We start from the raw sequence: 72,089 nt of genomic DNA, 5'->3' as shown, positions 1-72,089 counted from the left end.
AAAAATTTCAAAAACTTAATTTCAAATGTAAGGTTTCATGGTTCCATGGTTCCAGAGCCTGCTATGAAATTTTATCCGTTTCCGACTTCCGGTTCCAGAAGAACGGTGTAAAATTTGCATAAAAAGAATACTGGATTTCTCAAAAACCATTGGATTCATACAGAAGGTCTCACAGTTCTCTAGCCTTCTAGTAAATTAAAAACTATTCCGCACGCTAAGTTTCGATGGCCTTATGGCTCCATAGTCTGCAATTCAGTCTTATTGTGATATCGGAATGTAAAATGTACAAAAGAATGAAAAGAAGTGCACTTTTTTTTCTCGGAAACCACTGAACTGATTTCTGCTAACTTTGTTTGACATGTAAGGTCACATGGTCACATAGCTTGCTGTGAAAGTATATTTGAATCTGATTTCCGGTTTTGGTGAAGAGTGTTAAAAAACTTTAACCGTTGTTTAAGGCGACGACGCAAAGAACGCCCAAACTTTTCGAAACTGTGCTAAAAGTGTTCCAATATACGGATTTTGTCAGTTGATGGCCAAACGAAACGATTTTGGATATACATACCCGTGGTCTTCGGTTCTCGTCTTTGTCGTTTATCCGACATTGCTGTTGTTCTTCAAAATATCGTTGTAAAAGTTTCCTGTTTTTTGATTAACTTTCCTGGCGTCGAATTCTGTGCAAGAGTATGCACCTTGTTGAACGTTGGTAGCAGATGATGGTTTAGCATCAGTATTAGCATTAGCATTAGAGACCGCCCGTGTGTTGCTACTCCGTTATTGATCAGAATCAATGAGGCTAGCAAAACAATCTTTTTGGGAATAGCACGTAGTTTCACATTGTGTAAACTGCATTGATCCCTGCATGCTGATCAATATCGACACCGACCACGCTCAAATGCAGATCTACTTCGGAAGGAAGGATTGTTAGTTCAATGCATGTCGCTACCAGAAACCAAGAAATCCTCGGCATTTCTACATGCATGTTTATTATCATGTGTTTATTACTATCAATAATGCTATCATGTGTTTATTACTCTGGGTAGCCGGCTACCTAGAATACGCTGCAATTTCATCGCGTTTTGTATTAATATGTGGTTCCTATTAAAATATGAAATTTCTTCTGAAACTTTTAAAACTCCGGACAGCCGGCTGTCGAGAGGTTTGCTATCAATTCATACATTGATTTCACTTTGTTCTGTTTTTTTTTTGTTTTCTTTTTTCATTAGACAACCGTAATACTGGTAAGATAACACTCGATCACCATCGATCGAACAACAACGCCTTACGCGATTCGAATTATATCGATATCTACTCCCTAACCAAAATAATAGAATACCTAATGGATCTTCCTCGCAGTCTAAACTATATTTACATACGTCCTTGTTAAGCACTACCGCAAGAAATATCTGCACGGTTATACGCGTTATTCTCGCGCGCGTCGTAAACTTAGAGTTAAACCCGAATGAAAATAGATCCATTGATCAAATTTTCCCCGAATAATCGATGGAGTTTAGTCTAGCCCGATTTTTAGTAAGAAGAAATACGACTCACCATCATACTATACCCGTCCCTGAGAGTTTTTGATTTTTGTTCAGGTAGAAAAAAGGGTCAATTTTCTTTATTTTGTTGTGCAAAAACAGAAAAAGGCACGGAAATTTGAACGCCCGTTTTGTTGACCAACAATTGTAATTCTTGAATAAAGATTGATTCATGAACCTCAGAACGGAGTTCCCAAAGAAACTTGTTGACTATTAGCCGCTAAGCATCAAAGCATTTGCATAGGTGTATGTATCTACCAAACAAATGTATGTGGTATTTTCCGTTTACTAAGTGAAAAAATATCTAATGCGGCTTCGCCACATCGATTTTATTCATGTGCAGTTCGACCTCGCTACCGCTCGTTCGGACCTAACTATAGCAAAGCAACCTAGCTTTGAGTAGACCGGGAAAACCAGGCGGTTACAGGTTTGTATGCAAGAGGCCGCCGCTTCCGACGGCTGCACCACATCAGTTATACAGGAGACATAATAACACAAAAAATAATAATATGATGTATTCGAAAATACCCTTTCGGCAAAATGACCCTTTAGGCGAAATGGCATTCGGCGAAACGACTTTCGGCGAAATGGCTTCCGGCGAAATGACCCGCTCCCATTTCCAACACCAATTTGGGCTCATTTTTTATACAAATTCATGGAGGTTGATTCGGGTAGATAACAAAAGTTTGCTTCAGCGATTAAGTCACATATTCGATAACATTCTTCAATCAAATGTATTGAAAACTATACATTTGAACTTTGGTTCCGGAGATACCATTGGTCAAATGTGATAAAATTGTGCGATTAGAAAATAGTTTTATTTGTCGGCTGCGCCACTTATACGATTTACAGAACCGAAAGAGTTAATCATTCGATAATCGAACTTGTTCAATAATCTAATAGTAGCTTTCAAATGCAAGGATGGCTTTTATCGTATCAAAGAACACCTACTGGCAACTCTTCACACGATTGAATCAGAGAGACCAAAGAGAGACGGATATCATCGCAACAACAAAAAAAAACCGGCATGGCTCATTTAACATAGAATCGACACCAGTGCGAGAGCGAATTTCTCTCGATGACATTTCTGAGAATCAAAGGTTAGCACGCTGCTGTGGGTATCCTCTCTGAAGCAACAAACGGTCGCTAATTCTCGTTTCGCGATCCGATGCTATACAGGCAGTTGATAATTGCGATAGAATCATTTTACTATTGCCGCTTATTCTAACTATGTCCATATAACCTTTGCATAAGTTGTGTCTATGAAAATGGCTGTGAATGCTCCACACAAGGGTTTTGAAATATTGCAACCTAGTATGATAATCATCAAGTTGAATCATCGATTCGATTTTCTGCAATAATTGTCAACTTGCGATTCTCTCTTGGTAAATTCCACACAGCAACGATCGTTATCAGACTGTAAATTTTTTTAAGGGCGTGAAATACTCAGAGTATGAAGTGGAGCGAAGAAATGTAGCAAAATTCTCTCACGGCACATGCATTGAGAGACTCGAGTTCTTGTAGCATCTTCTACCGGATTGAAAATGTTGTATACAATATAGATAGCAATATAGCAGCTTCTGTCAAATTTTCGGCAATCACCAACACTGTTCAAATGAGCCTAAAATTGTTGAAATCGGCTAAACCTTCTCCGAGAAAATTGAGCGTATAGAATAAATCTTCGAAAGGTGCACACTGAGTCAGGCTGAGTCGAATGGTGCATAGCACTATCGGTCTCCGGAGCTCAGATCAAAAGTCGGTTTCTCCAGCAGTTTTATTGCCTTTCTGTAGAGATAGGCAAAAATCTACCTTTCATAAAGTGTCCTCGTTATATTTTGTTAAACGAGTTCATTTGACGTCAACAACAACGGAGCAATTCCTGAAAATAGCTTCAGAAAAGATAACAAAATATAGATTGACTTGCTCCGATTTGGAAGGAACTTTGTACACATCTTCAGTATGACAAACCATTTGTTTTTCACGGATGGAGAGAACATTATACATAAGACTGATTTTTTAAAAAGGGGAATGTATTCTTGCATGAAAATTTGTTCAAATCGCTTATATCAATAGAAAAATGGAAACGGTAGGAAATCGATTCGGCACTCTTATGCCGTTTTTCATTGAAGAACACTGGTGGTGTGGATTGCTCTGGTTTTGCACTTTCGAGCAGAAATGCAACATTTTCACGGTGTTTCATTGCCATTTCTGCTCGAAAGTGCAAAACCAGAGCAATCCACGCCACCAGTGTTTTTCAATGAAAAATGCCATTAAATACTGTGTAAAACTTACACACTAAAAGAATAATAATTTTCAAAAATTCAAAAATTTACCGGAACTATAAACTTTTTCGATAATTTTATTTGAAATCTTTTTTAAACGTGTCATTTGAAGAATTAGGTAGTTACGGCTAAAACAATTTTTAGTTATGTCTATAATTAAAATTTTGATTTAAAATTATGAGTAAAATAGTAGACAAAAACTTTACAGTCTAAAAGTAATTAATTTACTCATAGTAACCTTTCTAATTGAAGTAGGTATTTTTTTAGGTTCAAGTTTTTTTTATTCAAAATAGTCATCTTAGCAATGGAATATGATTTTACTCTTAAAAAGCAATATAGGGTATAGCGAAAAAGCGACAATACATGAAATTTGTAAAGACAGTACCGTTGAACTATTTTTATAACTCAATAACTCAGCAAAATGTGTTATATTATTATATCTCACTTGGGTATACTGATCGAAGCTCACCCGAATGAAAAATCTTCCTAATCATCCACCGTTCGGTGTAGCGCTGCGGTACAGATTGGGTGTAGAGCTGCGTTGCAGCCACTTTTATCGCCATCCCAAGCGAGCAAACTCTCCATTCTCTAGCAAATGTTCACGCCGCTATCGAGAACCGGGTCCTTCGCCCATATACCTACACATTCACAATATGTTCAAGGACTTGCCACTCTCCGGCTTTCCCCTTCTTGTTGTGTACCACCGCTTCCCCTAGCGAGGCAGGAGCTGGGTTTGTTCGCCATATATCGGTTGATTGCGATGGTCTTCTACGATAAACTAGGATCAAACTCATTGTTACTTAAAGCCCGGACCGTCGGATGACTTGCGAGCAAACTAAAATTTGAATTTAAAGCAGCCGGTAACGGAGGAAAACATACCCACTCATCAGAAAGCGTACGCCTCACTGGGGGGGTGGAACGGATAGTGACCGATGTTGGGAGATCTGGAGCAGCGATGTTGTGTGTTATGGACCGAAATGCCGACGGCATTTTCGCAATAAAATTTATCTTTATTGCCTCAACGCTGCTGTCTGGAAGGATATGAAATCAAATTAACCTGTCTAATAAGATTACCAGGAGGGAGTGTGCCCTTCGGGACCTACTCGAGTAGAGCCATTGTTCCAACTCATGAATGCGCTACTTTCTATGTTGCTTTTTTAAAGTTCGTAAGATTGTCGGTGATTTCGGACCGACGGTTTTGTACAATTCTGGGTGGTAGGCGGTGGGTGCTATAATTATGCTTCTGTAAATGTGTAGCACAAGGCTGATGAAGTGCTAACTAGGGCAGAAAACGGACACAGAACGGCAGAGCTGTCGACGGCAGAACCACTTTTAAACAGTCGAATAAGTCAGACGATTGTCATGACCGGGGTAACTGGATCAGAGGAGTACGTTAAAGTTGCATGTTAATATACTTTTTGCTTTTAAGTAATTTTCAGTAAAAGGTTACATTCTGAACAAATGTTATACGATTTTAAAAACTATTTTTATGACGGTAGCAAAAGTACTCATCGATTAACTCTACTCTTAAATTAGAATGTCCTTGGCCAGATTCCGGGAGTCAGTAGTAACGTAAGATTAATTTTGCAAGTAGTCTGTTGAAACCACTACGGGGATCTAGTTACGTTGCGAAATGCAATGTCGGAGCTTTGACTTTTAATTAGATCGTCTGGTTTATCAATGAAAATAATTTAACTTTTGCAAACAAAACAAAAATCCATCGATTATTATTATTGAACATCAGTTGTCATAATGCATCATTATAAATGCTCGTTATTCACCCACGCGGTGAGTTTTACAACAAAAAAATAGTTCATAGAAATAAATAGTTATTCGAACGACATGTAGTCAATGGTAACCGGCTAACGAAAAATTAATTAAAATTTAGTACATCATTTAATTAAGGCGAAATGACTTTTCAATAAGCGAGAATTTTAATTTTCAATCAACGCTTAGTATTTTTCTCCAAGCGTAATGAAAAGGGGCATAATTTAACATTCAATTTATTGGTTCTGATTGATGTAAAATACTAAATAGCAGATTGTTGGAAAATTGTTTAGCTTTTGTTACGATCCGTCAGGGTTTAGTTGTCATAAATGGAAGCCAAAGGAAGAAACTGATTTCGGTCACCTTCGTTGAAAATCCACGTTAAAAGCTTTTGAAATCTTCGAATTAGGATAAAACTTTTCTGTGTGGGGTTCTTCAATGCTTCCGTGGACGAAGAAGTATTTTCCGTGAATGCTGTAGATGAAAGTAAAGACTGTACCAGAAAGTATGGACGCACTTCGATTTCGCTGTAAATAATTCACAAGTGTTAGATATTCAAATTTTATTCGATATACTGATAATATTGGACTACAACAACAGAATATTATTCTCAACATTTGCTACTTAGCCATTGTAGACTAGCTGACGCACCTTCTTGCGAACGTTCCTCATTAAATTCCGTACAGACTTCTTGGCGCCAAGTTTTGACACTTTTTTCCAATCTTTTTCGAACTGTTGAATGGTTTCGGCTGGCGAGACATGTTTCCTAATATGTGCCTTCGTTAATGCCCAAAATTCCTCAATTGGTCGAAGTTGTGGGCAATTTGGTGGATTCATGTCTTTTGGGACGAAAGTGACATTTTTGGTACCATTCTAAGGAGTGTATCGAAAATAAGCTATCCACATACATTTGTGTTGTACGCATGTATTTGTGATGGTTTTTTATGCTCAGATCACAGCATGCTGTGCGTTTGGCTGTAAGCTTTCGTTTGTTTACTTGTTTGTGCGGTTGAAATTTTGCGTTTTCAAAATGTCGCGTATTGAAAAAGAAGTGAATATTAAGGTTCTGGACACATGACTAAGTGAGAAAGATATTACTATGCGAAAACTGGCGAAGTGGTTTGGAATTCATCATGTCAGTATTAAAACCATCATTAATAAGTTAGGGGAACACTATTGTTTGGATGAAATAGCAGGAGAAGGCAGAAATCCGGTTCTTCAAACCCGAAACTGGACCAGAAAGTGTTATCTCTAATCAAGAAGAACAAATTAATGTCAATACGTGATTTGGCCAAAAAAGCAGGAACGAGTGTCGGAATGATCCAGCGTATCAAGAGGCGAAATCATTTGAAGACCTACAAGAAGCAGAAAATCTCGAAACAAAGTGTAGAACAGAAGAAGCGAGCAGCAACAAGGGCCCGGAAATTGTATTCGCGTCTTTTGAAGTGTCCGGATGCATGCGTTTTGATGGACGATGAGACTTATGTAAAGGACGACTCAAAAACCCTTCCAGGTATACAATACTTTACTGTCGTCGTTAGGGAGGATGTTAGCGATGCGGACAAGTCGATTCAAGTGGAGAAATTCGGTCGAAAGATACTGGTATGGCAAGCAATATGTTCCTGTGGTTTGAAGTCAACCATTTTTTACACTACCGGAACTATAAATGCAGAAATCTATCCATCTGAGTGTCTCCAGAAGAAATTGCTGCCTTTATATAAGAAGCATAGTACACCTCCACTGTTTTGGCCGGATTTAGCGCCGGCTCACTATGCCAAAACCACTCTCAATTGGCTTGCGGAATAGGGTATAAATTTAGTTGAGAAAAATATCAATCCACCAAATCGCCCTCAGCTTCAACCCATCGAACGTTACTAGGCAATCGTGAAGAGGGTCTTCAAAAAAACTGGTAAGGCAGCAGGAGTTCAAAAAAAATTCGGCTCAAGCGTCCAAAATATGCGATGCAACACTTGTCCGGAACTTAATGAAGAGCGTTCGATTAAAAGTTCGAAAATTCGTGAAGAAATAACTTAAATTTCATTCGGTTTTCATTATACTCAAGTTTAAACTCGTACAATAGAGGATCAACTTTTAGTTTAAAAAAAATATTGTTTTTTTCAACAATTAAAAAGAAAATTTTGTGGATAGCTTATATTCGATACAATCCTTACCGTTGATTTCGAGTAGTGGTAAGAAGCAAGACCTGGCCAGAAGACAACAGGACCCTTGTGGCTTCGAATCATGGATAGAAGTCGTTTTTGTAAACATTCCTTGATGTATATTTCGCTGTTCATTGAAGCAGTGGTGATGAAGGGTTTCGAAATCTTACCGCAGCTACAAATTGCTTGCTAGACCAGAGCTTTCTTACCAAATTTTTCGACTTCAATTGATGTCTCGGACTGGTTTAACACTTGCCCTTCTCGCACCGTATAATATTGTTGTCCCGGCAAGGATTTTTGATCGAGTTTCACGTAGATTTCCTCGTCCATGATTATGCAGTTCAAATTTCCAGCAAGAATCGTATGGTACAGCTTTCGAACCCTCGGCCTGATCGATGCTTCTTGTTTCGGACTACGTTTTGGTTGTTTCTGCTTCTTATAGGTTCGAAGATTCAAACGTTCTTTAGCACAAAGAACATTTGACTTCGAAGTGAACTGAAAACTCCTTCTTTTGCTCGAACGCCTTCAGTATACGTTTATCCAACTGAGGGTTAGCAGGACCTTTTTTTCGACCCGTTTTCGGTTTATCCTCAAAGGTGTTATCCTTACCGAACTTCTTGATTTTTTTTCACTTACTCCTTCCATTTTTGCTATCTTTCTCAGTGACAGTCCGCGTTCTGTGCACCATTTGTACACAATTTTTCGACGTTGTTCTGCTGAAAGTGGTCGGAGAAGAGTGTAAACAAAAGGACGCAGCCATAAAAGTGGCAGATTCTGAACCATTGCGAAATGGCAGCGGTTTTTGGTTGCGTCCATACTTTCTGGGACAGTCTTTATCGAAGACTAATTGTAACTAATTGAGTAAACCCTTAACTTTCCGATGGTGAAATTGGCTATGAATATAATTTTAAGAAAACCAGTGTATGAAACGTCATTTAGGAGTTAACTTTTTGATGTATAGAACAATAAATTCGTTAGAAATTTCTAGAATCAGCAAGCGATTTGCAGTTTCGGTTAAACATTTCTAGTCTTGTTATTCTCTCATTCCACTGTTTATCAAGGCCTTGAGCAATTCCAAAAACTAGAAACAAAAAAGTTGGGAAAATCACAATGATTCTCCAATTCAGATAAAACTATGTACTCATCTTCAGTACGGCAAGCCATTTATTTTGTAAGGATGAATGAACCATTTTGTTTTGTATACACTCTCTTCAATTTTTTTTGCATGCACACTTTTTAAATCGTCCTGAAGCCGATACTGTGAATTGTATCAAATTGGTGTTCAAGGCGAAGTTATTGGAGATATATTGGGCACTCTAAGACAAACATACACTGAGAAACAGTTAAATGCTTTTTCAAGAATTAATCTATTAACCCGTCCAATAAATTTGGAATCTAAAACCTGTTTTAATCGACCTAAAGCTTGCTTCATTTAGAATTGGAACAAACTTTGGCTCATATTGTGGCGCTCCTGGACGACGGATTTGGAAGTTCTTGGCACCCACGTGTCGGGAATTTTGTCAGCTTTACGTATGATTTTTGACATTCCGCAAATCGACTGTACTTTGTAAACAATCAACATGGAAGCCGAAAAAATTGTGACAGTTATTTTAAAAATCAATTGTGGTCTGCATCTAGGCTAGCTAAACAGCTGAAATTGCCCAGAAATACCGTATGGGGCGTTATCAAACGGTAAAAGGAACGACGACGATTCGGAAGCCTCAAGCCAATCCTCGGAGTGGAACTGTCGACCGGAAACGGCGTGGTATGATTTTGAAGACGATTAAAAGGAATCCTAATCTGTCGGACCGTGATTTGGCCAGAAAATTCGGTGCTGCCCATGGTACCGTGAGGAGAACTTGACTCCGGGAAGGAATCAAGTCGTATCGAGCTAGCAAACAGCCAAATCGGACCATAAAACAGAATAGTGTGGTCAAAATTCGTGCTCGGAAACTATATGACCAGGTGCTGACCAAGTTCGACGGGTGTCTTCTGATGGACGATGAAACCTATGTCAAGGCCGACTTCGGGCAAATCCCAGGTCAAACATTTTACTTAGCGACGGCTCGGGAGGATGTTCCAGCCAAATTTAAATTTGTTTTTGCCGACAAATTTGCGAGAAAATTTATGATTTGGCAGGGCATTTGCAGCTGTGCAAAAAAACGAAAGTTTTCGTTACAAATAAGACAATGACATCGGAGCTATACCAAAAAGAGTTTCTCCAAAAACGAATTTTGCCGTTCATTCGATCCCACTACCATCCCGTAATGTTTTGGCCAGATTTGGCAAGCTGTCATTACAGCAAAGTCGTTCAAGAGTGGTATGCAGCGAAAGGGGTCCAGTTTGTTCCGAAAAACATTAACCCACCCAACTTCCCCCGGTTCCGCCCTATTGAGAAATACTGAGCAATCATGAAGAGAAGACTCAAGGCTAAGGGAAAGGTCGTCAAAGACATCAATCAGATGACGACCTGGTGGAATAAGATAGCTAAAACGATGGACGAAGAAGGTGTGCGCCGCCTACTGAGCCGTGTTACAGGAAAAATTAGAGAATTCCTTCGAAACCGTGACGAATAATTTTATCCGTATTTTTTCTTAAAAGTATGAAGAAAACGTTACTTTGTATAAAAAAGATCTTGAATTCAATAATAAATAACTGAAATTCAGGCAATTGTCTTTGTTCCAATTCTATCTGAAGCAAGCTTTAGTGGTGTAATAGTGCCTCTCTCGTATCAATCATATTATCATATACAATACTATGGTATTCTTCAATCAATGGAATGGATTGTTTGACCATCGACTGATTATGACTACCGATTGGAGTAGTTTTGAGGCCGATTTAGAAAGTTGTTTACGTTTATTGTTTCGCCCCTTTAAGTGATGTAATAAAATTTTTAGCACACTTTACCCTATAGCTACGAAACTGGAAGTTGAATCCGTATGAAATTCAGGAATTCCGCATGGGACCACGAGATCTTTCATTCGAATTTAAGCTTGTGGAAATCGGTCAAACCATCACTGAGAAAAGTGAGTGGGAAAATTTAACCACTATTTCCGATGCCTCCGGAATTGAAAGCTGGGAGCCAGGATAGCCGAAATCAGTTTGTTTGGCCGTCTACTGATAATGACGATCGATTGGAAAAGCTTTGAGGGCAGTTTGGAATAATCTTAACACATTTTACCCTATTATTCGGTAGCCGGAAGTCGGATCCAAATGAAATTCAGAATTTTTGTATAGGGTCATAAGACCAATCATTTGAATCTTATTTTGTAGAAATCGGTCACGCCATCTCTGTTAAAGTTTAGTGCACGTATTTATATTGTTTTGCACATTTTATCCCATAACTCCGGAACCGGAAGTCAGATCCAAACAACATTCAGGAATTTGTATGGGATCACAGGATCGTTAATTTGAAATTAAGTTTTTGAAAATCGGTCCTGTCATCTCCGGGAAAAGTTAGTGCACTTACGCTTCATGCTACATCCGTCCCCATACGATCTTTCGTTTGATTCTAAATTTTGATATGAAATTTTGTTTGGATTCGACTTCTGGTTTCGATTGTACAAATTATTACAACTTTCCAACCATTTGTGTGACTATGCAAAAAACGTAAAAATTCTGCGACATTGTGCTTGAAACTATTTCAAAATGGAGGCTGATAGTCAAATTAAATGGTTTTGGACATACCTTCAAAACCAAACGGAACTCACCTTGATTTCTCAGACAGAGTTCAACAGATTTTCTCAAGCTTGAACTCAAATGGAAAATCTTATAGTCTCATAAGTTTGTACCGAAATGTTATTCTGATCCAACTTCTGGTTCCTGAATTGTAGATTAAAGAGTGTTGAAAATATCAAACTGTTATTTAACTTGACGGTACAAAAGAACTTAATAACTGTGTTAGAAATTGCTTCATAATGTAGGTCATTGTAGTTGATAGTCAAATCAACCAGCTTTGGCTATACTGGTTACCATTTCCGGTTCCGGAAGTACCGATTATTGTAGTCGAAAGCTCCACAACGGAACTCACTTCATTTTTTCGGAAATGGCTGAACCTTTTCTCACAAAATGTGGCTCGAATCAAAGGTATTCTGGTCACATATGTTGCCATTGTATGTTAGGAGTGAAGCTTAAAAGATTTCTTGGTGGATTAAAACATGCTTGCGTGCTATTACCTTCTGCGTTAGTAGCAGAATGAGAGGGTGCAAATTGGTTTGTATGTAATAATTCATTTGAAACGCGAAAATTTTTGAAAATTTTTCAAATAGGTCAGGTATTTCACCATGATGTCCTATTTCTGAAGTATATTGAAATCCTTAATGTGACTTTGAATGATCAACTTATTTTCATGAAACCGTCTGCAGCATTCCTTGCAATTCATAAATAAGCATCTTTTATATCATCCTTACATATATTGACGTATAAAGCAAAATACATCTTATGAGCAAAAGTAGCTGTTTGTATTGTATTGTTGTTTCTTATTATAAATGTTTAATGCAGGAACGTCCTCAGAAAAAAAATCAGAGGTGTGCATCGTACTATGTTCCAAGAGTGTAATTGGATGGTTCAGAGGACTGAAGATTTGGAAGGTTTCGATACAGTAAGAAATAAAACATTGAATGCAAACTCAAGTATTGGTAAGATTAGAAAATGTTAAATATTCATACAAAACTGAAGAACACAAGCTAAATACGCGTCGATTGCTTGTCAATTGCAAGGGATCGAAAATCTGAAATGTTTAAATCCATTTTAGGCAAACATTTCATTTGGGTGGGGCTGATCGGTCAATTTGATCCATTTTGGCGGTGACTTCGGAACCCGATTTACTCTTTATACAAAATGAGTCATCGGAATTCGAATGAGTCAACCCCTCCCTGAACAAAAGTTATTTGACTGTATAAACAAAACACATCGTTTTTCTGTAAACTGCTGTCAGACAGTGGGACTTGAGATAGGTTAAACACACACACACATACTGCCATCCTGAACACGTGTGCAAAGTTTCATCCAAATCAGAATATGTGAAGCCTGATGATTTGTACCAGTCAAAATGCTTATATTATAAATCCTCTAAACTTCTACTAATAACTAATTTTCGATTACGATTTCGATTTACATAACGAGTTCATTCGGCAGCTTTGGAAATGAACAAAATGATCCGATGACAAAAATATCTCTCCTGGAGACCTTGTGCACATCCTCAATACGGCAAATCAATTCGTTGGCAAGAAAATAAAAACTAATGAGAATGATTTTTTTCATACACTTTCCTAGGATCGTTGGAACTTCGATCGTACATTCTATGAAAATGGTTAATGAATAACAAAAACAAAATTTCGCACCCGTTTTTTTTCAATCGAGAACGAGTACTTCCTTCTTGTTTCACTCACCTCTAATTAATTCACAACATGTGGCATCTCACCCTGCAAAGCGGCATCGCTTAAAAAATATTTTTTTCGTAGTTAATAATTTATTATTGGGAGTGCAAATTAGTTCGGTCCGTTTTCAAAAGATGGCTCAGGCTGTTATGAATATTGAATAGTTCAAAAGGTTAGACATCTGCCATTAGTATTGAGTTCATGTTGCTTCAACATTTTTTTTAAAACTTGTTTTTCACTTTTCAATTTTGTGTTAACTATACAAGTATTTGCGGGAAGTTTTAGTTTTCTATTTTAATTGGATTAAAAGTGCAGCTGAAGCGCATCAAATGCTTGTTGATGGTTATAGTGACAATGCTGCCACTGATAAATCATGTAGGGATTGGTTGCGACGTTTCCTGAATGGGGACTTCAGCGTTGAAGACAGGCCTCACTCTGGACAATCAAAAAAATCGAAGACAGTTGAAGGCATTACTCGTTGAAGATCCGAGTCAACCGCAAGAGGAGCCCGATAAAATTCAAATATGTTCTATGGGACCAGAATCCCTGTCATTTGATTCTAAGTTTTAGAAAATCGTTTGAGCGGTCGCGAAGAAAAGTTAGTTAGTTCCATTTCGAAGATTTTGTCCACTTTTTCCGGTGCTTCCGGAACCGGATTCCTGGAAGTTTGTGTGGTCTGTCCGATATGGTTTGTGTGGTCTTCAACTCACAAGACCTGTTGACTAGAGAAATTAATTTACTATTCTGGAAATAAATAGATCATTTTTACATCTACTTCTATGATTCTATGAAGGCAAACTTTTGAATTTGCAGTTTTTTCACTCATCACCCTGTAATTCCGGAATCGGAAGTCAGATCCATACCACATTACAAAAATATCTATGGGACAGTTGAGTCTAATTTTATGAAAATCGGATCAGCCATCTCGAGGAAATGTGTGGTCAATTTTTTTTCACATAACCTTTCTATATGAGAAAGACAAAAAATTATAATATGTTAGTTAATGTAAAACGAAATTTTTGTCACTATTTACCTAAACCTCCGTTTACGAAGACTTTTTACGTCACCTCTTTCTACGCAACTCATTTCACGAACCAAACCTCAAATAACGCAATCTTTTTCTATGAATCAAATCCCAAATAACGTAATCTTTTTTTACGAATCAAATCCCAAATAACGTAAACTTTTTGTCGTGAATACGACTTACTTTACTATGGGGCGCCTTTTCAAAATTAGTCATATGGCAGAACTTAATCGTGAATATCTCGACTTGTGTTAATGGCAGCAACATAATTCTTTCACTATTTCATCAAAAATATGATCAGGAATTTAGGATAATATTTTGAACAGTGTGAGATAACCACAAACAACTCAAAAATTAGGTTTTCGGAAAATTTCAAAACAACGCGGAAAACTCCTTACTTTTACTTGGGTTTTTCGCTCAAGGACGACGATTTTGAGGTAGTCAGGCACATATCTTCAACTGAACGTTATAAAAGGGGAACCGTGGTCGAAAATCGATCATTTCTTCTTGTGCGTTGGATGAAAGCAGACGTCGGGGCGAGAAGACGCATTCAACCTGGTTAAAAACCTTGAACGCTCAGGTCGTAGTTCTTATTTACCTTCCGGTCGTCAAGGCGAGAAGACGCATTAAACCAGTTTCGCATCATTTGCCACTGCGAGCGAATGTGTCGGTTTGTACGCAAAGCTAGTTTCAATTCAAGCAAGAACGATTGCATCAGCTGCTGGTGCTTTGCATTGGAGAGAAAGAAAACAAGAAACAAAAAGTGGACATTATATAAAATCAGCCGTTCTAATGGCTCTAAATGTTATCTAAAGAACTATTAAGATTACTTCTTTGCAAATCGAAGGTAGAAATCAGTCAGTTAAGTGAAAATCCAAAATGATTTGCTTCGTGCACTTTTCGCTGTGCGAAAATCATTTGAGATAAATGTGCTAAATATCGTAGAACTGTGCTAAATATCGTAGACAATACCACAATTTGATTCTTCTAAAAGACAGAAATGATTCGTGTACTGCACCTTGATAATTTCTTTCAATGAAATATGCAAATCCGAAATGTGATAATCGACGTCGAAAATCGTTGAAAATTTTAGTAGTGAAAAGGAGGAAAGTTTCGCAATTCACACAATCGATCTATCAATTCGAATTCGAAAGTGTAAAAAAAATCGTGTCAGTTTTATTCGTATTCTCGACATCCAGTTACATCTCTGACATTACACACCCGTACTTTTTTACGCACCTACTGCGTATTAGGGATGTGCGATACCGAGTCGACACTTTGAGGTATCGATACTTTCTTTCAAGAATCAGAGCGATACTGTTAGTATCGATACTTTTGGTTTCGATACTTACAGTATCGCAACGAATTAAAGTCAATTCCCAGTGCTGCTAATAGCGCGAGAACCCAGTGCATAAAGCACATTCTCGAGCGAGTGCGAGACGTACTCTATCTCACGCGCACTCCTCCGCGCACGCTTATTCACGAAATGTAAGCACTTCTTCAGTACGTTAGCAGTGTGGTGCACAGGTTAGTTTTCATTTTAGTAAATCGAAGTGTATAGTAGCATCATGATAGCCGCACGAGTATGGCTGATCCTTCGAAAATATATAAAAGACCGCTACCGAGTGAGGATGCATAGAGCAATCCCCATTCAACACTTCAAATAGGATAATGACAAAAACCATCAACTTTCGATATACATTACAGAATTGATTGGGAATTACTGGAATCTGCCGTAATAATTGAAAGAGAAAGTAAACATAGAGAATAACTGTAATTTGCTCTTGAGACCTTTCCTAATGTTCATCGAGTAATGTTTTCTTCTGTATGATAGTAATACATGCTAAACAAAGTCCTAATGCATAACTTGTGCTGAATCTGACATGGGCACATGGTACCGTTAAAAATTTCCATCTTAAAAAATTGCCAATAACGAAAAAAAGGAATAAATTTTATTCTAGATATTCTGGTAGTGCGTGGGGGCATTAATCTAATGCAATCTTGACACCTTTTTGCGAAAAATTACCTCTCGCGAGCTTTTTAACCTAAATTGAGACTTGAGTTTGAAATTGTGCATTGGCAGATGATGATATTTAATTCTCGTAAGTCCAATACGCAATAGCAATATGCAATGCAAATTCAGCGAAAAAGTAATACTTTCTTAATATTGATTATAGAGACAAAAGAGTTTGTTTTAATTCCAGGGTTGATTTACACCCATGGTCTAATTAGATTAAAACCAGAATAGAAGTATATAGAAGTAACATGTAACTGTGGCAAGCATCTTTCTTCAAAAATCATAGCAACTAAGAAGAATAACTAACAAAATCTGTCATTACTAACTTAATATTCATTCAGTACCGTACTACGATCAAGAAATAAAGGCTCTATTTGATTAATGCTCGATATCTTGTTTACCATTATTGAACACTCTAATCACTCACCGAACGTTCGAGATTTGTTTACAATAGCACTTTAAAGAACGCTCTATTCTTGCCACCGGGCGGATTTGAACGCTTGTTTGTGTTCGCTCTAGCCAAGTACTGCGCTCCTGTTACCTCTGTGTATGAAATTCAAATAAATAGTGTAGACATTTTTGAAACTGCTGTACATGCTTCGCGCTTGATCAGATTGCATATTAAGCATTGGATCAAAACCAAATACGGTTTGAGAGTACGAGTGGGAGCAGAAGTGCGACTATCTATGGGGAATAGCTTCAGTAAGAGTGTGCACGCCAATGAGTTGGCCGACGAAAGAGTGAGCGGTGGAATGTGCACGATAGGAGTGCTCGGTGTTTCATCGTCACTCACAAAAAAGCACTGAGAATTGAACCCAGGTGGGTTGCGTGAAAGGCATCGACTAACCCATCACGCTATATCAGTCCCCAGTAGAACTTCATTTTTTGGCTTCGACGAAGTTCCAGGCTCGTGCATGGATTGGTATGACGTGGACTAACCGTTGTTGAAGTTCGTTCTCGACAACCTCGCTTCGTCCCACCAGTGCACTGAAAGAGAGAGCAATGAGAGAAAACCATCAACAAAACACGCACATAAAGGCCATACTCTCAGAGGATTCAATCATTTAAATTTTTCACACTCATTACACTCTCTCTCTCAGTGCGCCTATGGGACGACGCCAGATTGTAGAGAACGAATTTCAACGACGACTAGTCCACGCCAATACATGCGCGAGCCTAGTTCTTCCGTTCCGTCCGTCCCTGGTTCCATAGTAAAAGCAACAGGAATTGTTTCTACTTCTTCGCATTTCGCCTGCGGCTCATCAGTGCTTAAAGCAGTTCAAGTTTAACTGCCATCTCGCGCCTAGCAGTTCAATTTAAACCACTAGCTAAGCACTGATCAGTCGAAGACAAAACGCGAAGAAACAGAAACAAAATATGTGATTTTTGCACAAACCAACAGAACCCTTAATGTTCAATAGGAATTAGCTTCTAGTGTAGTATTCGTGTATCGACATAAAGGTTATGACATGAAAATTTTTGAAAAAATATTGAAATTTGTATAAAATGTTCATTTCGACCTAAGTAACAATGAGAGATTCTCTTTTTTTGCTTTCTCTTCCGATTATTGCGAAATATTCCTACTTTTTTCGGTAATTTCTTCAGTGCATATACAAAGAAGATAGCTTTAGTTATTATTACCGGTAAATAATTAGAGAGAAGGATTGCTAAGAAATTCGTAATAATCAAAAGAGAAAGTAAACAAAGAGAATCTCTCATTGTTACTTAGGTCGGAATGAACATTTTATACAGAAATGTGAAATCATCATGGCTCCAACACAAAGTGGTTTTTCACGTGGCAAAATTCGTGGAAATTCTTTAACGTGGACCAAGAGTCGCGAAAGGGGAAGTGTAATCTATGTGGCAAGAAATATGCATATTCTGTTGGCATAACAAATTTATGGAAAAACCTTTCTGTACATCATAAAATAACGCCACAGTCGAAAATTTTATTTTATTTAGAAATGATTGCTGCGCAAGTATCAATTGATACTTACAGGTATCGATACTTTATTGCCTTTTGATACCTTGTATCGATACCCAAAATTTCGGTGTCCCGATACCCTAGGTATCGATACTTTGAATTCCGAGCACCATCCCTACTGCGTATGCCTGCAATGAAAATGATTTTTGGCTCATTTATATTCCATGGAAACTACTACAATATGAGTATGTTTTTAACGTGTTTAAAGACTAGATTCCGGAAATTGATGTTTGAGTTATTTTGGAAATCCAAGATGGTGACTTCCGGTTTATGGATCATCTTTGGAAACGCTGACAATATTTTACCAACGAATTTGATTAATAGGTGCCGGAAAACAATGTTTAGGGTTGTTCCAAAATTCAAGATGGTGACTTCCGGTTGATCGATATTCCTTGTATATGTGTATTTTCGGAACGGATTAAGTATTTTCGGAACAGATATGATGAATAGATATCAGAAAAGCATATTTGAATTTCTTCCAAAATCTAATATGGGACTTTCGGTATATCGAAATTGTTTGAAAACCCTTACAATATGGGTATTCTCGGAACGGATTTAATTACTAGGAGCCGGCAAATTATGTTTGGGGTTATTCCGAAATCCAAGAGGGCGACTTTTGGTTTATCGATATTCCCTAAAAACCCTTACAATATGAATATTTTCGGAAGGGGATTAACTAATAGATGCAGGAAAACGATGTTTGATGTCGTTTCGAATTCCAAGATAGCGATCTTCGGTTTATCGATATTCTTTGAAAATTTTTATTTTCGAAAAAGATTGGATAACCGGGAACAATCTTTGACCACGTTTCGAAATTCAATATGGTGATTTTCGGTACATCGACATTTCTTGAAAATTCTTACTCATATTGTGAAGGTTCTCAAGGAATATCAATAAACCGGAAGTTCTCGAATCGAGTTTCGGATTGATCTCAAACATCGTTTTCCGGTATCTACACATCAAATCCGTTTCGAAAACATCCTTATTGTAAGGGGTTTCAAGGAATACCAATAAACCACATGCGATTTCGATTTCGAAACGACCCCAAACATTGTTTTCCGGCAGCTGTTCATCAATTCCGTTCTATTCTATTCCGTATGTATTCAAACTTTTCACATCCGTTCCGTAAATTGCCATGATTGGGGGTTTCCACGTTCGTTACACAAAACTTTTTTTACGAACCAAATCCCAAAAAAAGTAAACGAACTTTACGAACTTCCTCGATTTTTGAACCCCCGTTTGGTTCGTAAACTGAGGTTTTGGTGTATTCATGACCTTTGAAACTTTGTACACAAAAGTACTACAGGAAGAAAAAAGTCACTGAAATTACTATTTCTGAATCTATTTTTAACGAAATATACTACTGTGGGTAAAAAGTAGTAAGACTTTTGAATCTGTGCCAAGTGTCACGTCAAATTATTCATTAGTGTTTAGTATACGTTTGTCTTTCTGAAGTATTCAAAGTGCACTCGGTGATTTTTACAACGAATGAAATTATTCAATAGAAAGTTCCATTAAATTTTGTGTGCGGAATCCAATTTCTGGTGCCCAAACGTCCAAATTGTTGCAAAAGGCCTTCGGTGATAATTGTATGTCGCAAGCAAGTATTTTTGATTGGTACAAGTTGTTAAAAGAGGGACGAAAACGCGTTAACGACGAACCACGTCCAGGACATCATCATCAACTGATGATGAACACGTCAATAAAATCAAGAAATTGGTGCTCGAGAATCGACGATTAACAGTCAGAGACCTCACTAGGATCGTTGGAATATCGGAAGAATCGGTAAAAACCATTTCGAAAGATCAGTTAGGCCTGAGAAAAGTGAAAGCACGATTGGTTCTAAAATCACAACCTTGATTCTTCGTGATTTTTTCGCCAAACATTCAACCAATATCGTTCCGCATCCCTCGTATTCGCCTGATTTAGTTCCGTGTGACTTCTGGCTATTCAGAAAACTCAAACGACTGCTCCGGGGAAACCGTTTTGAGTCAATTGAAGAAATCAAATGAGAATCGCTACGTGCATTGAAGGCTGTAGGGACCAGTATGGGAATCTTTATTGAATTCTTGAATAGTAGGATACAATACGTAATGTAATTCAAAATAATAGTATCAAAACAAAAAAATAAATAACCAAGAGCTAAACGAAATGAAGACAGCTCCTTATTGCACTTAGATGACTTTTATGAACTCAGAAATCTCAGAGAAAGTACTCATACTAAAACTTTACTCATTTAGTTTTTTTTCTTCCGTTTGAGACGAGCGTTTGTGTTGGTGTAACGAAGCTCTTTGGTACCACTCCAGTAATTTTATCAAAAATTTCAGCAAACTAAAACTTAGCCCATTCACTTCTTTTCCTGTCAAAGTGAAATAATTCAAAGCAAAACAAAAGCACCTAAATCCCCAGCAATTAAACAACTCACCCTTTGCCAAACACACAAGACGTCAGCCTTTATTCATGCGCGCCGAAAGCTTGACTCGTTGGCTGCGAGTTTCTTGTTCTTCTTCCTACAGAGGAAAACTGGTCCACCAAATTTATATGCCTTCATTCGCACTCCCGGGCTTCTCGGCTCATTATTGAAATTATTTTCACAGCATGCCAACTCAAATTAGGCATTTCATATGAAAATGTGCGAAAAGTTGTTTTCCGTGGCACTGTTTGTGTGTATTTTGCCACCCACCTTGATGCACCGTGCAGCAACCCGCCCAGTCACTGTCTTTGAGTTGATGCTGGAGGGTGGGAGAAAATGTACCGCCCGGCAGGATATCAGCGCTCATTACAGTTATTATTACCACACTGTGTGCTTACTGTCTATGAGTATTTTTTTCTCTATCTCACCTGAAAAGCGACTATACTGTTTTCAGTGTTCAGTGCATTCGGTGAATGCAATTTCTGATCCGTAAAAATGGAAACAGGCTCTGGTGAGTGATGGTGAGTCTGATGGGCGTGGGTGTGCAGCGAAGACAAAAATAAGCGTTTAAAATGTTTTTAAGTTAATGAGAAAAGCGGAATTATTCCGCATACATTCCGACAAATGGAAAGCGAGGATTTTTTCGCTTCTTATATTCTGCCAGCCGGCAGCGGCATTTGTTTTATATTCGCTCAAACCTTAACCATCATCCAGGCTTTTTGTTTTGTCCTTTGCTTGGCGTGGTGCCTGCAATTTAGAGCTCGATGGAAATAGGTGAAAATTAAAATGCACCTGAGTGAATGCAGTGAATGCATTTACGGTTTTCGTAAGGATATGGCTGGAAGTTTGTGTTGTATTGAAAAGATGCCTTAAACCTGGTAAGTTTATCCGGAGCCAGGAAGGTGATCATCGTGAATTCGATAAAATAATGAATGCGTGCCTATTGAATTTTTTCTGTTCGGAGAACGAAGGATTTTTCATATTTATGAAAGCAAAAAAAAAACGAATACTGCGGTTCTGGTTATTTTGAAACCTTATTTTTGATTTTAATTTTGTGGGTAGCAATAAAAAAAGATGAGATGTACGGAATAAGTAATCCGCCTCGGCGGTCAGAGTTTAATGATTTTCACGTAATATTTTGCGAAATTTACGGAGTGGACATTGTTGTTTAAGTTTGATGAAAATCGACAATCTGGAAAGAATTGAATCGAAATGAAACGAGGTAAAATTAAATAGAGTTCTAGAGAATTGACTTGTCAGAAAAACAGCCACACGGTCTCTGAACGGCGTAGGCTAGATGCGTTAATAGCAGAATGAGAGGGTGTGAATTGGGTTGTGTTTGAAAACTCATTTGAAATGCGAAAAATTTTCCGAATAAATTAAGTATTTCGGCCTGACGTCCTACTGCTGAAGTGTATATAAACCCTTTAACGTGGGTTTAAATTAACTTCAATTCGCCCAGCCTTTTGCCAGTTTATTTTTATAGATGCCATCTGTAATATTCCGTGTAAAATTCATCTGTAATATTCTTTCAAAAAGTCACCACAGATACGGAACTCGACCCCGTATCTAGCTCCTATCCGAGAAAATCTGTAATGTTTGAATTCATTTGATGCAAACATTGCTTTCATGCGGGACTGGTTGAGTGAACGGTGACTTCGGAACATGATTTGCGCTATATATGAAATAAATCATCGAAATTCGATTGAGCTAACATCTTCCTTATTCTTAATCTAAAGCTTTATGCATGGATAAACCAAACACAAGGAAACTTCTTTTTCTGTAAACCGCTGCCAGACAGTGGCTTTGGGTTCGGTTAAATACGCACACCCATAGCAATAAGAATCTGTTCGACAAGAAACGAGGGGCGGGCCACTCTTCGAAAAATCGATAATTTATCGTTATGTTTCCTTAGAACATAATGGCAAAATTTCAAAGTCAAATTTTGATGTGAGATTCAAAAACGAGAACGCCTGGAGATACATTTCTTTGAGGCAAAGCAAAGGCGGCAGCGGATTGTTGTCTTCTTGAAATAACCATCCACGTGAGAATTTGTTTTTTTTTCGAGCTTTTTCAATTCCCCAAGAATCATATTTATCGTTCTCTAAGAATCATATGCTACTAGAGATTCTGTATCCGGCAGTTAAAAACGTAATTTCATCGGCCCAACACGGTTTTATCAAAAAAACGATCGACCACAACGAATCTGATGAATTATGTGTCGACGCTTGGTAGCAAAATGAAAAAAAGACAACAGATCGGCGTTTTTTGGAAAAATGACCTGGCAACGCAGATAGGTACAACCATTTTTCTTAGTGTGAACAGTGCGGTTTTAACTTTATATTACTATCGTTAAAACATGTTATTTTCGGCCAGTGTGAACATAGTATAATACTATGTTCACACTATCAGTTAAAACAAGTTTTAACTCTGATTCCATGTTTTAAGCGAAATAACATGTTTTACTTTTGCGTTATTTCATATTCAGAAACGTCACATTAAAACATGTTTTTCCGAAATAACATAATATAATTGTCAGTAAAGCACAACCCGGCTAGCAGTTTCCGTCACTTTACGACTATGTCAATTGACAAGCTGTTCAACAACAGCAGTTTTCCATCAAAGTAGCCATGTAATCATAATAAAACAAAACTGGAAACTGGTACCAACGTTGCCAGGTATGCCGATTTCTCGGTATTCATACATTTTTATTTATTTTTTTTTTAAATAACTGTTTATTGGAATATGAGTTGAAATTAAATTATTAAGATTTAAATTGGGTGCTCAGCCACAAGTGGTGACTATTATATATATGATTTGGTTGTTACCATGAGGACATCATTTGCTTCCGCAATTCTGAGATTTTTGTGTAGGGAAAATTCTAAACCTACTTGTATTGTGTAATGGGGAAAAGGAACTTATATACTAACTTACTAACTAATACAGAGAGCGAATCGATTCAATTGAAGATTGCATCGATTTTTGTCGGAATTTGCTTATAATACTATGTGACATTACATCTAATGGTTCTATATTTGTGAGTCTGTGTAACTCATTTGTACTAAACCAGGGAGGACGCTTCAAAATCATTTTCAGAATTTTATTCTGAATCCTTTGAAGCGTTTTCTTCCTGGTGGAACAACAACTCGATCAAATTGGTACTGTATAAAGCATGGCTGGTCTGAAAATTTGTTTATAAATTAACAACTTGTTTTTTAGACAGAGCTTAGAATTTCTGTTTATAAGAGGATATAAACATTTAATATATTTATTACACTTTGCCTGGATTCCTTCAATGTGATCCTTGAAAGTGAGTTTTTTGTCATATGTTAAACCTAAGTATTTAGCTTGATCAGACCATGTCAATTCCAAGCCATTCAATTTGAGAATGTGATTAATGTTTGGTTTAGGAAAAGAAGCTCTTGGCTTATGAGGCAAGATAATTAATTGCGTTTTTGCTGCATTTGGTTTAATTTTCCATTTTGACAGATAATCACTGAAAATATTTAAACTTCTTTGTAGGCGACTGCAGATCACTCTTAGATTTCTACCTGTGGCTAACAGACTTGTGTCGTCACAGAATAGCGATTTCTGACAACCAACGGGTAGATTTTGAAGATCAGAAGTGAAAATATTGGAGCTACGCTCGAACCCTGCGGAACACCTGCTCGTACAGGTAGCAATTTAGATTTACAATTCTGATAGCTAGTTGAATGTTCATGACGAAATCCAAACTGCTCTGATCAAAAAATTGAATTCTCATTTATATGAGACATCATTCTCAACAAGATATTTTTTTCAAAAAGTTTACTGATAGAAGAAAGTAAGCTAATTGGTCGATAACTTGATGTTTCTGCTGGGTTTTTATCAGGTTTGAGGATAGGAATTACTTTAGCGTTTTTCCATCTTTTTGGGAAGTAAGCTAATGAAAAACACTTGTTGAAAATTTTAACCAGGAGTCTCAAGGCAACATCGGGAAGATTTTTAATAAGAATATTAAAAACTCCATCATTACCAGGAGCCTTCATGTTTTTAAGTTTCCTAATAATTGATTTAATTTCGTCAAAATTCGTCTCAATAATGTCATCGTGTGATAACACTTGGGTTGAAATATGCTCATATTTCAATGAGACTTCATTTTCAATAGGACTCACAACGTTCAAATTAAAATTGTGGACACTCTCGAACTGCTGAGCAAGTTTTTGAGCTTTTTCGCCATTCGTAAGAAATATTTGATTTCCTTCCTTGAGAGCAGGATTTGGTTTCTGAGGTTTCTTAAGAACCTTAGAAAGTTTCCAGAAAGGTTTAGAATATGGTTTAATTTGTTCAACTTCTTTAGCGAAATTTTCATTTCGCAAAAGAGTAAATCTATGTTTAATTTCTTTTTGTAAATCCTTAACTATGTTTTTCATAGCAGGATCACGAGAACGTTGATATTGTCGTCGACGAACATTCTTCAACCGAATGAGCAGTTGAAGATTGTCATCGATGATAGGAGAATTTATTTTAGTTTGAGCTTTGGGAACTGAAAGATTTCTAGCTTCGATAATATAATGATTCAAATTATCAATTGCTGTGTCGATGTCCGCAGAATTTCAATGTGAGATCTGTAATCCAAGCAATGTGAGATCTGTAATCCAACCAATTAGCTCTATGATAGTTGAATATAGAGCTAATTGGATTAATTAAAGCTTCGTTGGAAAGTCTGAATGTTACAGGAAGATGATCTGAGTCAAAGTCAGCATGTGTAATCGGTTCACTACAAATGTGACTTTGATCTGTTAGAACCAGATCAATTGTATACGGGTTTTTCACGGAAGAGAAACAAGTCGGATTACTGGGATGAAGAACTGTGAAGTAACCAGCTGAGAGTTGATTATGAAGTATTTTACCATTACTGTTATTTGGCCTACAATTCCACTGAACATGCTTAACATTTAAGTCCCCTGTTACGAAAAATTTTGGTCGATATCTTGTGAGTTTTTGCAAATCGCCTTTAAAGAAATTTAATTATTCGCCGGTGCATTGAAATGGCAAATATGCTCCAGCGATGAAATAAATTCCATGAATGGTTTCAACTTCGATTCCCAATAACTTTAGTATTGAAAGAAGGTAAAACTCGATGTTTAATTTCCCGTTGGACAAAAATGGCAACTCCACCATCCATTCCAGTAAACCTGTCAAATCGATGAACCACATAATGTGGATTACTTTTCAATTTGATATTTGGTTTAAGAAAAGTTTCTGTCACAATGGCAATATGGATTTTGAGAACTTTGAGAAAATTATAAAATTCATCTCTACTCGATTTCAAAGATCGAGCATTCCAATTTAAAATATTCAAATAATTATTTAACATCACTGTTAAATTTTAAATTCATTATAATATTATTTGAAAATTTCCATCCGATTTGAAATGCTTCAAAAAGTGATGAAGTCGAATTCATTCGGATGATCATTTGAAAAAGTTGATCTTGTAGGTAGATCATTTTATTTTCTGTTATATCGCCTAAATCAACTTCATTTAAAGAAGCGAATGGCATTGAAGGAATACTTGTAGGTAGACTGCCATTAGAAGAAGATGATTTGGCCGATCTACCTATTAATAAATTGTTTTCGTTAGAAGATGAACTGCAAGGCGGTCCTGTGTTTTGATTATTTACATTAGAAGAATTAAGTGGTAGATTTCTACCTGTTATACTAGCATAACTGTAATTAGAAGAAGATGATGACGAGGTCGATCTACCTGTCAATAAATTGTTTTCGTTAGAAGAGGAATTGGCAGGCGTACCTGTTTTTTGTTTTGCCTTAGAAGAATTAGGCGTGGCATTTGTAACGGTTTTTTGATTTTCAGGTATGTTCTGTAAATTTAAGGTCGTTGATTTGACTTGTTGTCTAAGCGAACGAATAGTTTCAAATAATTGGATTTATGATTTCCATCGCAATTTGAACATGAAAATTTATCAGTGGTTTCATTCATTGAACAAACGTCTTTCGAATGCGATTTACCACAATTCAAACACCGTATATCCATATGACAATTTTTGGTTCCATGGCCGAAGCCATGGCAACGACGACATTGCGTTAAGTTTGCAATACGATTATGCCGTTTATAATGTTCCCAATGAATTTTAATGTGGGAAATGAAACGTAGTTTTCAAATTGTTTACATCACTTCGATTGAAGTGTATTAGGTAAAGTTCATGGGAAATTTCAGAGCGTGGTTTAGAAGTACCATTCGCTCTTTTTTTTCGCTCGGTATTTATACATATCCGTCTATGCCGCAATACAGATATGTACTCCCGAAATACCGATAACTCACGAATCATATAGATCAGTATCGATTTTGGTTTTTAGCTTGAATAGACATGAGAAAAGGTTGTCGTGGGACCTCTGATACCGATATGGTACAGATAGATTTTTGCGCCGAATACAGATTTTTGGAAAAACGACCTGGCAACGCAGACTGGTACAAGTACTTTTGTTTTTGAATTAAAAGATGACTTTTTTGATCATTTGCTGTTCAAAAATACTGGAAACGTTGGCAATAAGCGTGAAACGATAATATCCTTCATAGCTAGGAGAAGTACCTGGCTTATTTCTTATTTTTCGGATGTTGTCAAAATACTTTTTTCTTTCCTACCTGTGACGTAGGCATTTTTGCAGTTTGTTTATAAACAAACTCAATACCAAGTAATATGTCATGCGTATAACATAATCTTAGTGTGAACAATGCGGTTTTAACTTTATATTACTATCGTTAAAACATGTTATTTTCTGCAGGTGTGAACATAGTTTAAAGACACTTTGCATTTCCCTGGTTCGGAGTATCCTTGACTACGGAGTTATTGAGTGGTCCCCGTATCACTCCATTCATATCGATCGTATCGAATGTGTTCAGAAGAGCTTTATGAGGTTTGTTCTTTTACCGTTTTCGTTTATTGATCAGAGCAGCCCGAGAGTTGACCCAGAGTCGCCCAAACAACTTGTGATTTGTTTGTTCTAGCAACCTGGGGTCGCTCTAGATCGGACAACAATCGCGTAGTTTCGCTCTGAAAATTTTCTCGGGTCGCACCTCGCATCCATGCGAGTTTGTTTATTTTTTCTTTTATTATGAGTTTTGTTTAGGACGCGTACCACGTGTTCGTTTTTCGTTCAAAATTATTAGACGACTTCCTTGGCGTAATCGTTTCCAACTAGGGTAACGGCTCCCTATTTTATCTGAGCTCCTATTTCCATCTCATCCCTTCACCTCATTACTTTGAACATGAATAATATTTAAACAACCTACCTGAACCAGACTGTGAAATGTTTTAAAATGATTATAAAAGCTATTGTCACACTTTCCTATTAAAAGATATGGTTTTAAGTTTTTCGGTTATCGTTTTTTTTCATTTAAAATAAACTCACTTTTCAATTTAGGACACATTTTCGTCTCAAGATTTACAGTACGTCATGTTTCTGAATATCTACTAATCGATTCGTCTCAAAACATGATCACTATTTCGCACAATTACACTACCATTGAATGCTGGATGGCTTCATAATTAGTAATGTTCGCTTGCCACTTGTTTAATTAACGATTTAAAACTTCAAAAATTACCCGACAAACAATAAAAGTCTTCAAACATATGAGATGAAAGTTTTTAACTTAGTTCACTTCATTGCGCTTCGTTTTCATCTCAGTTGGTTTCGCAAAGTTGCCAAGCTATCTCATATTGTTACAAAAAATAAATTGTTTTTCAAATTATTATCAAAAAGTATGTTTTTGGTATCCGTGACATTTGTTTAATTATATTATTGATATTAATATTTCAATAAAACTGTTTTGGATTCGAATATTACCAGAAAGAGCGTGTTAAATACTATTTAAATAACCATTGTGGCAAATCTAGTAGCACTGGTTTCATTCCGCTATACATCAACATAACGCTGTGAAGTGTGTGTGTTTCATCGGCTGTGCACAGAGTAGCCAGATATTTTCATAGAACATATGTATTACGTTGCATAGAAAGTCTATATCTGCTCTCTCTCTCTCTCTCTCTCTCTCTCTCTATATATATATATATATATATATATATATATATATATATATATATATATATATATATATATATATATATATATATATATATATATATATATATATATATATATATATATATATATATATATATATATATATATATATATATATATATATATATATATATATATATATATATATATATATATATATATATATATATATATATATATATATATACAGGGTTGCGAACGGTACTGGAAAATGACACGAAACAGGAGGCAGTCAAACCGCACATATGACAGCAGTCGCCAATTATACTTCGCCGTGACTATAGCAAATAAAAAATGTCATAGGTCTCATGACATTTTCCCTCGTGAATGTCGCCGTTTGCTCTCATCGATAGCTGTTCTACTCTTTTCAATTTGAGAATGGCTAGCCACAATACACAGTAGCTCCTTCCAAATTCAACAACTTTCGATAGACAGTCACCAACAAGACTTAACTTTGAAATTCGTATTATGTCGATTCTCATGAGATATATATATATATATATATATATATATATATATATATATATATATATATATATATATATATATATATATATATATATATATATATATATATATATATATATATATATATATATATATATATATATATATATATATATATATATATATATATATATGTATATATATATACATATATTAAATTTTAATATGAATGTTTGTCAGTGTTCATAATCAATTATCTACATAAAAGATTTCCACTTTAACATGTGATTTGTCCGTTGATTAATAAATTTTTAAAGAATCACTGCAATCAAATACTAATACAGGGTGATTTTTTAAGAGCTTGAGAACTTTTTTGAACAATAAAACGCATAAAATTTGCAAAATCTCATCGGTTCTTTATTTTAAACGTTAGATTGGTACATGACATTTACTTTTTGAAGATAATTTCATTTAAATGTTGACCGCGGCTGCGTCTTAGGTGGTCCATTCGGAAAGTCCAATTTTGGGCAACTTTTTCGAGCATTTCGGCCGGAATAGCCCGAATTTCTTCGGAAATGTTGTCTTCCAAAGCTGGAATAGTTACTGGCTTATTTCTGTAGACTTTAGACTTGACGTAGCCCCACAAAAAATAGTCTAAAGGCGTCAAATCGCATGATCTTGGTGGCCAACTTACCGGTCCATTTCTTGAGATGAATTGTTCTCCGAAGTTTTCCCTCAAAATGGCCATAGAATCGCGAGCTGTGTGGCATGTAGCGCCATCTTGTTGAAACCACATGTCAACCAAGTTCAGTTCTTCCATTTTTGGCAACAAAAAGTTTGTTAGCATCGAACGATAGCGATCGCCATTCACTGTAACGTTGCGTCCAACAGCATCTTTGAAAAAATACGGTCCAATGATTCCACCAGCGTACAAACCACACCAAACAGTGCATTTTTCGGGATGCATGGGCAGTTCTTGAACGGCTTCTGGTTGCTCTTCACTCCAAATGCGGCAATTTTGCTTATTTACGTAGCCATTCAACCAGAAATGAGCCTCATCGCTGAACAAAATTTGTCGATAAAAAAGCGGACTTTCCGAATGGACCACCTAAGACGCAGCCGCGGTCAACATTTAAATGAAATTATCTTCAAAAAGTAAATGTCATGTACCAATCTAACGTTTAAAATAAAGAACCAATGAGATTTTGCAAATTTTATGCGTTTTATTGTTTAAAAAAGTTCTCAAGCTCTTAAAAAATCACCCTATAGATACTCGGAGAGAAAAGTCTAATTTTTTCTTCTCACTTTCTATGAACCTGTACAAATCTGTATTAAATTTAGGAAATATTTATAAAATCTGTACTTTGATTTAAATCACTATGCGAACGCAAAAATCTATACAATACAGATAAATCTGTATAAATGGCATCTCTGGCTCTACACTTTGTTTTAAGAAGGGCTAATGAATAAATAATAACGATTACATATTTGTTTTTATTTAAAGTTCACCAAATTAACTTTAGAGTGAAATTTTAAATTTAAAGCGAAAGGTAATGGAAACGACCGAAACATTTTTAAACGTTGATATGATTTCAAACTGGTTCTAAAAATATCGTATGTTGTCTCATAGTTGGCATTAGGCCATTTTTGAGAAGAATCCTGACATTTTGAACCTGAGAGTGTAATAGTGGAATATTTTGTTTTGATTGCTGTCGCCATTGCTAATTTATAAGGTGAATAAAGGATCAACGATAGGATGGATAAAAATCAATTGAGATGAAATTAGGAGCAGAGTAGTGAACACATCATAAGTGTTTTTAGCTGTTTTATAAATATTAGTTAAATTTTCAAGAAATGTGAATCAATTCTCAACGTGGAGCAAGGCGAATGAAGCAGTAATATGAAATCGTTATAGTGATTTGAGTGGCTAAATCGGGGTTTGAAGGTGACGTCCTTACAAATGAGATGAAATAGGGAGCCCTTACCCTACCTTCTTATGAACATCACTGCGCTCTCATCAGTTTGCCTACTTTACATGATAGGCGAATCTTCCTACAGCAGCTATTCGTTTTCGACTTGCTCTCAAATAACATTGACTGTTATGCTCTTTTAGCTAAATTGGAAATCAACGTTCCAAGCAGATTGCTACACCAAATGGATTTCTTCCGATCATCAGTTCATAGAACGCAGTACGGCCAAAAAAATCCACTGTACGTTTTCTGTCAACAATTCAATAGCGTTTATAATTTATTTGAATTTTAATATTAGCAAAGAGACTTTCAAAAAAAAATTATATTAGGATTAAATTAGTATAAGTCGTGCGAAATTATTTTTTAACTCGGAGACAAATAAATAAATAAAAAAAAAATACTTTTCGGATGTTTAACAGTGCGCTGAACAAAATCGGTATTGTTTCCAAACCAGGCACGCTTCATTGGAACCTACGCCCAGAAAGCCGCGTTATCCAAAAAAATGGTTAGAGAATGTTATGTTTGTTTACACCCCAAGAAAGTTTCTTATTTTACTCAAGATTGATATATAAAATTTCTTCACAGAATCTTTTAGTGATATTTTTGAAAATATAAGTAATATGAGAAAGGCATCATTACACTACTAGGTGGATAAAACAGGTTTTTTTTTATTGAAAATTGAGTTTTCACATTAAAAATCGAAAGGATCTTTCTTATGTTGTGCAAAAGTAGAAACAGACAAGCAAAAGCAGTTAAAAGTTAAAAACCGAAGGGATCAAATAAAGTTGGCAACGATTTCATCTCAATGTGTAGAATACATTTTTCATTCGTGTTTAATTAATTTATTCAGAAATTCCTCCGAAAACATAAAAAGTAGCCGTCAGTCAACGAAAAGCCCGACTTAGGTTTTATGTTTAAAATTGTGACATCAGTAACAACTATTTATTCTGAATCATTGTTAGGAAGTTTAAAAAATTTCAAAAGTTATATAAATTAACAATTCTGATGGAATTGTCATCTAATTGTGGTTCATGTGATTTCCACTTTGGCAGTGGGATAGGTACAGTTTTATGGGAAAGTGAATGACTACCTGGGTCCGATTCTCATCCCCGCACACAGGGTCACAATTTTTGTCAGGTCTGAGAGGCGAATGATCATGGGTTCAAATCCATTTTTCATTGAAAAACATTGGTGGCGTGGATTGCTCTGGTTCTGCAATTTCGAGCAGAAGTGCAATTTTTTGACGGTGTTTCATCATCATTTCAGCTCGAAAGTGCAAAAACCAGAGCAATCCACGCCACCAGTGTTTTTTTTTCAATGAAAAACGGCATAAAATTTCGTTAATCGAAAGAGACTTTGATAGATCACTATCAGTAACGAAACTGCAGAAAAAAATATAATGAAATTTGTAATGTTGTTATCGCTTACGACCAATGAAATCATTAACTTTACTTTGATTTACGAGTGACACATCTAACAGTAAATGTCTCAGCGATTGTTGATGGTAATGCAGTATATCACAGTGATATCTATTACTGCACTCTATCCATCCAGTTCAACAGGTTAAACTCGTTCATCTCGTTTAAAATAACACGGCGATCGTTATCGTCTTGAATCGTCGTAGAATGCATTTCGTAAAATTTATCTTCTAAATGTCCAGTTTTTAGTCCGCTTCGTACTTAGCGAATGGAACCAATTGCATCTGTTGGACTCGTTTTAGTGTAGCACTCCCATAAACGAGGTAATCTTTGGTAATGCACACTGCTGCAGCAATTGCGTTTGCATCGGGGAAGCTTCATCTGGGGAAGCGCCCTAAAAGTCTCAGATTACGCGACCTGCATCGCGGCCACGACACCGTCAGTCGTCTCGCTAATCCTTGCGCGCAGTTCTGGTTTCGTGTGAATGTGAATTCTTTTTCTTTCTAACCCCACATTGGTTCTACGATTTTTTGTCTTCATCCCTAGCAAGCTTTTTTCCTCCCTTTTAATTTTTCTTCGCGTAACGTATCCTGTTACGATGGAAATTAAAATCTTCACGCACATTTCGGATCCCGAGCATGTCTCGGTGAGGTAAAAATCGCAACTTGAGCGGGAGACGTACCCCGCGCAATGTTTTGGGAATGGGAGGGAGCGCGGGTTTCAAATTGGACGTCTTGAGCGATTGCCGCCGCAGAACCGGAGACGTGGGTCGGTCGCGTAAAACCGGTTGCGAGGATGAAATTACCAGTTTTTTTCTACTACCTAGTCGAAATAACGGAATAGAGAAAGTGGATAAAGTAGATACGAGGGGATACAGCGTATTTGAAGGAATTCATGTTTGTCGTACAGTTTTTTCTTTGCATTTTTGGAAATGAATTTAGAAATTGGTTTTAACGTTGCAAGGACTTTTTCAAAACGTCCGCCTGTACGTAATTCATGCTCAATCGGTAAGCTCCAAGCTTAAATGACAATTTTTACTATGAGAAATTTTCATTCTTGAGGTTCTGGATTATAGTAAATCAATCTATCTAAAATAAATTAACTTTTCTTAAATACGGTGAAATTTGTAATTAGAGTAACCGCGCCTCCGTTCGCCCAAATTACACCATTCATACTAAAATCATTATTTAGAGTGAGATCTGCTATGTCTGTACGATGCATGGGCTCCAATGGGGTAAAATGAAAATTAGTGCAATCACCTTGAATTTTTGCGCTGCTATAACAGTAGTATCCAACTACTATTTTCCAAGATGATGCTTCTTAGAGGCGAAGCGAAGATATTGTACCCGAATTTATCACAATTCGTTGATTGGAAGATAAGTAATCCGCAAAATAACATGGTTACTCTACTAATATGATGACTATTGATACAACAACCCTCGAATCGACTATTGTCTGATCGTATGAAAACAACTTTATCTCGGAATTGTTTGATATTTTACTTCTATTCTTGTCCCGTATAGGTTCCGATTAAATGATGACCTCTTCGAGAAATACTGTTGTACACAGTTTTCGTCCATTTCAGTGGTCATTTCAATCCATCATTCATTTATCGCCGAACCATCCCGAATATTCCCATATGTTCAAATAAGTTCATTAGGGAAGCAACGCTGACGAATCGCTACTTGAACAAAATGGCGTCAAGAGACGCGGACGAAGTGAGCTCAACACCTCCTTCTATTTCATAGACTCATTGGTAAGGAAAGTTTGATTTTTTGTTGTCCGCATCTGTAAATCACTTGTCAAATCGAAAATTTTTCGAGCGAATTTGTCTGCGCAATCAAATTTATACTTCGAGGAGGACAATGACTAAATATTGTTTTTTGTCCATGAAGCTGTTCTGTTTCGTTATACGGTATGGCTGCTTGATGGCACAATAATAACTAGAACCAGTAGTAATCTTTCCGAAGATCATTTTCCTGCTCACGAAAGCCTGACCACTAAACTGATATGACCTAGAAATAGCAATAGTTTTGTGTCCAACTTAGAAATATTTGGTCGTGTTTTGCATCGTCGTTTCAAATCACGGTTTTCCAAATTTCAAACACCTACCATTTGTTTTTATTCTACAATATATTTAATAAGGCACACCAAACACTCGTCAATATTTAATTTCATAACTGGAAAACATTCAATCTAAAGCAACGTAAGACTTTGCATTTGAGCCTATAGGTGTGTGAAAAGTGGTTCAGCCAACTCTAAAAACCTGTTTCAAACCGCTTAATGGTGGCCTACTTCATATCAATCATATTTCCATAAATATTACCATTCTTAAAAGATTATTTTTTGAATCTTGAATAAAAACAAGAATGTTGAGAACAGACTAACATAACATTTTGAATTTGTAAACAGTTTCTTCGTTTTCTGCAGCGTTGCCCTTAATGATGGTTTGCAATTTTAAACAATCTTCATCTTGTAGTTCCGGAACAGGATTCGGACAAATTTCAATACAAGCCTCTCATTTGAGTCTAACCCGGGTAGAAGTGATTTGCAAACCAATAAGAAATTCTGTTATTAAAACCAAACATCTCAATGGTAGAAATTAACATTATTTAGTTTGAAATAAGAGTTATAATATCAAAAATCATAACAAAACTTGCATGAGAAAATAGCTACAAAATATCAAATTCTGTCATTGTAATATGAAACCAAGAACAAAATAATTATATAAGACGAATATCTAATTTATTTTATATTCTAGCATTCAGAATAGAGTAATATCATAAGTATTTCTCTTATCTGATTCTGATGCAGTTTATTCAATAGTATTTTATTTGAAGATAGAACTACTGGATCAATTTACTTAATGAAATTGGAATAGCTCATCAATAACGAAATAAGATATTATAACTAATTTTGATGTTAAACAGATATCTTGATTCCTTGGATGCAATATCATGAAAATATCAAGTATCGCTGTGATAACACAGAAACATCAAGCCAAGATATGATGGTAAAAGTTGTTATTATTTTGATCTTTGTTTGCTATTTACACCTACCCGGGAAGTATGTGAAAATCGGTTTAGCCGTCTTAGATAAACTGAAATGAGTTTTGTTCTATAAGTTGTTGATCATTATTTTTGATACTTCCAGAACCGGAAACTGGTAACCGGTATAGCCGAAAATAGTCTGTTCGACCGGCAATCAACAAAAATTTTAAATTGAAGCAGTTTTGAGTGAAATTTAGAAGTATTTATCCTTAATTGTTTTGTCGCCCCAATTGAGATAGTAAACACACTTCACTCTGTAGCTCTGGAACCGAGAGTCACATCCGGATGAAATTCAATAGCAGCCTATGGGACCAAAAGGCACTCAGGGTCGAGTTTTGCTAGTTGAATTTTCAAGCGATTGCATAAACTTTTAGTATGAGAAAAGTAAAAAATAAGTGACTTTAATTTAAACATACGCGCGTTTATACCCTCGAACTGAGCCGAAGAATATATGACTTTCATTTTCGTTTGTCGGATTTTCTTTTTATTTCTTGAGAAAATGGTTGGGAGGAAAATGTGACCTAAATTAGTGATTTTTTTGATGGTTTTAGGCGAATTTGATTTGAATATGCGAAAGGCAGAGTTTTGTGGTGAAACTATATTTAAACACTTTTTTATCCTTTAGCGGTTATATACAAAGTAAATATACTTTCCGGAGCGAAAAAATTAGCCCATATCTTTCGATCCATCTAGGATATGCAAAAATGATTTGCTTTGCTATATGTGTGAATCACATTCATCGATGCTGGATGAAATTTCTCGATTTTTTCCAAACTATGTAATACATCAGTCAATAAATCCCCGATCTAGCAGACAAATGACGTTCAACGAAATGAAAAACGAAAATGAAAAAAAAATTGCGCAAGCAAAATAATGAGTTGATAATCATTATCAGGGCTCTGCTTCAGGCAAATCCATCTTTATTGACTGGTAACAGCAGAAAAGGTGACAAAATCAGGTTTGACTTGCTCCGAATTGGGTGAAGCTTTGTACATATCTTCAGTATGACCAACCAAATGTTTTGCATGGATAAAGAGTCCAATTCGACTCAAGACTGATTTTGAAGAGGCGGTAATGCATTTTTGCATTAAAAATTGCTTGAAATTGTTGTTACTCGGAAACTGTTATTGATAGAAAAATGATGTCGAAAAAGAAGTGGAGAAAGAACACTGTACGGATTTTTTCATGTTTTATTTATAGAATCATGTTCTTTTGTTTAAATTACTATTTATTTTTTTAATTCCGAAACATCAACACCATTTTTATACAATTAATAGTTTCCGAGCTACAGTGACATGAACCGATTAGCAAACATGTTTCACACTTCTAAAAAATCTTGTGATTTTACATCTTATAAGACGCACATAAATAAAGCGTCGTTTTTCACATGAATTTATATTCGAGAATTGCGTGATTTGAAAATTATATGGATTTAAATCTAATGATATAAAAAACAAAAGATCGATAACTACAGCGCGACTTGAACCGTGAAAGATTAGATCACAAAGCTCGTCAGCCTATCGACTGATCCACAGAAGCACAAATCTGTGCACAGTGCAAATTACACTCGGAGTGTGTAAAATTCTTTGCGAATGGAATATTGTGTCATTTGACAAGTTTAGGAGTTATGAAATGTATCGTTTGTAGAATTATGTCACCTTTAAAATTCATAATATTTTTATGTGTGCGTCTTAACTTTTCTATGAACTACTGTGTGACTGGAAATACGCTCTTGTCTTGTATGATGTGCAACAAGTTGCTGGTTTTGAAATACTTCCTAAAACAACCGTACAACTTATCGAACAACATTAAAAGTTTTATATGTTTCAAAGCAGTCACATTTGTTAAGTGAAAATCGTATATTAAGCTGTTCGAATGAATATGATGTTTTGGGTAGGTTCCACAAGTAGTCATAATTTATTACAAAAACGCGTGAAATTACTAATCTTACAAAATAACTGTCTGTATCGGTTGTGAAACAAAACATCATTCACCTGTTTTAAAAGTTAGTCAGTGGAGTCTGACTGGCGTCCACGAAAAATATATGGTTTGTCATATTGAAGATATGGGATGAGCAACATATTTCTGAAAATGCTGAAATCGTAACGATATCAAACAGGTAATAAGTTCACAATTTTGCATGCGTATTTGAATATAAAGAAAAACTGTTGCAAAGTGGGCACCGCTTTTTTTCAAAGCAGATCAAAAACAGCTTATCGTCACGATGTCATGAACTGCAATTAGAGATGCTACCGCACCCACTATTTTTGCCGGATTTAGCATAAAGCGACTTTTTTCTGTTCTCAGATTCAAAAAATGAAGCTTACTGAAAAGAGTTACGCATCAAATAATGGGGTAATCTCTGAGAGAGAGAGAGAAATCGTGGTATAAAAGTGGTGTTGAAATGTTAGATCTTCATTAGAACAATTATAGTGCTCTTCAAGGAATACTGTACTGATGAATAGAATCTAAATTTAAAAAAAAATTTGTTTGCATTATCTGGACTGGAATTTTTTGACCGATGTGTTACTGTCAGAATAGGTAACAACAAAATTTTCGAATTTGTGATCCTCATCTACATTCGAATATCTATTCGATAAAACATTACCAATAGCTTATACAAATTTTTCCGAGGTTACGCTATTTTTTTACGTGGATTTCCAAAGTTACGAGTTTTTTAAGCGGATTTTCAAAGTTACGTGGATATTTGAGTCGATTTCGAGAGTTACGTGTTTTTTCAATAATTCGTTTGAAGCTATGCAGTTATTTAGGGGCATTTCCGAAACCAAAAACCACGTTTGAATGTTGATTTCCGAAGTTACGTGTTTTTTACGCGAATTTCCTAAGTTTCGCAGTTTTTTTACGTGGATTTCCGAAGTTTCTTTACCTTTTCTATGCGGATTTTCGAAGTAACGCAAATTTGCGCAGCAACGCGGTGTTTTTCCGAAGTAACGTGAGTTTTGGACGTCAATTTCCGAAGTTAAGCGGTTTTCACGCGAATTTCCGAAATTACGCGGTTTTGTTAGGCAGAATTCCCAGGTTACGCCTTTTTCACGTGAATTTTCAAAGCCACTCGGATTTACGCGGATTTTATGTGTTACGTTGTTTTTTCCATAAGAATTTCGCGATTTTTTACGTGGATTTTCGGAGTTACGTGTTTTTTATGCGAATGTTCAAAGTTACGTGAATTTTTAAGTCGATTTCCAAAGTTACGTGTTTTTGTTCAATAATTCGTTTGAAGCTATGCGGTTTTCCTTCGGATTTCCGAAGTTGAGTGGTATTTTCAAGTGAATCTCTGAAATTATGCGGTTTTATTAGGCAGTTACGTTGTTTTTACGCGAATTTCCAAAGTTATGCGGTTTTCACACGGATTTCAGAAGTTTCGTGGTTTTTATGCGAATTTCCGAAATTACAAGTTTTTTTTAAACGGATATCCGAAGTTACGAGTTTTTTTGTGAGTTTCCGAAGTTACGCCGTTTTTTGAAGCGGATTTCCGAAGTTACGCCGTTTTTTTACATGGATTTCCGAAGTTACGCAACTTTTTTAAGTAGAATTCCAAGGTTACGCGATTTTTAAGCGGATTTTGGAAGTTATGTGGACTTTTAAGTCGATTTCGAGAATTACGTCGAGAGTTACGTGTTTTTTTCAATAATTCGTTTGAAACTATGCGGTTTTTAGGCGAATTATCGGAACTACGTGGATTTTGAATGCGAATTTCCGAAGCTACGTGTTTTTTACGTGAGTTTCGCAGTTTTTTTTTGAGTGGATTTCCGAAGATTTTTTACGGTGTTTTGTGCGGATTTTCGAAGTAACGCAAATTTCCTCAGCAACGCGGTGTTTTTCCGAAGTTACCTGAGTTTTGCGCGTGAATTTCCGAAGTTACGCGATTTTTTTTTCACGCGAATTTCCGAAATTATGCGGTTTTATTAGGCAGAATTCTCAGGTTACGTCGTTTTTTTTTATGTGAATTTCCAAAGTTAAGCGGATTTACGAAATTACGCGGATTTCCTAAGTTACGTTGTTTTTTTATCTATAAGAATTACGCAGTTTTTTTACGTGGACTTTCGGAGTAGCGTGTTTTTTTATGCGAATGTTCAAAGTTATGTAGTTTACTTGTTTTGTCTTAGAAATGCATGAAGCGTCGAGATCTGGTGCTGTTCCGATTTTTTTTACTCTCGAACAAACGACACAATTTTCGATTATTTTCAAAACAATATTTTTAGAGATTACACCAGATCTAGACATTTCATGCATTTCTAAGACATTTAGCATAATTTTTTTTTCGATAACGGAAATTTCAAAATCACGCAGTCGATTTTTTTCAAACAAATTTTTATCAAGATCACATTGTTTTATGTATTTTTGAAAACATTTAGCAACAAAAAATGGCTTTCTTTAGTTTTCCTTTTCATGCGGATTTCCGAAGATACGCGGTTGTTTTGACGGTTCGTATCTCCAGCGATAAAGAAGTAAATTTTGTAAATTTTCATTTTTTTTCTCGTACATATTTGGAGCAGGAAATTGTATATAAAATCGCTTAGCTTTTTTTCTATTATTCTTTTGAAGCAAAACTTTTTTGTTTCAACTGCAATCTTAGAATAAATAAAATGTACGCTTGACGTAAATTTAAGCCTGCCGTAATTTCTTCATTGATGACACAATATTTCGTCTATTAACATGTAAAAATAAATTATGCGTTTGTATCGTAAAACATATAAAAATAAATTTTACGTCTATATCGATGTAAATTTACAACTTCAGCTAAATGAACGGTGAAGTTAAAAATATGACTTATCTTTACATGCTTTGAATTGTGAATGTAAGTGAATCGTGGCTCTCCTTCTATGTACTATAAAGATGTAAATTTTTCTAAGTGTGTAGACATCAATTTACTTCATATTACTAGTGACTTTATTTGTCGTGTAGGTTCCATCATTTCTTTCTGCGCAGTTCTTCGAGAAGGAAACATGATTGAAATGATTCAGATTAATTGAAAACAACTAGATCTCAAGCATACTATTTATCACTAAGACCGACATATTCGAGAATCAAAAATGACATATTTTTACCTTTGATTTGATAAAATATTCATGTATTTATTTTTACATATTCAAACGTGCAATTTTCCGTTACTTCGTGAAAGGCTGGGTATGTTTGACATTGATCTACATCATTATTGTAAAATTCAGTCATTTAACGAATTGCATTTTAATAGATGGAGTCATATGTGGATTTACGTCGTTTGTAAATTTTGAAATTTTTTGTTGTGTAGTTAAAGTAAAAAAAAATCCAAAAAATTTGGAATCGTGCGTTATTTCATTTCAAATTTATTCCATATTGGTAATCCTTTCATATTTTAGACAGCCTAAATTTCAGCTCAATAATTCCAAATAGTTCATGATTTGTGGGCTTTTTTATCCTAACTTGAAAATATACTTTTTCTTCGAAATAATTACTCTTTTTGTTATCATATAGAATCGAAATACGAAATGTGCACAATCCATCCAAAAATAAGGAAAACCATAACCCATAACCATAAGTGCCGTCAATATTTAAAACGAATATTTAAATATATAACAACAGCAACTTTAAAACACAACCCGCGGACCCCTTGTCGGTTGTGCGGTGACGGTCTGCTTCCCGAGCGGCTATCGCAAGCGAGGCGTGGATTGTTGCCATCGCATTACATCGCATCGACAATGGCTCGACTGCACCGCGCCAAGCACATTTCCGAGGGGTTGAGTTCATTGTTGTGTTACGTAATTTAATTTTCAATTTCGATGCACTTCTCGGCCCTCAAATTACTGCGTTCTATTCAACGCTGTATGCACTCCTCGGGCAAATGCTAATTGGTGTCTTAAATTTCAACCCAAATTATGTAATTATACTCCTTTTGCTGCAAGCATTTCTTGTGGTGATTTCTGTACACGATACTCGGTTCTGGTTTCTCAAGATTGATTAGAAAATGTCGTTTTATTTGAATAGAGTGGGAAAATGTCGTAAACTGGTTAAATGTCAAAACAGTTTGCATTCAGGTTTCACGAAAGTTCGAAAGGCTATGATTAGCGAGTGGGAATCGTCTAAGATTACCAAGCTTTGAACCCTTTTTACATGTAAAGCAAACACTCATAGACCTTCTGCTGCAGATGCTTTCCATCTAAACACACAGCTTACAGCTTAACGATTTTGGAATAATTCTTACTGAAATCAGACCAACCTGCAATAAATATTAAAAAAGTACAACTAGGCCCACATAAATTATCGCTTTGGAAACATCCGTTGACAGTCCGTGGGCTCTCTTAGAAGTAAAAAAAAGTGAAGACCCGGCGATTCGATAGAGCGCTTACCCACGGCAGCCGTTAATTGGAAATTAAATTCACACGTATTTCCGGCGGCGTACTCGCGTGCAATAATTCTTTCATCGTTATAGTTTCCTGATAACAATGAGTAACGAGGATAAGATTTAGTGGGACCCGGCGGAAATTTATAGCCAAAAACGAGAGGTGTACTTACCGGTGAACCATAATTCATACGTTTTCTTTCGGCCCCGGTAGCGAGATTTTCATCCCTTCCGCGCCGGATTCGCATCCTTTTGTTTGCTTTAGAGCCAGCACCAACCAACCAGCCAGCCAGCCAGCGTGATACCGACGTCATTGCCTAGGGGTTTTCTTTTCGCTATTCTGCATCCGTGAAAACAAATAATTTATTGTTCCGGATTTTCATGGCTGTTTAACTAAGTGATGCAAGAGGAATATCTTCGTAGCGCTTCTATAAAAATATATCTAATATTGGAGAGGTTTTTTTTTACAGGAAGCAACAAATTGTAAATAGTGTCAAAATTTGATTAACTTTCAACGATTTTTACCTTTTTTTTATATATATAAAAAATAGGTATAGAATTCGCTCAAACTTTCGAAAAATTTTCCGAGGCCCGGAGGGCCGAATGTCATATACCAATCGATTCAGCTCGACGAACTGAGCAAATGTCTCTGTGTGTGTGTGTGTGTGTGTGTGTGTGTGTGTGTGTGTGTGTGTGTGTGTGTGTGTGTGTGTGTGTGTGTGTGTGTGTGTGTGTGTGTGTGTGTGTGTGTGTGTGTGTGTGTGTGTGTGTGTGTGTGTGTGTGTGTGTGTGTATGTGTGTGTGTCTGTATGTGTGTTGTCAACTAAGAGGTCGAGATCTCAGAGATGGCTGGACTGATTTTGATCAAACTAGTCGCAAATGAAAGGTCTCCCCGTCACCCAGAACGCTATTGAATGGTTTTGAGATCGGATGTTTACTTTTTGAGTTATACGAAGTTTTATGTCAAAATTTTCAGTTTTTTGACAGTATCTGTCACATTTGACCTTGAAAACAGAATATGTTTCCAGACTTAGATTTCGCTCGGTAATACCTATCCAACAAGCCATAGATTGTTAAAATCCGTCCATTTTTAACGGAGATATCGATATTTTTGTGTAAGCCTTATTCCAGTAGAAGGAATTTTGAGCGCTGTATGAAAAAACAAAGCTTGGGAGCAACATGAAACACGATTTTTTATACTGTTACATATAATTGTTTCTAAGTACCAAAAAGACTGTGTACAGCATCCTTTTTTATGACAATTTGCCTCGGACAAATTTAAGCACGGTTAATTTTTGGCAACATAATCTTTCGAATATGGCATATGTAAACCAGATGGTACCTGCATTATCGAGTTGGAAGTAATTCCATAATTATATTGATTTAAACTATTTACAGCAATAAATGCTGGAAGAACATGACTTCCATATACCATACGACTCAGTTCGTCGAGATCAGCAAATGCGTGTGTGACAAATAATATCACTCAATTTTCTCGGAGATGGTTAAACCGTTTTCTACAAACTCAGATTCATATGAAAAGTCGTATACTCCCAAACAAGGTTCCTGAATTACGTTTGGATCCGACTTCTGATTGCGGAACCACAGGATGATATGTGAAACGAAATTAAAATAATGCAATTAATTTTTCTCGTAGATGGCTGAACCGATCTAAGATTCAAATGAAATCTAAGAATCATCTATGATTCAAATGAGAGGTGAATTTTATCCGATTCTGGAATTACAGATGATGAATTTTTAAAATTCATACCGATATAGAAGATGTAAATTGTTTGGCGTATTAATTTATGGCCATTCGAATCATTTTGGGTTATGCTAGTTCCTGAATACCGGCTCTGGAAGTGCCATAAATAATGACGAAAAACTCAAAAGTGGAACTTATTTCGACATCTCATGGAATATTCAATCGATTGTCACACGCTAAGATTGAAATTCGATATGTTTTGCAGTTTCGGCATTACAGGGTAATGAGTGATTAAAATCTCAATTTGCCGTTTAAAACGACGATAATTAAAATAATGTCATGAGAACTAAAACACCGAAGAATATCCATGCAAAAACACATGCGTATTGATAAAAAAAGGTATCATCTCACTGCTAGGTGGATTAATCACGTTTTTTTTTCAATATTTCGGCATGGACATCATTGACACTAACTCGCAAAGCTGCGAAAAAAAAGCATCCCACATTTCTGTTCCGTTAGCATGGACAGCACAGGAGTTCCGCAGTGTCGAGATTAACCACGCAAATATCACACATCTCTGCCTGGGAGACGATCAATCAGTTTACTGCATCAACACCGCCGGTGTGAGTGATGGCCCTGAATGCATTGTACAATTTAATCCCCAGAAATGATAAATTACCCTCAAAGTTGGGATTAATGCGTCTCACGGTCTACCCACGCTGCTGCGCAGTTTGGCCGGAGCTAGACCTCAATCATAATTAATTTCTTGCCATGGCATGTCCCGCCTTTACTCGGTATGCAAGGTGCGTACTTATTTTAGTCACTTAGTTCACCGACACACAGAACGTTGCGTGGTTGTCACCGAGAAATGCTGTCCAAGCTGTCATCTATCAGGCTGTGATATTTCTTCCCCGGTATTTAGTTCAAACATCCTTCCATCGCTACCCTGATGATGGACGACAACGCTGGGACGAAGATTAACCACATCGTGACGATTGTCGTAATGACATGCAAGCGGCAAAAGATCGACAGTCGGACAATTTGAACAAATGAAAATGTTATTTTTCCACGTCATTTCGGTTCTGCTTAGAGCTCAGCTGGATCGGTAAAATGAATTGTTACATGTTCGAACACACCGCGAGTCCGCGAGAAGGCTTCAAAAAGGACAGAAGCAAAACGAGAGAAAGAGAGAGAGAGAGGGAATGAACAAAAAAAAAAAAAAACAGCGAGAATTACTTCCAAGACACGTCCAAAGATTGTTGCGATGATTAATAAGATATGCCATAGCTAATTTGGACAAATTACTATCGACACTTGTGCTCGGCCCGTTGCGGCTGCCTTCGGCTGTTAAAGAACTGACTCCCCCCGTTAGCCATGGTTGCCAAAGAAGACTCAACATTCCATTCCGTCAGTTCTATTAAATCGGCATGTTCTTGACCTCTTGTCAGAATGATCGGAACGCATTCCAAGCTGACATCCAAATGGGGTTAATTTGATCGCATATGTAGATTTGCTGGTTGGCCGATCAATCGGTTTCAACCCTTCGTAACCAATGGTACCGGTTGTGATCAATACTGAGCTGTTGTACTGGAAGACGAAGCAATATGCAAGTTGTCAAAGGTGCCGATAAAATCGTAGAAACATTTTTAAGTATCGAATAGTTTGAAGAGTGTATTCGACAAAAATAACACTCTGAAATTTTTCTGTAACTTTTGAACAGTATGAGTAAAGGTAATTTTAAGCACCTAAAGACTATCCCAGAAAGTATGGACGCAACCAAAAACCGTTGCATTTCGCAATGGTTCGGAATCTGTAAATTTTTATGACTGCGTACTGTTGTTTACACTCTTCTCTAACCACTTGTGCAGTTGTTTATTCGTTTTCATTAGTTTGTTTCGAAATGCGTGGACTTTCAGCAGAACAACGTCGAAAAATTGTGTACAAATGGTGCACAGAACGCGGACTGTTACTGAGAAAGAAATGCAATCAGGAAGTCCAGTGAGGATAACAACTTTGAGGATAAACCAAAAACGGGTCGAAAAAAGGTCCTGCTAACCCTCAGGTGGATAAACGTATACTGAAGGCCTTCGAGCAAAAGAAGTAGGTTTCAGTTCGGGATGTGGCCAAAAAAGTGGGCACTTCGAAGTCAAATATTCTTCGTGCTAAAGATACAATACTGTACAATACGATTTTTGCTGGAAATTTGAGCTGCATAATCATGGACGACGAAACCTACGTGAAACTCGATTACAAGTCCTTGCCTGGACCACAATATTATACGGTGCGAGAAGGGCAAGTGTTAAACCAGTCCGAGACATCGATTGAAGTCGAAAAATTTGGTAAGAAAGCTTTGGTCGGGCAAGCAATTTGTGGCTGCGGTAAGATTTCGAACCCCTTCATTACCACTGCTTCAATGAACAGTGAAATATACATCAAGGAATGTTTACAAAAACGACTTCTACCCATGATTCGAAGCCACAAGGATTCTGTTGTCTTCTGGCCAGATCTTGCTTCTTGCCACTACTCGAAATCAACGGTAGAATGGTATACTACCAAAAATGTCACTTTCGTATCAAAAGACATGGATCTACCAAATTGCCCACAACTTCGACCAATTGAGGAATTTTGGGCATTAACGAAGGCACATCTTAGAAAACATGTCTCGGCAGCCGAAATTATTCAACAGTTCGAAAAAGATTGGAGAAAAGTGTCAAAACTTGTCGCCAAGAAGTCTGTACGGAATTTAATGAGGAACGCTCGCAAGAAGGTGCGCCAGCTAGTCTACAATGGCTGAGTAGCAAATGTTGAGAATAGTATTCTGTTGTTGTAGTCTAATATTATCAGTATATCGAAAAAAATGTGAATATCTAACACTTGTGAAATCAAAGTGCGTCCATACTTTCTGGCACAGTCTTTAGTGGTATAATGAGGCTTTTCTCGTAGCCTAAGGGATTCTGCAAAAAAATTTTCTTTGAATCTGGAATAAGAACAAGAAAATTTCTATAAGCATTAACTAGCAGAAGCTTGTAAATTTGTTAACCTTTTGAAGCCTGAAAAATTGTTCATAACACACACTTCGTCTTGTTACTTTGGAACCGAAAGTCGGTTCCGAAAAAAAAAATCATTAATAGTTTATGGGACCTTAAAACCCTCCATTTGAGTTTAAAACTGCGAAACTCGGTGAAGTCGGCTCAAAGAAAATCAAGTTTGGCTTTTGATTTTTTGAATACAGGGTAGGCCATTTAAAGTGGAAGCATTTGTTTCTGAACAAAATATATGAAAAAATCAATCAATTTTTTGAAAATGATATCGCGATATTTGATCTTGAGTAGAAAATGTGCCCTTTCTGGGCGTTCTTCTTAGATTTGGCCAATGTGTCGGTCGATTTCTCGTCTTGTTGTTGTCTTTGAGTTGAGCTATGTTTCTTGGCTTAAGGAGTGTATCGAAAATAAGCTATTCACAAATTTTTCTTTCAAATTATGATAAAAAACGAAATTTTATTCAAACCAAAAACTGTCTTTTACTGTACGAGATTACACTTGAGCATAATGAAAACCGGATGAATTTTTTCACGAATTTTCGAACTTTCGATCGAACGCTCTACCTTAAGTTCCGGACAAGTGTTGCCTTGCATATTTTGGACGCTTAAGTATAAATTTTTTTGAACTCCTGCATGTTCCTAGCTGCCTTACCAGTCTTTTTGAAGACCCTGTACACGATTGCCCTGTAACGTTTGATGGGTCGAAGCTGAGGGCAATTTGGTGGATTCATATTTTCTTCAACGAAATTTATAACCTTTTCCGCAAGCCAATTGAGAGTGGTTTTGGCATAGTAAATCGACGCTAAATCCGGCCAAAACAGTGGAGGTATACTATACATTTTATATAAAGGCAGCAATCTCTTCTGGAGACACTCAGATCGATAGATTTCTGCATTTATAGTTCCGATAGTGTAAAACATGGTTGACTTCAAACCACAGGATCATATTGCTTGCCATATCAGTACCTTTTGACCGAATTTCTCCACTAGAATCGACCTGTGCGCATCGCTCACATCCTCCCCAACGACGACAGTTAAGTATTCTGGACCTGGAAGAGTTTTTGAGTCTTCTATTACATAAGTCTCATCGTCCATCAAAACACATGCGTCCGGACACTGCAAAATACGCGAATACAATTTCCGGGCCCTTGTTGCTGTTCTTTTCTTCTGTTCTACACTTTGTTTCGAGATTTTCTGCTTCTTGTAGGTCTTCAAGTGATTTCGCCTCTTGATAGGCTCGATCATTCTGACACTCGTTCCTGCTTTTTTGACCGAATCACGTATTGACATTGATTTGTTCTTCATGATTAGAGATACCACTTTCTGGTCCAGTTTCGGGTTGGAAGAATCGGGTTTTCTGTCTCTTGCTGGTAGCTCATCCAAAGAATAGTGTTCCCCAAACTTATTAATGATGGTTTCAACACTGGCATGATGAATTCCAAACCGCTTCGCCAATTTTCGCATAGTAATACCCTTCTCACTTAGCCATGTGTCCAGAATCTTAATTTTCACTTCCTTTTCAATACGCGACATTTTGAAAATCGCATAATTTTAACCGCACAAACTAGTAAACAAACGAAAGCTGACAGTCAAAAGCACAGCATGCTGTGATGTGAGCATAAAAACCATCACAAATATATGCGTACAACACAAATGTATGTGGATAGCTTATTTTCGATACACTTCTTAATGTGATAGTGCCTTGTGTTTGGTAAGCTATTTTGAATGTAATACTGAACAATTTCAGCGTTTTATTTTGGTGAGTACTGTTACATGGTAAAATTGTTTTGGAATGACGCTTCCAACGCTTTATGTTATTAGTCGATCTGACAATTCTGTCAAAAGTGATTGGGTTTTCCGATGTTTCCACTTTAAATGGCCCACCCTGTACTTCCGGAAGCGAGAACTGGGTACCGGTATAACCGAAAAAAAACCTTTAATCAGCAACAACCATAACGTACAAATTGGAATAACTTGAAGCAAAATTCAGAAGAATTTTTCCGTGTTTTGCATTATCGTTCTTAATGGTAGGATACAATTCAAAACACACTTGATCGTGTAATTCCGGAATACGGATCCTAATCCTCCTAAATTTTACTTAAATAAATTTGTGTTTAGTTTGGAAAAATCGGTCCAGTCTTAATGAGAAATTGGAGTGATTTTCGGTTTGGAGAATATAATCACTTTTCCGATACTTCCGGGACCGTGAACTCAATATATTTGGTCATTGTTGGCTTGCGCCAACGTTTGATGAAAGCAAGTACTCAACTGATACCTACTGGAATACTTGCATCTCTTGGAGCACCACAGGGAGGACGGCGAACGATTTGTTTAATAACTTTCAGTAAGGTGCATCTGAATTATATCGAAGAACTCTTTGCAGGGGATGCAACGACTGCACTGAAGCATTAAAACAATATTGATCGAAGAAAGGTCACTGGAAGAAATCGAAAGCAAGCGGAAGACAAAACCGCTCTGGCCAAGAGCGTTTCCACCGGCAGTCACTTGTGTCCTGGCTGTAGACCGTTCGAAAGCACCAGAAGAATTGTTCGGATGAATGATTAGTTCACTTGCTTTTGCTTTTAATGTTTTCTATTCGAAGGTTAAAAAAATACTGATTTTACATCTATTGAAAATGTGTATTTATAGCTGAATCGGTTGCATTGTCTGATGTATCCTGGCTTCCCATTGGCTGCAGTGGGAGAATGAGCGGGAGTGATGGTATTGCTATTTGTTACTCTGCGTAGTTAACGGGCGCGAGACGCGGCATTTCCCTCCACTGAATGGACCATTTCCGAACGTTCCTTATTGATGCGTTGATGTATGAGTGAACTGAATGAAAGGTTGACGCTTCGCTGTTGCGAATGAAAGGTTGACGCTTTGGTTGTTACGAATGATATGTTGACGCTTCGCTGTTGCGAACAGTCATCAACTAAACACATCTGCCCAACTGAAGTAAAAGATTCAACATAAACCGCTAGGCAGGAAAAGTTGACAGAAGCTGCTCGATATTTTTCTATATTGTATACAACATTTTCAATCCGGTAGAAGATGCTACAAGAACTCGAGTCTCTCAATGCATGAACCGCGAGAGAATTTTTCTACATTTCTTCGCTCCACTTCATACTTTGAGTATTTCACGGCACTTAAAAAAATTACAGTCTGATAATGATTGGTGCTGTGTAGAATTTCCCAAGAGAGAATCGCAAGTTGACAATTATAGTATAAAATCGAATCGATGATTCGACTTGATGATTCTCATAGTAGGTTGCAATATTTCAAAACCCTCGTGTGGAACATTCACACACATTTTTATAGACACAACTTATACAAAGGTTGTATGCACATAGTTAGAATAAGCGGCAATAGTAAAATGATTCTATCGCAATTATCCACTGCCCATACAGAATCGGATCGCGAAACAAGAATAAGTGACCGTTTGTTGTTTCAGAGAGAATCCCCAAGCAGTGAGCTAACCTTTGATTCTCAGACAGATCATCGAGAGAAATTCGCTCTCGCACTGGTGTCTATTCTATGTTAAATAAACCATGCCGGGTTTTTGTTGCTGCGGTGGTATCCGTCTCTCTTTGATGGCACTGATTGAATCGTGTGAAGTGAGCGTTCTTTGATACGATAAAAGCCATCTTTGCTAGGCGGACGTAGAGTTAATGCTATTTCCATTTTTTTTTCTATTACACAGATCAGCTGTTTTTCAAAGAAGTGCGAATCTAACATTGATAACAAATGGAGAACAACGTCGATGAACGATGTTTGTTGGCATGGAGCACGGAGGGCTAAACTTATGTAAACAAATGGAATGACAGTTTCGCCCTTTATAGTTCTTTGTATTACAAATATTGAGATTTTTGTAGAATCCGAATTTTTAGACAAAATTGTAGGATTTTGAAGCATTTATTGGTAGGTGAGAGCAACTCGATTTGTTCACTTTTGTAAGATTCATTCATCTTTGAAAAACAGCTGAGATGTGTAATGTTTAAAATGACGTCTCGGAAGAAAGTGTTTTGCTCGATTTTTCATTGTCATAGGTCGTATCCGGATAAAATTTGGTAGGGTTTTATGAGATTGTAGGTGCTTTCCTTTTTGTTTTTGCTGTAAAATTTCTACTTATCGAATTATAATGAAATTTTGTTATTTTTAGTAATATGATTCGTAATCACAAACGAAAGCCACAAAACTTGCTTTAATTCACCTAGTAGTGTAATGGTACCATTCTCATAAATGATTTCATGAATATTACTATGGGATTTTTCAAAAACCGTTTTTTTGGTATAAACTAGCATAGCTTTTCCAATTTTTATAAAGTTTTGAGCCAAATTTATAAGAATCCATCGTTTTTTCGTTCACACCTTGTTCCTTTATGAGATCGTAAAACAGTTCATTTGAGTCTAAGTTTGTAAAGCTGTTACTCAGCCGTCTATGTCAAAATGAAGAGTTTCGTTTTTGACCACTATTTTCGCTACTTCCGGAACTCTCTATGTGACGGGTTACAGTTTCGTAAGCTGATCATCCTGTATTTCCGGATAAAATTCTACATCACCTTATGGGAGCATAATACTTTTCATTTGAATCTAAGTTTGTGAAAATCGGTGCAGAGTGATTTCCGGTTTGGAATACACGATCGCTATTTTTGGAATTTCCGGAACCGGAAACGAAAATCCGGTGTACACAGAGTCAATATATTTGGTCATCATCTAACGGCTAGTTGAAAGCATTCGGCTCCATAGGAATGTAAGACCTTTCGTAAGAGTTTGTGAAAATTTGTCGAGTGGTCTGAGAGCACTGGTTTTTGCGCATTTTACCCTGTAACTTTTAAACCAGAAGTTGGATAAGGATGAAAGTAGAAAACAAAAAATGCTACAAAATCAAAAATCCATTTGGAACTCCAGATAGAAAACATCGTCTTTGTGCTATGAATTTTATAAGGAAGGAATAAAATAAACCTCACAGCATTCCAAATTCAAGAAATTCTTTAGAGTTTATTTCTTATTCAAATATTGCAAATTTCGAACCCCAATTATCCATAATTTTAATCGTTTTGTCTTCGACTCAACTTTATGTAACTAACATAAATTGAAAATTGAAACTGTTTTATTTTCACTCTAAATGACAGTATGTTATTTTCAACACACTTCAAACTGTAATTCCGGAATCGAAAGTCGGATCCAAATAGAATTAAATCACAATCCATAAAACCGTTCATTTGACCCTGAGTGTGTAGAAATTAGTTGTCATGTCAGAGAAAATCAAAAATTTCATTTTGAAAACTTTAACCACTGTTTCCGGTACTTCCGGAGCCGGGAATTAGCAACCGACGCAGCCGACGTTGGCTCGTGGAAGCAGTAAAAGCATGATCTACAAATTGAAATAGCTATGAGCTAAATTTGTAAAAATGTTCGCATATTTTGCATCGTCGTTTCAAATGACGGTTTGCAATTTTTAACACACTACACTCTAAACCTCCGTAACCTGAAGTCGGACCCCGATTAAGTTCAATAGTTAACATCAACTTATTTTTACGGATGTCGGTAAAATTAAGTGATTTTCAATTAGCTGTAGCTTCGTTAATCAGTTCAGTAGAAGCTTCATTTGCTGAATGTTGTTTACAGCTAATTCGTCAATGTAATGCCGTCGTTAGCTGTAAAATATTACTGCTTTTTCAGCAACTGAAAACACGTAAAATATAAAATAAATTAATAGATTAAGAAACACAACAACTCAGTTCTTTCTAGAAAAGTGCTAGAAGATGGTACTAAAACATAGCAGTAATATTAGCTCAAATACTTCATTATTCACTGAAAATTGGAAAAACTTTAACTGAATCGGGAAATAGTAATAATATATTAAACTTTACAAACTATTTCAGTAAAATAAAAAAAAAACCTTTAGTTAGTTGACAGATGACTATAAAGTGGATAAATTTTACAGATCAGTTACAGATACAGTTCAAAGAAAATAATATTTAACAGATCGTAACCGTACAAATTTTTACTGAAAACAAAAAGAGAAATTTAGTTTGTAACCTATGAGATCATAAGACCTTTAATTTAAGCTTAAGTTTGTGAAAATTGGTTCTGCCATCACTAAGAAAAATTAGTTACACGCTTGTAAAAAGTTACTCAAAGGTTTGAGAACTAGTTAGTCATTTTCAAACGATACAAGCAAACGTCAAAAATTTAGTAGTTACTATTAATGATCATGAGTAACTTTTCTTCTAAATTTGAGTTTAACGCAAGAACTCGTTTTTAGGTTACTATTGGAGAGACCAGTCTAAACGTCATAATAACCATTTGAAGCAAAAGGCGCCATTTTTTGTTAGTGGGATCGCGTATTTTGATTTAGCTGTTCATCTGCATCTGTTGCAAGGGTGAGTCGCTTAACACAAACGGTTTTATGTCTGCAAAAACCGGAATGATAAACTGTGCTCTTGGTTGTGCCATCGACGCAGATATTGTGTCCTGGAGTGCTCCGTATTGTACTTCAGAATGGAAATATAATAAATTAGAGTTGTTCCATTTTTTCTGTAGATGAGTGGGATCTCACTCATTTTTGAGTAACTATTTTAAGGCGTGTACAATATTTGACACATGCACATACATACATGTGTTCAATAAGGTTGAACGATATTTTGATTTTTTGTCTCCTTGGCATCACTGAGCAGTGGCTCTATCATCGCTCATGTCATAGAAAGATTCTTTAGAGGGTAAGTTCACTGTCTCTCTGTGGTTCTGAATACTACATCAGTTTGTACCTTTTTGGACGATTGTTCATTCTGAAGCAATTAACAAGACTCGTTTGTGCTGATGCTGAACTACTGTTCTGATCGGTATTCTGGCCCTTTTCCTCCGAAAGAACTTCATGACATTGCACAGCTTCTACGAATTTCTGGTCTAAATATCTCGAGAACGACTACTTCTAGGAAAAAGGTTTCTATGAGAAATCTTATTGCTCTTAGGCTGTAGAATTTTGTTCTGCTTTTCAAAAAACTACCTTTCATATGTGTTTCAAATATTTTTAAATTATTTTAGTTGTAACTGATTTAGTCCTAAAAATGCACTAATCAAATTAACGTCAAATGTTTGTATTCGCAATTAGTTTCAAATTAACATATTGCGAAAACAAAAAATAATGGTGCAACTAATTTTAATTATCTTTTTCAGGTTCAAAATCACTCTACTTTTTGTTCAGTATAGGGGAAAGTGGGCAATGTTGAACCTCGTTTTGATTCAGACTAGTAACTCGTAGGAAAATCGTAATTGATGATGAATTACATAGTGTTTCGACGTTTCCTTCAAGAAATGTTCTAAAAGCTAGCCGCCCATGAGACAGAAGAACAAATGTCAATGGTTTGTCACACCGAAGATGTGTGCAAAGTTTCAACCAAATAGGAGTATGTGAAATCTGATAACTTGTTGTCCATTTCTGAAATTGCTCAGAATGAAAAAAAAAAACAAATCAACAACAGCCCTGTGCCATAATTAATGTGCCAATGTAAAGCTTGTCACTCCCAGAAACGAATAACCGAACTTACTTTCGACTTTTGCCGGCCACCGGTACCGTAACCAATTTCGGAAAAATAATCTCCAATCATATTTCAATGTCGCACCCAAGCTGACATGATGCGATAGTTGGTGCTGACATGTGAGGCTTTTGACTAGCGAAGTTAATATTTTCTCGATTTTTTTTTCTCTGGACGCCCGTGGCGTATGAAAACATCAGAAAACCAACACCCGGACAATATCCAATCGGAGTGAAGCAAATTGTGCTGCCCAAACCCTCACCCGAGCTGGATGATTAAATGTTTGGAGAAAATTAATATTTACGAACTTCACAATGAGTTTGTGCCAACCGTCTGGCTGACGGGTGATGATGTGCTAGCAGCTGACAATAGGAGCTTTTTTTCGCCGATCGTATTGCATTGAATAATGAAAGGTAGATATAATAATTGACTAGTAAATCTTTAAGAATAAATCAATTTCAAAAAATATATTTAAAAAACGGAAGTTACTATAGTATATTTGAATTTATTTTGTATTCTGTTTCGCTGCTTTTTTTTAAATTTAATTTTTTTTATTTGTTCTTATAGTCAATTTTTAGTGTGGCTGGTTATGAAATGGTTAAAAGCTCCTTTTTTGGTAACACACAAAATGATTTCTAAACTGAAAATCCACCGCATGGACGCAAATCAACACAGAATCATTGCATTGCTTCTGTGGATGATGAAAAGAAATATAATTTTCTTCAAGTCACCGACTGATTGATACCTCATAATTAATTACATCTAAACTAATGAAATTTTTACCGCTTTGGTCTTGTGACACCGCTGTGCAGTAGCTTGGAATGTATTAATTTTAGCTTCGGCTTGTATTTGTCAAGTCAAGCCAAACCGAACCTTGTTGGGCCAGCGAGTGACGATAAGAAATCGACCTGTTATTAGAAAACATCGGACCCTTCTCTCGATTATTCATGTTAATTTATTTCACGTATTACCGTCGTTTGCAGTCAGTACGCGGAAGCAGATTTCTCCTGTCTCATCTTGCTAAATTAAAATTTCTTCTACTTTTGTCGTTATTCTGACTGCCGCCCTGTTCCCACGCCTGATTTTCTTTCATAAGTTTTCAATCCTTGTATGGAAACTGGCTCTTGGATAATATTATTGCCCATTTCCCGCGCTGTGCAAACTCTCAACCAGACGAGGCCGGTTCTTTGCCAACCCCTCGGGAAAATAATGAGTTTCATAAAATTTTGCAAGCGAAAACAAATAAAATCTCATTTAAAGTTTACGAGAAAGGAAAAAGATGGTAATAATAATAAAACTGATAAATCTTTGGCCTCGTTGATGGCAATGTCGGCATGCGAACGATGTTGGTTCTCGCACAGGAAGGGTAGCATATTCAAAATCTGTGCTGGATTTTTCGTTAATAAATATCATGCCGTTGGAGTGTGAGCCCTGGCTCGGTGCAATCCTGAAGAATTTTTTTTTTGCCATCTAAACAAACGAGGTATCGTAATTCAACGTGTTTTGTGGATGTTTTAAGCCAAACTTATCGCATCAATTACCTTTTGTGTAGGTCTAACTTCACACTAAAATGTTTTTAAAAATTATTTATTGTAACAAGAATATAATTACATCACTAATATATAGAATAAATAATGTCTCAGAGTAGTAATCAACATAAAACTATGATCGCAGGAGCCGACATTTCCCATCCAGATGTTCGTCACTTAAAACAAGCAATGATACCGTGTTGACCAAAGTTTTTAAGCACAGCACCAGGCACTACAATAAAACATCAAACAGTAAACTAATCTCCCCTACCAGCCATGCTAGGAAAACTTTTTACCGCGTTGTCGGGTCCTTGTGCTGTAGACATACCTACGCTAGAGTGGAGAATTTCCACGTTGTCAAGTGAGCGTACTCTGCGGAAGAGTTTCAACCTTTCACGACCGTATCACTCAGGCATCGTACAGCTTCGACATGTGAAAAAGGATTCATAGCGTCAAGTAACAGTTGTCAAGTGGCAAACCCAACAACTTCGGCACTTGAAATCCTGAGAGGAGATTGCATTGTTTCAGCTTAGATCGCAATCAACCGAATAAGGCAAAAGAAGCGTGATTTTTTTTCGCTGATTACTCTGCAAATTGAAACGCAAACATGTGACGAAATTTAGTCCTACAAATACCAGCAACAAATATCCGAAGATCACCGAAGATTTAACGTATCCTCGCAGTGTGCCCGGGTACTGGCCACATAATGGTTCTGGCACAGGAAATCTTCTACCCTAAAAAAAAGTAGCATGACAGCAATTCACTTTTTTTATCTCTCATATATTACCTACCCCGGGTCCAGTGTTAAGCCATTCACCCCTGTTTGCGTTATCCCTCGCAGAGGGCACCAATCCTCTACGCCAGGAGGGATTCAACTTGATCGAATCGTTACAATTTTTATTACAACGCATTTGTCTTTTATGTTTACCAGGGTCGTTTTCATCATCCTGGCAAAGAAAGATATTTAAGATATATCTTCCAATCTGACGATGAAGATTTTTTCTGCCTAAGTTTGGATAAAATAGTAGCAAAATTCAACTAAATTGGCTGAGTAATGTCAGTATTTAGCACAAATTATAAGAGTACAAAAAATTTCATTCGAGCGACATAATCAAGAAAAAATGCTACAGAAAAATTGTACCAGTTTCTCACCAATAAAATAATACACTTTATTTGTAGTCAGCCAGAGTGCGATCGCGAAAACTGGTCATGAAGATACTGAAGAAATTACAGGATGATGAAACCTACACCAAAACAGTTTTCTGGACATAAATATTTTTCTGCAATTGGAAAGAAAAGTTGGCAGAGATTTTTAAACACATTTGAATGACGAAGATGTCAAAAAAACATCTTGTGTGTAAGGCCATCTGTTCCTGTACCATCAAATACAAAAATTGAAAATCGGTCAGTTTTTTAAAAGAACATATCTGTATTACACCCAAACCTTTATTTTCGAAAGCGTGGGTTCGTAAATCGAGTCAGTTCGCAAAAAAAAAACAATGTTTGGGATAGTTCCGAAATCCTGGAACCAAAAAACGATGTTTGAGGTCAATTCGAAATCCAAGATAGCGACTTTTCGGTCTAGTTCTTGTATTGACGACGTTCGATTTATTGATATTCCTTAAAAACCCTTACATTATAGGTATTTTCGGATCGGATTAGTTGAGTAGGATCTGGAAATAATGTGTCGGAGTGTTTTCCAAAATCAAGATGGCGATGTTTCCGGAACGTATGCGAAAGTAGACGCTGTAAAACTCAAAAACCTTCACAATATAGATATTTTCAGAATGGCTTTCATAAGTTGGTGCCTGCAGCAGATTCAAATTATAGACGGATCTGGTAGAAAATAATATAAGACCAATCAAATCAGTTTAAATTACCAATATATATTTTGCTAAACAAGAGGTGAGGGCAAACTATCAAAACTCGTCATTTTTTTTTAATTTGAAATGTTGAACAGCGCACTGAATAAAGCGAAATTCTGGATATGGAAGAGCTGGAGGAGATGACTATGCCACTACAGGAATTATTGTAAGGGTTTTCAAAAAATATCGACGAACCGGATGTCGTCATCTTGGATTTCGGAACAATTTCAACATTGTTTTCATACATCTAACCATCAAATCCGTTCCGAAAGTACCTCAATTGTAACAGCTTTCAATGAATATCCATAAACCGGAAGTCGTCCTCTTGGATTTCATCATTTTCAGAAGGAACTCAAATATCGTTTTCTGGTATCTAATCATGCTCCAAGAAAAACGACCAAGGAAGCTGTGCAAAACTTGATGAAAAAAGTCAAACCCGATTGATCCGTTTTTGCTAAAAAGTAAGCTTGAGTGAATGGTATTTTATTTATTCTCTATGAATCGAACTTTAACAAAAAAAAACATTTGATTTTTATATGGAAAGTTTATCCGATTAACACACAATCTTAATTGACAATTTTTTTATCATAACACCCTTAGGGGCTGGGGTCCACTAGGAGATTGATAGTACCTATTAGCTCTCTCCGGACAGTACCAGCCTAGATGCCGTGTGGAATCCGGCGAAAAAAAATGAACCAAGAATAGATCCACTGGGTTCCTGCTTCCATGTCGTAAAAGGCGACAATTGCAGGAGTTTCTTTTTCCTTTCAGTTATCAGATATTTTCGATGTTTTACTTCTGATTACTATATTCTACTAAATTATCTCTTCATTCAACCTATCAATTTCCGTCTTGCTTCGGAGAAAAGTTATTTGGAATGTTTTCTTCTTCCATGTTATTGATTGTCTGTCAGGATTATAAATTGAATGATAAAAATCAACTATTGCGCAAATCCATTGATATTACAAAGTTAATAACAAAGATAACATATATCGGTATATTTAATACATAGTAAAAAACACTTGATACTAATATTTCAAACAATAAATTAGTATTTTTCTCGGTAGCCGGCTGTCCAGATCAACCAACATAACCAATTAATAATTTTAATAAATAATTAAAATAATAAAGCGGAAACAATAGAGAATCAAGACGCGCGTGAAATCTGTTGACTTTTATTTGGTGATTCAAAATGATTTTATAACAACTGTTTAGAATATGTCAATGCAATGAATCAACTATTTTGTCTAAATCCTTTTCACTCGTTCATTTTATATCACGTAATTTCATTTATGAAAAATAGGGAAGTTTTTATTCTTTACGCGATAGTATTGCAAATTTTTCTCCAGTTTCCTTGAATAAGAGCAGTGAATCAAGACTTCCCGGGACTTTATTATAGGATATTGTTGAAACGTTCACTCGGGAAGTCAGTGAGTTCCGAGTGCATCCGAGCATCTTGAAACCGGGACATACTGAGTAGCGCGCGAATAATACCAATACTGAAATTTTTACTAACAAATATCCTTCTCCCGTGACACTTATGGAGTGCGCAGTAGTATATACGGCCTCTAGTAACAACAAGTGTTGGACTAACATCCCTCTCCATTCCTTAGACGATCTACGTTCGGGCCTGGCCGGCGCCGGTACTGATTAATGAATTCTGGGTTTACCAGAAAATGTACATTGAAGGATGATTTACCAGTCCCGGGTCGAATCATCAAGGAACTCCCTGTACAATTTCAGCTAATCCCGATCAGTAGCGGAGTAGCAACCAGGGGTGCTCGCTCAAGCTCAAGCTGAAGCTCAATAAAATAATACACTTTGTTTGTGCAACGAGAAAATGTTATTTGAAAAAAAATATTATCATTCGTTTATTTGACCTCAGCTTGAACTCGGCTGGTCATTCGCCGATTTTTTTTATTTGAAAAACCCAAGTAACCAGTAAGCACTAATAATGGCATTAAAATAGCCTTTTAAGTGCAGTTAAAATGCGTTTAGCTCTATATCTGCAATCTGAATGCTCATCTGTTGTAAACCAATCAGAATTCAGCTTTCAGAATGCACACTGGCCATAAATAAGCATTATCTATGAAAAGCCGTATATTTTGTCAAAGTCTGCCTTAATTTAGTCTCAAACGGCCAATTAGCGATTATTTGCTATCATAATGCGACATTAGTATGTGCTTATTGGTTACCAGGGAATGTTCTGTTCCATATACAGTTTATAAACAAGTTTTCGTCCACGCTTTATATCATTTTTTTTATCGTACACATAAAAAATTTATGTAATTTACAGGTGATATAATTCTACAAACGAAACAATTCATAACTACTTAACTTAACTATTTTTACCTGGAGCTGTTAGCGGAATATATTCAATAGTTGCACTATTTATGTACCATTTAATTCCACTATTTCACTGTCACGTTATTACACTTTTACAAAGTCACTATACTTTAATGAAGCATAACAAACGTTACAATACAGATACGCGTATTTCGGAATGTTATTTACATCCTTCTTCAGTGTATCGGTTTTATAACGGTTTTATTGTAACGTTTGTTATGCTTCATTAAAGTATAGTGACTTTGTGAAAGTGTAATAACGTGACAGTGAAATAGTGGAATTAAATGGTACTTAACTTTTCAAATGACACAATATTCCACTCGTACAGAATTTTACAGGCTTCACATGTAATTTACACTCGGATACCAAGTGCCACTGTTTGGATTTATATGTATCAATTATTCATTGAACAGATATGAGCACTGTGGTTCAGTCGAGTAACCGATATGCTTGTGATCTAATGTTCCCCGGTTCAAGTCGCGCTGCTGCTATCGATCTTTTGATTTTTGTTTCATTCGAATTCAAGCCATGTAATTTTGTGTGAAATAAGACACTCCATTTATGTGCATCTTATAAGATGTAAAGTCACAAGATTTTTTTGAACTGTTTAACTCTTCTTATTAGTTCTTCTACTTTTTTTCTATAATTTTGACGAGAGCGGGTCATTTCGCCGTAAGACATTTCGCCGAAAGCGGTTTCGCTTAGTAGGTTATTTTGCTAGAATGACCATTTTGCCGAAAGGATAATTATACTAAAAATATCGTACAGAGCAAAAATATCGCATAGTTTTTAAACATCCTTAAACGACCTGTAAAAGTAACAAAGCGCCTAGTGGTTTTCTAAAGAAGAACGGCTTTTCTACTACCCGACGTTTCAATTACTGATTTTGTGTTTATATGATGTCCCTCGCCTGAAAATCGTATGCCAAAGAAAATTTCTTAAAGTATTGCACAGTGGTAAACAAATATTTTCATTGAAATTATGATGTCCGTTGAAGTTTTATTTTGAAAATGACAGTTCCAGAAAATACGGTTTTCAGATTACAAACGATAAAATATTTCTTTTGATGAAGATGTTAATTAGTAATCGAAACCTCAGGCAAAAACCACTGATCTTATTTAAAATTCCGCCTGAATCGATCTCATCATCTTAATAATGAAATAATCAAATTATTGCACTACTTCGAACATATTTATTTTTTGTATGACTAAATCCTAGATAATGGAAAAATTTGAGCCAGAAGAATTTAGAATCCAACTTAGAAAGCGCAATCTAAAGAGTTTTATTTCTGAGTTAAACATGGGGAAATGGCTTTATCTGTTTTTCAAACAAATCAAAAAGATGTAAAGATTGCTTCAGATAGAATTGGAACAAAGACAATTGCCTGTATTTCAGTTATTTATTATTGAATTCAAGATCTTTTTTATACAAATGTAGCGTTTTCTTCATACTTTTCAGAAAAAATACGGATAAAATTATTCGTCACGGTTTCAAAGGAATTCTCGAATTTTTTCTGTAACACGGCTCATTAGGCGGCGCACACCTTCTTCGTCCATCGTTTTAGCTATCTTATTCCACCAGGTCGTCATCTGATTGATGTCTTTGACAACCTTTCCCTTTGCCTTGAGTCTCCTTTTCATGATTGCCCAGTATTTCTCAATAGGGCGGAACTGTGGGCAGGTTTTTCGGAACAAAGTGAACCCCTTTCTCTGCATACCATTCTTGAACGACTTTGCTGTAATGACAGCTTTCCAAATCTGGCCAAAACATTACGGGATGGTCGTGGGATCGAATGAACAGCAAAATTCGTTTTTGGAGACACATTTTTTTGGTATAGTTCCGATGTAATTGTCCTATTTGTAACGAAAACTTTCGTTTTTTTGCCACAGCTGCAAATGCCCCGCCAAATCATAAATTTTCTTTCAAATTTGTCGGCAAAAACAATTTTAAATTTGGCTGGAACATCCCCCCGGGCCAGTGCCAAGTAAAATTTTTGACCTGGGATTTACCCGAAGTTAGCCTTGGTATAGGTATTATCGTCCATCAGAATACACCCGTCGAACTTGGTCAGCACCTGGTCATATAGCTTCCGAGCACGAATTTCGACCACACTCTTCTGTTTTATGATCCGAGTTAACTGTTTGCTAGCTCGATACGACTTGATTCCTTCCCGGAGTCGAGTTCTCCTCACGGTACTATGGGCAGCATCGAATTTTCTGGCCAAATCACGTTCCGTCTGATTAGGATTCCTCTTAATCGTCTTCAAAATCTTACCACGAAGTTTACGGTCGACAGTTCCACTCCGACGATTGGCTTGAGGCTTCCGAATCGTCGTCAATGTTTCCTTATACCGTTTGATAACGCGCCATACGGTATTTCTGGTCAATTTCAGCTGTTTAGCTAGCCTAGATGCAGACCACAATGGATTTTCCAAATAACTGTGCACAATTTTTCCCTTCTTTTGGCTTCCATGTTGATTGTTTACAAAGTACAGTCGATTTGCGGAATGTCAAAAATCATACGTGAAGCTGACAAAATTCCCGACACGTGGGCGCCAAAAACTTCCAAATCCGTCCACCAGGAACACCACAATGTGAGCAAAAGTTTGTTCCAATTCTAAATGAGGCAAGCTTTAGATGATTTCGTTGAAAAAATGTAGCTGCAGGATGATCGGAAGCGTTTCGACGAAGGTTATGTACCGACACTTCTTTGATCCAATCTTCTACTTACACTTCGACCTGTTTATTTTTAATACACTACTCACGACGTTTGTACTATTTATGTTGTTATTTTCAGCCACAGCCTTTCCTGCTTCATATAAGTGGAATGGTATGTTTATGAAGCTGCTATCTTTGTTCAATCGAAATTCATCCTTCTCTGTTTACATCGAGGTATATTTGCTTTTTTTAGCAAACTTCTGTTTTTTTATTGTAGACTGAACTCAACAATGCTAGAAATCAATAACGATTCTCGCGGAAGCACCAATTTTGACACGTTTTGATAATTAGTTTTACTTATTACGACTTTTAAACTCTTAACAGTACCATCTTGTTCGAGGCAACTGTTCTAGACTATTGTCGTCGCCTCATTCATCGGTTTATGACAATGTTAAGCGCAATATGAAAGCAAACTGTATCGTATTTATTTGTGCTGTATCAAATATGTTGACTGTCTTACCAATCTGTTGTGAACCAACCCAAAATTTGTGGGAAGGTGATCAACCGGAAAATTTAATAAAACTTATATTATGTTTGTATTTGCAATCAATACCCTGCGGTGGAAGTAGCTTCAAATAGTACTCCTAGTTTGTTGAAATTTTGGCACACGACGAAAATTTATTGGCACGTTAGCACAGGGTAAATATTTTGACATCGTTTTCCATCATTTTTTACTGATCCCGATCCCACTATAGCTCTTGTGACACATGCCTGGATGGTCCCCTGCAGACCAGTCTGCTTGCACAGTAGCTAGGAAGTGATTCGCCGGGAATCTGTAGTGCTACAAATCTTCTGATGGTTGACGAGTCGGAAAGTGTGTCGTTGTTTGTTTGTGTACACTTCCAACCTACGGCCGTGACCAGGTATACCAGGGCCACATAGTTGCAGGGGTTGCAGGAAATGATGGAAAAACAATTTTCCATTCTCGACCGTAGTGCCGCAAGGCCCAAACCAACCGGAGTGCTGCTCCCTTACGTGCCATTAATGCAACCGCGGTCTGGCAAGCAAATCGTAGCTTACTGAGCTACAAAAAAAATCTGCAGTATGCAGTCCGAAAAGTACGAGTAAATATAATTTTCATGTTCATTCAAAATGAATGGTAGGTAAACGTAGACGTAAGGTAGACGTCCACTGTTTTTCCTGTTCATAATTCATCGAATGAAATTGAGCTTACAGATGCACAATATGAGGGAAGAAGTTAATGTCGTATTCACTGGTACACTGCGATGAGGCAATTTTTCATGAAGCGCAGAAAAAAAAATCGTCACACTTACCTTACTTTACCTTTCATACAACCGTAATCCATTTGTGGAAATGGGTATACGTATCTAAATAATTTGGTGTTTGCCCAAAATTGATACAATGTTTGATGAAAATGTCACTGACCTTAAGTGACATCCGTCGCACATCGGCCAACTTTTTCTATATACACCTACTTATTTATCGGGAAGGCATGGTTTTTGTAGAATTGTGCAGCATCTAATCAATTTGTGCTGAAACCATACTAAGTTGAGTAGTTTTATAAAAACAGTTGACGCGAGTGCGATGGATATAGGTTAATCATTTTACGCAACTGAGTAGCCACACGAAAGCGTGTATGATCATTCGTCGCTGGTCTGTCAGAGCAATACTTCTATGAATCATTTTCATCTAGAAAGATCTATATCTACTTCTTTTGTAGTCTCTTATATCTTGATGTGACGAACAGAGTTTTTAGATTTGTTTGTGAGTTTTTTATGGGCCCAACGCTTATTATCAGACACGAATCACTAAGTGAATGATTTATTTCCAAAATTTGTCCGACGTTTCGAACGTTATTGATGGCCTTTTTCAAGAAAAACAGTAAGAATGTTTTTTTTCAATTTTCGGACACGGTGTCTCGAAATGTCAATAGTTTTATGGTAAAATGCGTAGATAGATAAAGTTTGAAAATATTGCCATCAATATGTGAAATGATACTACTCATCGAAATGAAACTGACTGAGCTGCACATTTCAATATTATTCCTGATTCTCGACAAAAAATGCCGAGATTTGCACAGTCGGGTGCTTGGTAAGTGTCTCAGCAAAGGGTGTAGCCGGGTTTTCATATAAAAACTGCCCCCGAACAGAAAAAAATGATATACGCTATTTGTAACGGTTTCCTAAAATTTTAACGCTTTAACTGCCACATTGGTGGAGTTGGGGTGGTTCTTTTGATTTTCATTTTATTTAAATAGTTCAAAAACCTCTTAAGCAAAAAAAAATTAAAAAAATCAGGATTTCATGGGATAAAAATATGTTCAAAATTCTCGAAATTTTTTTAATCGCAGTAACAATTTTGGTACCAGTCTAGATTTTACATCAAAAATAAATCATTTATGAGTATATTAGGCTGTATTTTTTCAGATTTTTAAAAAATGTGGACGGGTATAATATCAGACTTTAAACAAAGAAATCATTCGAAAAACCATGCGTCTCCATCAAATTGTCATCATTCGATGGAGACGCATGGTATTTAGTTCTAAGGGCATGTGATATATGATTTTAGAACTAAATACCATGCGTCTCCATCGGATGATGACAATTTGTTGGAGACGCATGGTTTTCCAAATGATTTATTTTTTAAAGTCTGATATTATACCCGTCCACATTTTTTTAAAATCTGAAAAAATTATAGCGTAATGTACTCATAAATGATTTATTTTTGATGTAAAATCTAGAGTGGTACCAAAATTGTCTCTGCGATTAAAAAAAATTCGAAAATTTTGAACATTTTTTTTCACATGAAATACATTTAGAAAAATTTTGAAAAAAAATCAGAAAGGTTTCCCATAACTCATAAAATATTCCTGATTTTTTCGATGTTTTGCTAAAAAGGTTTTTGAAAAAATTTAATAAAATGAAAACCAGAAGAACCACAGTAACTCCACCAATATGACAGTTAAAGCGTTAAAATTTTAGGAAAATCATCTTCAATATAAATCGTTTCAAACAGCGTATATCAATTTTTTTCTGTTTGGGGGCAGTTTTTATATGCAAACCCGGCTACGCCCTTAATAATTACTGAGCTCGGTAATCCTGAATTTGATAGTTTTTTCTTGAATATTTTGATTTGGCTTAAATTTGGCATGAGCGTTATTTAGAGCCAAACGAATCAATTTGCATCATCAGTTTGCCATTTTAACTCCAGCCTTACTTTTGAGAAAGGGCTAAGGGAAAAACCCTTGAAAAGTTTCAATAATACATATTCCAGAAAAGGTGGGTCAGATCGATTTGGTATTTTCGACAATGTTTTAGGTAATTATAGGGAATATGTTAAAAAAATTAGTGCTGTTGAGGAAAAAAATTATTCTTATTCTAAAAATTGTAACTTAAGTTAAAAATTAGATACTGTTAAATTTTTAGAATGGAGAAATAATATTTAAAATAGTTACATATTTTCAAAACAATGTAATTTTTTTTAATCATGATTTTTATTTTTAAACAAAATTTACATTACAAAGATGAAAATCAAAGCTTTTCTATATGTTTCCGTTCTCGAGATACAGCGGCTTGAAAAAAAAACTTTTCTAACGGTTTTCGATTTGATTTGTTGTGTTTATTGAATAGTAAATGCTAAACTGTATTTAAAAAAAATGAGTGTTCCCTTAAATACCACTATGAACAATTTTAACTATTTCACGGAATGTTCACGTTTCTTAGCAAGACTTGCCCTTGTTGTAATGCGTTTTATTGTTCCTCCTAAGGCATCACGTGGTCCCTTGCCATGCGATGTTCCTTCTGTTTATGAACGTTTATATATAGCACCTGTCAGTTTTGACCCATTGTTCAAAAAGTGTTTCATCAACACATTTTTCATCCATTTTTTGTAATAAACATTTTTTCAATGAGGATGAGTTTATGCAATTGACATTCTTTTGTTACCGATTCATTAATTTTAGTTGGTTTGACGTAAAGTCGCCATAATTAAGTTCAGCCAGCGACTGGCACAAGTGATTATAAATATACCCTCCATACTTGAGCGAAGGAATAGGAATAGAACGAGAAGACTAGTGTTTGTTGCCCGATGAACAGAGAAGATGTTTGGATATATGATACCGGTAGTGAGGCGGCTAGGATTTAAACCTTGTTCGATGTATACTAAGGTCTCTTTTTACACGTTTTCTTTTCGCACGGTTTTTTATACACGGCTTTTTTACACGGATTCCGGAATTACCACGCGGTTTTCTCAATTAACACCTTTTTTATGAGAGTTTGAAATGTACTCTGTCATTTTTTGAGAAAAATTAAAAAAGAATTTGAACAGGTTGTCTGTGAGAAAACGAGAACTAGCAGGCCAATTCTGAACTTTCGGTAATTGATTTTTTGGACCTAATTTTAAGCGCTGTATCTCGGTAATTTGGGGGCGGGTAGGGTCTAACACTTTTGAAAAATCATTTATTATTTTCTTTACATTTTCTTATAGTAAAACATTAGAAGAAATTTCTGTGAAATTTTCAAGCCTATTGGAACGAAACTCTTGAAGTTATGGACCTATATTTTTGGCTATCTCATTCTACGAAGAAGCAAGAACTCGGAGCACAGGCCCAAGATTTCTACTTCGATTGACTTCAAAACTTGACAAAACATTCTTGAAATGTTTCATTATAATAAATTATAACAGAAAAACTATGATCTTTTGAAAATGTTAAACGCGTGTCCTCGAAAGCAGGTTTTGAAAATCCGTGTCCATCGTCATTCAAAAACTACTGCAGCAATTTTTTTCAAATTTGGCGCACACTTTCTACATATAAATACCAGACCCCAACGTTTTCCTTTTTGTTGTTTGTTACTTTTGGGGAGGTTTAACAGCTACAAAATTACGGATTTTCTTGTCAAAAATCGTAGTTTTCACTTTGAACAACCACCAAAGAATTAAAAATTTAAATAAAAATCAAACAGAAACGTTGGGGTCTAGAAAAACTTCTACCTCAACTATGCTGCATTCATTTGTTCACTTCTGATTAGTCTGCGCTGAGATACAGTGGACACCGCAAATCATGATTTCTCAATAATGATTTTTTTCATCGTTTAGACCCTAGAACGCAGTTGACGATAATATATTAGTAACATTAGTGTATCACAATTATTTGCCTATTTTTCAAAGAGAGAGTTTCAAAATTGCACACAACCCTGTAATATTTTTTTGCACAGTTTCGACAATTAACACGGTTTTGTTTCACACGGATTTTTTCAACACGGTACGTATATGTGGTAGAGCCGCACCTATCACATGCTTAGGGTAGCGAAATAGTAGCGCGTATGTACGGATTGCATAAGAATGCAGGTTCGAGCCTTGTCTCTGAGCGTATCTTTTTTCCAAAACATCATCTTTTTTGTTAGTCTCTAATTCATGTTGCTCATCCCATATATTCAGTCATTTTTTTGTTACTATTTCTCATAAGCAAGGCTAGAGTCAAAATGGGAAGTGATGATGCAAATTGTTTTGTAATTTCCGGTCGAATTTCCCAACTGTCAATTATTTCCGAGTTTGTCAGCAACAACTTTATTGTTAGGTCGACTAATGTTTAATTTGAACCGCTAAGCAGACGTAAAGTTTCTGCTACTTACAGAACACTTTTTGTTTTGCAACGAAGTGCAATGTCTTTTCTGACGTGCCGAACGAAAACGTGTTATATATGTGTATATATATATATATATATATATATATATATATATATATATATATATATATATATATATATATATATATATATATATATATATATATATATATATATATATATATATATATATATATATATATATATATATATATATATATATATATATATATATATATATATATATATATATATATATATATATATATATATATATATATATATATATATATATATATATATATATATATATATATATATATATATATATATATATATATATATATATATATATATATATATATATATATATATATATATATATATATATATATATATATATATATCACAAATTTTGAAATTTCCGATCTTCTACCGATTTTTTTTAGATTCTACGGAAAACCTAGAACAAAACAAAAACAATATATTTCATAAAATTTAAAATTTTTGATTTGATTTTGTTTGGCAAAATTTTCTCAATTATAAATTCTCTGATTCTCTGTATTTGTACCAAATTTCTTGAGATTCTTTGAACGGATATATAATTTTGATAACCAATACATTGGTTCTGGTAATGATTCCAATATTTTGAATAAAAAAATGTAAATATCATCGCATTAATTTTTGAGTTATATACGAACATGCGAAAAAAATTGAAAAATTCATACAAATTCATAAATTCATCGATTTCTTAATGTTTTCCTTTGATTGTTCAGAAATGGTAGTTGAGCGAAAATTGTAGCTGGTATCACTAGCAATCGAATGATGTGTAAAAATATATAGGTCATCGCTTTGAATTTCGAGATATTTACGATCATTGTAAAAAGTCTCATCTTTTCTTAGGTCATCTATCTACAGTTTTTATTATAACTTTGTGTAGACAACGCTATTTTTTGTTTTTTCCAGTGCATTTTATTTGTGAAAGTAGTACCTTTCCAATGGTGAACAAATTTTGAAGATCGGTTGACTAACAACAAAGTTATGACTCGGTAAAGTTGAAGTATTCAATATTTTTTATGCGACGTTTATGCCAAAGGAAAGAAAATTGAAAAGCAGATAGGGCATATCGGGCGCGTGAAAAAAACTTGGAAACGGGAAAAAATCAAATTTTCATTGGTTTTCCTTTACCAATCGTCTGCTACAATATTTTGGAATCAATCTACGAACTTCACAAAACTCGAGGGTGTAAAATTTATTGATATTCGTTGAAAAAGCAGCGGAGCTATGACAGCTCAAAGTTACCGTTCCAACTTTTTTTGAGGCTTGGAATTTGGAGTGTTAAAATGAACATTAAGCTTTTGTGATAATTATTTCATACAATAATAAGAGAAAATACTTCATACGCTCGTTTACTGATGATTCGGCAACTCATGATTCAAAGCAATAAGCATTAGTCGACCTAACAATAAAGTTGTTGCTGACAAACTCGGAAATAATTGACAGTTGGGAAATTCGACCGGAAATTACAAGTTTAGCCAAACGAAACAATTTGCATCATCACTTCCCATTTTGACTCTAGCCTTGCTTATGAGAAATAGTAACAAAAAAAAACCAAAACCGTGTTAATTGTCGAAACTGTGCAAAAAATATTACAGGGTTGTGTGCAATTTTGAAACTCTCTCTTTGAAAAATAGGCAAATAATTGTGATACACTAATGTTACTAATATATTATCGTCAACTGCGTTCTAGGGTCTAAACGATGAAAAAAATCATTATTGAGAAATCATGATTTGCGGTGTCCACTGTATCTCAGCGCAGACTAATCAGAAGTGAACAAATGAATGCAGCATAGTTGAGGTAGAAGTTTTTCTAGACCCCAACGTTTCTGTTTGATTTTTATTTAAATTTTTAATTCTTTGGTGGTTGTTCAAAGTGAAAACTACGATTTTTGACAAGAAAATCCGTAATTTTGTAGCTGTTAAACCTCCCCAAAAGTAACAAACAACAAAAAGGAAAACGTTGGGGTCTGGTTTTTATATGTAGAAAGTGTGCGCCAAATTTGAAAAAAATTGCTGCAGTAGTTTTTGAATGACGATGGACACGGATTTTCAAAACCTGCTTTCGAGGACACGCGTTTAACATTTTCAAAAGATCATAGTTTTTCTGTTATAATTTATTATAATGAAACATTTCAAGAATGTTTTGTCAAGTTTTGAAGTCAATCGAAGTAGAAATCTTGGGCCTGTGCTCCGAGTTCTTGCTTCTTCGTAGAATGAGATAGCCAAAAATAAAGGTCCATAACTTCAAGAGTTTCGTTCCAATAGGCTTGAAAATTTCACAGAAATTTCTTCTAATGTTTTACTATAAGAAAATATAAAGAAAATAATAAATGATTTTTCAAAAGTGTTAGACCCTACCCGCCCCCAAATTACCGAGATACAGCGCTTAAAATTAGGTCCAAAAAATCAATTACCGAAAGTTCAGAATTGGCCTGCTAGTTCTCGTTTTCTCACAGACAACCTGTTCAAATTCTTTTTTAATTTTTCTCAAAAAATGACAGAGTACATTTCAAACTCTCATAAAAAAGGTGTTAATTGAGAAAACCGCGTGGTAATTCCGGAATCCGTGTAAAAAAGCCGTGTATAAAAAACCGTGCGAAAAGAAAACGTGTAAAAAGAGACCTTAGTATACATCGAACAAGGTTTAAATCCTAGCCGCCTCACTACCGGTATCATATATCCAAACATCTTCTCTGTTCATCGGGCAACAAACACTAGTCTTCTCGTTCTATTCCTATTCCTTCGCTCAAGTATGGAGGGTATATTTATAATCACTTGTGCCAGTCGCTGGCTGAACTTAATTATGGCGACTTTACGTCAAACCAACTAAAATTAATGAATCGGTAACAAAAGAATGTCAATTGCATAAACTCATCCTCATTGAAAAAATGTTTATTACAAAAAATGGATGAAAAATGTGTTGATGAAACACTTTTTGAACAATGGGTCAAAACTGACAGGTGCTATATATAAACGTTCATAAACAGAAGGAACATCGCATGGCAAGGGGCCACGTGATGCCTTAGGAGGAACAATAAAACGCATTACAACAAGGGCAAGTCTTGCTAAGAAACGTAAACATTCCGTGAAATAGTTAAAATTGTTCATAGTGGTATTTAAGGGAACACTCATTTTTTTAAATACAGTTTAGCATTTACTATTAAATAAACACAACAAATCTATTCATGCATTCAAGTTTGTGTAGATAAAATAGAAATTTAATGATTTTCAAATCGTTATGCTGGTATAAAAATTGCAGATATTTTTTTTATTTTTTTCCGTGAAATTAAAAAAAATCGGTAGATGATCGGAAATTTCAAAATTTGTGATATATATATATTTTAATAGTTTTTTTTTATTAATAAAACAAATTTTGTGACAACACAAAAATTTTGAATTATTTCAATGGTCTTGTACAAAAATAAATAGAACGTAAATTTATATGAATTCCATATACTAACCCATGGCAAAAGAAACCAACTACAATTTAAAAGAAAATTATTGCTTGATTTTTGTTTTACAAGTAATTAAGAACAAAAACATATATCTTAAATTTTCCGCTATCCTAAACGACATCAATTATAATCGATAGAATATTTAAATTTAAATATCACAAACTTAGAATTATTTCGGAATGTATAGAATTCGAAAATTATTTGAATTTTCTATTAGTAAACAATTCAGAAAAAGTAGAATTCCGAATTTAGCACAAAAAATCACACGAAATTAGGTAAAACTTGTTTTTATCCACCTAGTGGTGTAATAATGCCTTTCTCATATCTCTTTTATTCTCATATAAAATATGTATTCTTCAAACAGTTTTGTTTGATTTTTGAAAAAC

The sequence above is a fragment of the Malaya genurostris genome, chromosome 2 (assembly GCF_030247185.1).
Source record: "Malaya genurostris strain Urasoe2022 chromosome 2, Malgen_1.1, whole genome shotgun sequence".
NCBI classification, from domain to species: domain Eukaryota; kingdom Metazoa; phylum Arthropoda; class Insecta; order Diptera; family Culicidae; genus Malaya; species Malaya genurostris.
This window is presented reverse-complemented; position numbering follows the sequence as displayed.